Consider the following 69,591-nt stretch of genomic DNA (forward strand, 5'->3'; position numbering starts at 1 on the left):
ACATTTTGAAATGGTAAAAGAAAATNATCAATAAATAAACAGTATTACTTATTAGTTTTTGAGTGTGTTATAGCGAATTTCTGTAATCAAATAATTTTCTTTTTTAATAATTTTTGGAATAAATCTGAAAACACTTAATATTTCCGAAACAGTTGAAGATAGGTATAGGTCATTGTACATGAAATATGTCTAGAATTTTCTGAAGAATCCAAAAATTGAATAATATACAGGCTGTTTAAAAAGTTCTTATTGAAAAAAATGCGCAACTAATTTATTTATTTTTAAATTTATTCCATTTGGCTGATATACACTGGTTTCTTAATAACGTCCTAATATTTAACGAGGTTATTCTTGGGTCCATTTTAAGAAAAAAAGTTCATATGAACATATGTCCTAAAAGTCTTAACTTTTGAACTTTGAAACTTTGGTATTACCTACCTTAGATATTTTTTCAAATTTGGTACACCCCTTCTATTCTTCGCGATGCATTTTCTGATGTACAAACAATTTTATTATTTTTGCCAGTGGCGTCTGTACAGGTTTTGTACTGAATATTGTTGAAGAAAAATGTTACGCCACTGCTTTTTCTTAAAGTAAAAATCATTTTTGAAATCCTCACTCCTTTCTGAGCAAATGTAGTGCCTAGAATTTTTTTCGTTTGACGTACGGTATTCGCATAAACAAAATAAAATTCATTCATTTGCATCTCATTGGACCACTTACGAGAAAAAAAAAAGATTTGTGTAACTTTGAACAATAATTTATTTAAGAAAATAACTTTTCAACGTTGAAATTATGAAATTACAGTAATCTACATACATTTTGAAATGGTAAAAGAAAATTACCTTGGCATAATATATTTTTCTTCAAAAATATTCAATACAAAACCTGTACAGACGCCACTGGCAAAAATAATAAAATTGTTTGTACATCAGAAAATGCATCTCGATGGATAGAACGCATGTACCAAATTTGAAAAAATATCTAGGGCAATACCAAAGTTATCATAAAAAAAATATTTTTTCATAAAACTTTAGCACCCTGTAGTTCAAAAATTAAGACTTTTGGGACATAAGTTCGTATGAAGTTTTTTTCTTAAAATGGACCCAAGAATAACCTCCTTAAATATTAGCATGTTATTAAGAAATACCCTGTATATTTCATGCATACGATTTGCTCATTATTCACCCATAGAACTTAATAGTAAATAAAAAAAGAAACCATTTAATTTGATCAGCGATACTCTAGAAAGTAGAAATGTATTTTTTTCTTATTTCACAATTTCGGTAGTTATATAATACTTCGAATGAAATCGTGAGAAGCCTATTATCTAATTAATTCCATCGATGATTTTAAGTGATCTTTTTAGCTTTCAAACCAATTCTAAAATATATACAGAAACACATAATTATTGTAAGAAGTCTGAATACAGGGTGTTTGCAGTCGTACATATTGTAATGGTAATCTTGAGCAAGTACGAAATAGTCACTTAAAAAAGCAAGGTCTTTATGGATAATTTCTTTTGGCATCTTTTAAACCATTTAATAAACATTGTTTTCACTGAAGAGCAACAACCCTTGTCAGATTTAAGTACAAAAAAGTTTGTTTTTTTTATTGCTATTCTTCGATGCAAATTAAATCAAACTGTACAAAAATTAACACACGTTCAACAATTAAAAAATGTGAAACATCAGTATTGAAACAAATTGTTATTTTCTCAGTTAATTACTAACTATTCAAAAATCCATTTTATATTAATGATTGGACCCCTATTTTGAATATATCGATCAGTGATCGTTAACCTGTATAAAATTACAACCTTTAGCATAATGGAAAACAGTGACCTTATATAACAAATAATTTAAAACTATCCCCAGTTTTTTTACACGCTAAAAAAGGTTATGTACTTAATTTCGATTAGATGTTAAGTGACTTGCACATTATCAGATCATTTTAATTGAAATTGGATGTGATTAAAATATCAATTCACATTAAAAAATAGCTATCATTATGCCTGACGTATTATGTCCAATGTACTACCTAGCCTATTACTTTTCTATACCTAAGGATGTTGGCTTGGAACAACCAAACACTTGCATAGTTTATCCGCTAGAGGGTGCCAAAGGTGGCAAAGTATTTCAAATTTAATTGTTTGGTATAAATATGTAAATGCCACTTTTTGCATAGAAACTGAAGAAATTGCAAATATACTCATATTGTTTTGAGGTGACCTTTCAGCAATTTTTATTTCATCAAAAATATAGTGGCTTTTCTGAAGTTTCATCTCTTCTGTATTTTTTATTTTATATAGTTTTTACGTACTAATTATATTATTAGTCACCAGCACCAGTTTTGAGGTTATAGGAACTAAAGTGGTAAGGACTTAGTTAAATAATCTAATTTTGGTTTAGTAAGACATAGACGTAGAAAACGCCCAGTGCAGTGATGTAAATGTAAAGTCTTCATATATGCCATCACAGGATCATTGGCTCAAAACAGACTCGGGCATAGAACAATGCGTATTTCAAAGTAGGAATCTCCTGTAATGCACATTATGACGATATGCCACCATTATTGAATTAATTTTATCAGACTAAAGAAACCGAATAAATATCACACATGATTGGATTGGAATCAGTGAGGTGAATGAAAAATCCAATTAAAGTGTCAGTGAATTACTAGAAATCTATACCAAACCATTTCACTTCGTCGCATAAGACCTGCATTAGAGAAATATCAATCTATTTTAATTGAGGAAGCTATTGGTCGATCCAAATAAAAATAATTTATTTTGAATATTTACTATTATTTATTGCGGCAAAACTTATTTACTTTAAACTAATGTGATTGTTGATTTTGTAGTTTCTATACGATGAATTCCAGTTTAAACATCTGGTAAAAATAGAAATTATTAATAACGTTGTGTAGCTTGACAAATCGATAGAATCAATTATAATCGTAATAATAATGAAATAAGTAGCCTAGGGGAAGAAGGTAATTCTGCACAGTTTGTTTCATATTTCATAATTCCTTTCTCTTGTCCTTATTATCTATTTAGACGTACACAAAGTGCATTTATTTATCGAGTATTCTGCGGATCTACAGCTGCTAAACGAGTCAAAATAGTTATTTATGTATCAAGGGAGATACAGGAATGATTAAAGCAAGTCGCATAAGGGCATAACCATCCTAGTATCTCCCGTGGTGCATACAACGTTTTATTTTTTACTTGGACATTGATTTTATATTTATTTTAAATTTAATAATTAAATGCAAATGAGAATGATAACGGTTTTTTCAATATACAGCGTATCACACTCGTGCGGGAAAGTCCAATATCTATGAGGAATATATGGATTTTTTTTTACTGTGTTGCCACATTTCTCGGAATGTACAAATTAAAAATATATTCAACTATACAGGGTGTTCCACTTTTCCTGGCCAGACACCAACTTTGGTTTTTTAAATGGAAACACACATTTTTTATATTTTTTTCGGATTCTACATAAAAAATAAAGGGTACTTTGTGTAGAATAGTTCTATTCAAATATTCACAGTTTTTGAGATATCTCGCTTGAAAGGTTTTCCTAGTCGATATTGGCTGCTTACATTTTCTGATACTGACAGGTTATACTAATAGGTACTAAGCCCATTCTTTTTATCAGATGTTTAGTAAGGATGACTCATCCGAATCATGCTCCAAAAACTGGTCTGCGTTATACAGGGTGACCAAAATATTATGTTAAAATTGCCAATTGAAAAATTGAAACATCTCGAATTTTTTAAATGCAACCCCCTGTATATTTTCATACCATGAGATGCAGAATTTAATTCTCTACAACTTTGCTGTACCTGCTCCTATACCAAAATTCATTAGTTTTTCATGAAATCTCATTTCTATGAAAAAATGCGAAGTTTACAAATAGCTTTACAGTCCTTCCTTCCTTCCTTCCTTCCTTCCTTCCTTCCTTCCTTCCTTCCTTCCTTCCTTCCTTCCTTCCTTCCTTCCTTCCTTCCTTCCTTTAAAAGGAATACAACAGTTTCACTCAGTGGTGTGCCGCAAAAGAAGAAAAGAAATTACTGAAAATTCTCTAATCATCTGAAATGGGTAGATGCTTTTTGGATGCATTAGGCGACGATTTTTTGATGATGAAAGTAGGATTTGTTCTATTATTTGTTAAGATTTAATTTCACTCCAAACACAAGGACATTTAAAGTAAATAAATAAGTTAAATTCTCTTTACAATTCCAAACATTTAAAACAGGACGTGCCTGTCCTAAATTTCTGCAGATTACTTGTAGCTTCCGCCTAATTATTTATTTACCAAAAATAAACACTATTTCGTATTTTACAGCAATATACAGGGTGTCCCAAAAGTGACCTCCATCCTTTTAGGATTTGATTAAGGAGACAAATACGAAATGAAAATCAAGAGTGGAAAATTTTCCGATTGTTTGTAACCATAATTGTTTTTACAAAAGGTGTTCAAATAAGTTGCCTTCTACTTCAAGACAACGATTTACACGATTCAACATTGAAGCATGAACTCTTTGTTGCATCTCTTGGTCTATCAACGCGACCGCAGCGTGTATACGGACTACTACATTTTCTGGATTTATAACAGGTTCGCTGTAAATCTTTTCTTTTAAATAACCCCAAAAGAAAAATCTAGGGGATTCAGATCTGGTGATCTAGGAGGCCATGGTCCAGCTCCGTCAATCCGTCTGTCTGGGAAGTTTTGATTAAGATAATTTTATACTCGTAAACCATAATGTGAAGGAGCTCCATCATGTTGAAACCAATAATTTAATGAAATGGAACGTCCTACAGCAATGGCAATGGTAAGTTTTCATTTAAAAACATGCAGCTGCAGAAAATACAGCTCTGAACTACATAATTATTTAATAACCCAGCTCAATTGTCTATTTTTAGTTTTTTGAATATGTTTTTTGAATAAATCAACAAAGAAAAACAGTCGGAATATTTTCCTCTCTTGATTTTCGATTTGATTTTATTCCCTTAATCAAAACCCAGAAGGACGGGCGTCACTATTGGGACACCCTGTATATGCCATGGTCATACATTCAAGATTTGTTAGATTTTGCAGCTCGAAGTTGTGACAAAGTTAATGTCACGAAATTAATTGCTCTTAATAAAGGTGTTTAAGGGACAAAGACTTTGGTTTTTTAATAAAAATGTTCCATGGTCTCCTTATTCTGTAATGCCCTTTTTTGCTGTTGAAATTTCGACGTGACCATACCCCCTTTAGGGTCAAGGCGAACTATATAAATAAACGAGGTTCCAGTCCTACTCAATTAGAGATTTATCAACGGCTACTCTGATATAAGGGGACCTTCACGTGATTTATGGTATGGAGGAAGTGCCAATCTGAATTAGAGGTGATTCTAGATGACGACTTTCTAACGTGTTCCGGAATTCTGTCAGTGACTGTACGAAGACCCTTGCTACAAACAGATCTGCTTATTGATTAAAGTGGCAGGCGTGAAATAATATACAGCGTGTTTCATTAAAGATAGGACATATCTCAGCGGGAAATGCCTAAGAAAAATAAAAAATTCAATAATTTATGTTTTTTGTTGCTAAAATTTCAAACGTAGTAATTTTGTACATATTGTTAGAGGGGGCTAGTTGTACCATAATGAGGCAAAAAGGATAAGTCCAGGATATGTGTCCCATGTGGTAAGATGCTCAAGTGGTTCTACTACTAGGCATGGAATTGTTAATTATTCATATTGTGGCAACAACTACTCTGCGGCTTAATGCTCTGTCCAGTATTTCCTGGTGCTAAAGTTACGAAGAAATTTAATAATTAGTTACAAAAGAACTGTAGACTTTGCTCAACCACATAATTTTTGGCAGAGCCTGAAGGAAATATTGTGGATAATTCACATAAATACACATTTTAATCATTAAATATTAAGTCTCTAAATGTAGAATGTTTGTTTTCAACATATAGTATTAAATTAATATTAAAAAAACTATTTTACCATATTTTTAAGTGTAGTTACCTACGTTTAAATTATTTACAGAATTTTTGTTTTTACATCTTCGTTATATCAGTAATCTGCTTGAGTTTTTTCATATATGGAGACGTGTTAAGTATTGTGGGTGGTTATGGATAATTTTATACAAAACAAGCTATAATAATTGGATTTGATTGAAAAATTGTTCAATTTTCTTATGTTTTCTTCCGACTTGAAAATAAAAGTTCAAATTTCTGTTATTCCTTTCCTTCCTGTCATTTTAAGATTGTTTCTTTGAAATCTATAAGTTTTTTGTTATTCAATTTAACCTTCTATATATATATATATATATATTTTACTTTTTCTTCAGTAAAATCAGTAAAAAGAGGTGTGTTTGTGACTAATTGGCCATAAAACAATATAATTTTTAAATTACAATAGGGTTGGAAAATACGTGTTCGATAACAAAGCCTCAAAGTAAACAATTTGCTGTTACAGCTATTTATTTCGAATATTAATTATTATTAACTCATAAAATGCTATATCAAATAATTACAGTATAATTACACTTTTATTAATCACTTTACATATTCAGGCAAGATAAATAACTTCATTTATGAAGTCGTTAAATTGCACATATAACCTATTTCCCTTTGTTAGTTGTATACAATGTATAATTTATAACAGTTAAAAATTGGACATGTCATAGTTATTCTATGAAAATTTGTTAGTTTTGTTTATTATTATGTATTTTAACTATTAAAGTAATTGATTAAAGTCAGCTATTGCACAATTTATTTAATATATTCACAGTTTAAAGTATATTTTCAATTTGTTTTTATCTTGATCATGACCGGATACTGTGAATATCAACAGCAATATCAATGTTTACAGAAGATACCACTGAAAGTACTTGTTATGGATCAAAATATTACGCAACTTTATTTAGAACTTACAATGTTAAGAATAAATTCAAATACATCAATATATATTTTCAATCAACGATATAGTATACAGGGTGTCCCGGTACTTGATACAAAAAAGTGGAGTACAGATAGATGAGGTCAAAATAATATCAGTTCTTCATATTAATTTTTTTCCAAGGGCCTTCGTTAACAAGTTACGGGCTCTCAAAGGTGAAAATTAAAAAGTTATTTTTATTTACAGTCTCTAAACCATTAACTTCAGCATGATGCAAATTTGGTGATCGATAACACATACGTACAACTTGTTTTTGATCTTGTATGCATAACTTCATTATGCTCAGAATTCCAGGGACGGACTATGCCCAATGGTTAACAACCCAGAATTTTTATATAGATGACGATCGCGATCTGCCTGGATCAAAAATAAGTCCCCTGAAGAATTTGCTAACGAAAATACAACTCGGTAAAATTAACAGTTCAGGAAATATTTGTGATTTTATGTCACAGTGCACATCGAGCGGCGCCTCCACCATTTTTTGTTTCTAATTAATAATGAAATCACAAATATTTCCTAAACTATTAATTTTACCGTGGTTGAAACAAGAGGGTGTATTATCGTTGGTAAATTCTTCGAGGAACTTATTTTTGATACAAGCAGATTGCGATCGTCATCTACGCAAAAGTGCTGGGTTGTTAACTATTGGGCATAGTCCATCCCTGGCGTTCTGGGCATAATGAAGTTCCACTTACATCAAAAACAAGCTGTACGCATGTGTTATCGATCACCAAATTTACATCATGCTGAACTTAACAGTTTAGAGACGGTAAATAAAAATAACTTTTTAATTTTCACCTTTGAGGGCCCGTAACTTGTTAACGAAGGCCCTTATGCGGCGGCTACACGACAGCGACTTGCCTGCACGGTATGGTTTGCGCAATAAACACGGAATACTGTGTTGTGGCCACACGATGCAGGTAAGACCGTGCAGGCTGCAGACACTGCAGGCAGCAATCAGTACGTTTCTCAGGAATATGTATCCAAGCGAAGAATTTTTGGTATTAGCCTCTTTCTATTTTACATTAGTAAAAAAAAATTATAAATAGACGTCATCGTTCAAAATGGTCAAAGAATGACTTCTCAACAGAAATACACATTCACATATAAATTTAATGAAGGATTTCAGAGAAGATCCCGACGATTGGCGTAATTATATGAGAATGGTTGAAATGGCGTATACTGAATTACTAGGATTGGTGATTCCTTCATAAATCTACAAAATACTGTAATGCGCGAATCTATGTACATATGTACAGTGTGTTTCACTTAAAGTCGGGACACCTCCGTATTTAGGAAAAAGGCCTACTTTTTGATATTATACTTTTTGACATGTGATCTTTTCTACGGCCTACAATCATTAAGAAAAGACCCTCAAAAATTAAAAAACATATTAGGCATTTTTTTAAGAAAGAAATGGATAGCATTTTCGATTTGATCACACCTCAAAACTCTAAATACAAAATTTCATTATTATAGCTTTTACAGGGTGTTCACAAAATAGGTGCAAACTTCGAAAAATTCCACGTATTGCAGAGTATCCTGTATTAAGAGTGGAAAATATTTTCAAGATATTTTTCATAATTTTATTAACCGAAAGTATATCCATGCAGTTTCATTGATTTCACTCATACAGGGTGCTCACAATAGGACAAGCAAATTATATATATTTTTTATTATACCAGAAATGAGTTTCACAACAAAATAATATTTAAATATTACTGTTTTCTGTTAGTCCACATAATTTGGTATGCACTGTTCAATTCGTCTCATCTTATTTCTAATAACTCTCCTCAACTGATGTGGTGTTATTTGTCGACATGTTTGTCTATTACATAAAAATCAAGTGGCGTCAAGTCTGCAGCTCTTGACGGCCACTCAGCTAACGGACTGTTGCGACCTATCCACTTTCTCGGGAAATACTCATTCAACCAATGACGTACCTACTATTACCGCATTATGAATAAGTGCTCCATATAATTGAAGGTAGAGGTTCTGTCTTACATGAAGAGGAAATACATGTACTGAATCCCAGAAATCATTGTTTAAAAAATTCATAAAAATCTCGCGTTTAGATTAACGCAAAAAAAGAAGGGCCTAATTATTTGATCACATAAAATCCTACAAAACACGTTAAATTTTTAATTAAGATTTATGTAATATAATTAGACAAGCATGTCGACAAATAACACTACATCAGTTGAGAAAAGTTATTAAAAATAAGAGGAGACGAATTGAAGAGTGCATGATGGACTAATAGAAAATAGTAATACATATTTAAATATTATTTCGTTGTGAAACTCATTTCTGGTACTTATAATAAAAAATATAGATAATTTGGCTGTCCTATTGTGAGCATCCTGTATGAGTAAAATCAATGAAACTGCATGGATATACCTTGAAAATATTTTTCACTGTTAATACAGGACACTTTGCAATAAGTGAAATGTTTCGAAGTTTGCACCTATTTTGTGAACACCCTGTAAAAGCTATAATAATGAAACTTTGTATTTAGGGTTTTGAGGTGTGATCAAATCGAAAATGCTATCCATTTTTTCTTAAAAAATTGCCTAATATGTTTTTTAATTTTTGAGGGTATTTTCTTAATGATATTAGGCCGTAGAAAAGATCACATGTCAAAAAATATAATATTCAAAATTAGGCCTTTGTGAGTACTACCACATAAAAAAAAGAATTTTGGAAATCGGCCAACGCCGTCCTAAATACGGAGGTGTCCCGACTTTAAGTGAAACACACTGTATATATCTCCTCATGAAAGATTGAGTTGGTACTCTCAGATATTTGGCTACATGGAGATCATATAGAGATTTAAGGTTTTCTGCCGCAATTTCTCTTAACTGAACACCGTGCGCCGTCCACACGCTCAAATTTTACCGTGCAAACCGAATTTGCACAAACAAAATCTTCAGCAAGTCGAAGTTTACGCAAGCCGCGCTTTTCAGTTTGTGCGAGATAACGTTTTGCCGGCCACACGTACGGGCTTCCCGATACAAACTGGTTTGTGCAGGCAAGCGCGCGGTAAAGCCTGTATGTGTGGCCGGCCCATTAGGAAAAAAATTTATATAAAGACCTCATCTATTTATACTCGACTTTTTTGTATCAAGTACCGGGACACCCTGCATACATATAAAAGTGTTTTGTCGTAATAGTTTGGGGTTTTGAACATTCCGACTTGATTTGACCAATAACTTTATTGGTCTCCATTTCAAGACGCTTCAAAATATGTCAGACATCTTTTGGCATACATAAAAAGTAAATTTTAGCGCTGCTACACAAGAAACCAGGATTTAGTCTTAAGAAAATGGAAATGTCTAACTATTAATTGGGAAATGCCAGAAGGCCTGCAAACTGATCTGTCACATTTTGAATTATTACAAGGTTTTATTTTGATTATACATTCAGGAAATACTGCCTTGCTTTTTATGTAATATTTGAATAAACTAAACATGGTTTATTTATTAATCTAGAACATTTTGTCTCCAAGAAAGGAGTTAGGAAATAATTTACGAAATTGGCAACTTAATTTATAAAGGTGTGTGTAGCAAAAAACACATCATATCAAACCAAATTAAATAGGCAAGCAGAAGTAAGAAAGAGCGACATCTGTTGGATAATTTAGAAATTACAACGTTTCAACTTGCTTCCAAATGGATTAATATATTGTTTTCTATTCACACATCAATATGAATGAAATACATATTTTTATCTTTTCCTTATCTTAATTAACTTTTACAATGATTGAAATGCATATAAGAATAACAAATTATTCGTAAATAAACAGTTTGCTAGAGATTTTTTTAATGTTACTATGTTTTATTTTGTTTTATAAATTTTTGTTTTAAAAGTTGGCAATTTTAAGTTTTACTAATAAACTGATATTGGGCGAAAAATTCTAGACGCGATCTTGTATTTAGATCTCGGGAAATTCGCTGGAGGGGACTCCTGCAGGCTTTCCCAAGAACGTCACGACGCCCGTGAAAATTTTTCAGCAGGATAATAGAACAAGTAAGAGATATTCGATAGATTTTTCACTACCTACCGCAGTGTAAAACCGAATAAAATACAATACAGGTAATGTCATAATAGCTGAATAATTGATATTAGTAAAATTACCTATCACGAACTGTAACATTTTCATCTAAAAATTAAGGACCTACAGATATTTCAAACGTTTAAATAAATCTGTTAATGACATATTTTTTATTTTATTTTGTATTCTTATATTTGATTTATTTAATTACCTTTTGAATTATTTATTAATTATTAGTAATTCTATTTTAAATTGATAAGGATAAATATAACTGAGAAGCAATGCAGGTTGCTATAAAGCCCTTTTGAAGATTTTAACTGACATGGAATCTAAAGAAAATGTATTTATGTACATATTTTTCATAGTCAGATATTTATATAAAAGCTATTTAAATCTGTAAAATAATGTTTTAAGTTTATTAATATATTCAGTGTTCTCCTGAAATTAAAGAGAACTTGCATATAAAAAGAACTGAGTATATTATGAAAACACAAGTATATTGATATGTTTGCTAGAGGCTAGTCAAGGTATAAGTATTAATAAATTAGAGTTAGAGGAGTGGATATATAATACTCTACCCATTGTAATCGATATTTATCTACCACCCTTGTAGCTTGAGGGTAGTGCCGGCGTCTTTTCATCGAAGCGTCGCGACGCCGATAACGGAACATATTAGGATAGCATAAAACAATCGCGGTACATTTTCAGCATCAAAGCGTTTAGTTTGCGCTTCAATATTTATTAAGAACAGATACTTGTCCAAATATACAATCGTACCTATACAAAATTAATCTATAAGAGAAAATGTTTATACAAATGTAGGTGGAGGAATTGCCCCATTGATGAGAGTCCTAAAGAAATACGACAATAATGACATTACCTGATAGCCACAGCAATCAACATCTTGTTTTCATCTCCTACTGAACTCAAAGTTTCAAATCCGTGACATTGCTACGCCAACCGAAACATACAGACCTGCAAATAATGCCATTTTTCTCAAGAATGGCTTTCTGTAGGAGATTTTCTCAAGGGACAATATTTTTTTTTAATAAAACGATCTTTTCAATGTCGCTGCCCGTTTTAAAAAAATACGACCACTGTAAAAGTTTTGACCGCTAAAAGGGAGAGGTAACCGGAGAAAACTGTCACCCAGTATATCGTTTGACTAAAGTTTTAAGAAATAATACCTCATAATAGTTCAAATAAATGTGCCAAATTTGAACGCGATCGGTAAAAGGGTTATGAAGTTACCAATTAAATTACTTTAATTTTTGATAATTTTGAAGACCTTTAACTCAAAAACCAAAAAGTTTTTATTTAACTTGTTTTTCGTAGATCGTATTTATTTATCGTCGTTAATGTGCAGTCAAACGTTGTCGGTGAATTTTGCGGACACTCTGTATATGGAAATAAAAAAATTAACAAGATATACTTCAACGAAAATAGCCACCAACTCAATTCCGGAGTTCCCTAGTAAAACCCGTAACCCGGAAGTTCCGCCGTCACGGCGGCAGAACTCCGGAGAGTATTTTCACTAGGGCAGCAGGAGCTAGAAGAGACACAAGGGGTGCTCTATCACCCCTATCGCAATGGAAGCAGGAATATCGACTCGACACATTTAAGTAAACGCCTTTTTATTGATCGTGCCGTTCCGCGCTGTAAAACGCATCTTTGCCATGACAGATCAGTGTTGCCACCCTGTCAAGTATATCCTGCGATTTTAGCAGGGTATTCCCCATTCCAAAAATATCTCGAAAACAAAAACAGATATGGGGAAGAGAAAGAGAATGGGAAAAAGGATTTGATTAAAATCAAGTGGATATTTACAATTTTTAGCGAAGAGAAACGAAATTTGGCTTACACTCAAAATTCGAGTACTTTATACAGGGTGTTCCGAAAATAAATGTAAAAAAATTGTTATGTGGTTTTATTTTATAAATATGTACAATGAAACAACTTTCTACCAACTGTTTTCAATAACTCAATTTTGAGTGAGTTACATAATTTTTTATATAATGTTTTGTTACTACTTATTTATCAGTCAAACGATTTTTAAATTTGCTACAAAAGTTGCTATAAACTATACTTACATATAGTAACAAAATCGTGAAAAATTATTTAAAATATTAAATAATTTGATAACAATAATATTAGTAAGATATAAATACCAATACATACATACTGTATTTTCAAGTTAATCGATTTTATGACAAAATCAATTTTATGAGACAAAATCGAATTTATGTGACAAATCGATTTTATAAGACAAAATCGATTGTATGAGACAAAATCGAAGTTATGAGTCAAAATCGATTTTTTATGAGACAAAAATATAAAAATATTTTATTCATATTCATATACATACTGTGTTTTCAAATTAATCGATATATACATAATGTGTTTTCAAGTTAATCGATTTTATGAGACAAAATCGGTTCTATGAGACAAATGGATTATATGAGGCAAAATCAATTTTATGAGACAAAATCAATTTTGAGATCAAATCGATTTTATGAGACAAAATCGAATTTATGCGACAAATCGATTTTATAAGTAAAATCGATTGTATGAGACAAAATTGAATTTATGAATCAAAATCGATTTTTTATGACAAAAATATAAAAATATTTTATTCATATTCATATACATACTGTGTTTTCAAATTAATCGATATATACATAATGTGTTTTCAAGTTAATCGATTTTATGAGATAAAATCAATTTTATGACAAAATCAATTTTATGACAAAATCGATTTTATGAGACAAAATCGATTGTATGACAAAATCGATTTTATGAGACAAAATCGATTGTATAACAAAATCGATTTTATGAGGCAAAATCGATATTTTTATGAGACAAAAATATAAAAATATTTCATTCATATTCCACATTGTCTTAAATATCTAGAAAGTTGAAAACGACTCACATAGGGATATTACCAAAAATATTTTTTTTCTCCGAATAGATAAATAATAGAGGAGTAGTAATTCTACTGAAAAAGGTTTTACACTCAATCTCCGCCACTGGACTACAACAGTGAGTGAGTATTGCAGATGTAAAATATGTATGGTATATACAGGGTGTTCTGAAAGTTCCTAACGAAACTTGATTAATTGCAGAAAGAATTAACAAAAATTTGTTGTTTAATAAAACTTTAATAGCGATTTCCTGCTAAACGGTTACATTAAAATTTATCGGCTTGAATAAAGAGTATATAGATTCTTCTGATATTGTTTCTTTTCAATAATTTTTAAATTTCTGCGATGTCTAACAAGAGGAAAAGTTATGAACAAAACAAAGTTTTAGGTAAAGTGCCCTCTACCGGCGCATAATGAAACTTTTCTCTGACTGGTCCAATAGAGCTTCATCTACTCAGTGGGTGTACCAAATGAGAGACTAATCAAACTTGGATTACGAGTAAATAAATTACAGATAATTAGGAATAGATGCGGCATGCGGCATGAAAAATTATTAAAAGTTAAAAATTATTGAAGTTGTAGTACATTCAACCATTACATAACTATACAACTATAATCTCTAGCGCTATTCGCAATACGCGTGGAGAGCCACGTGACCTCAGGCACGCCGAATACTGAAATCTGATTTTACAGTTGTCGTTGCCATAGTGTTTACAATAGTTTTTAGTAGTTATTGTCAAAAATGGCTGCTTGTATAGCAACTCGGAGTTGATGGATATCGTTCTAATTTATGGTGAAGCAAGACAGCATTTTGTAGTATGGTGAAGCATTTGTTTTATGGTGAAGCAAGAACATTTGTGTTAGTTCGTAGAAACTGAGTAGGACGGACCCAAATGTGATATACTCCAGCAGCTTGGTACAACCTTTTCTTCCTTAAAACTTTATCGACCTTCAAAAAAATTGTTCTTTTTATTTTTTTTAAGATTATTCCGGCACTTTAGATGTTCCAATGAAATTTCACAGTGTTCAAGTTTTTCGGGTAATCAAATATGGACATGAGTTTATATTTTAATTAAGACAAAGGTAAGACAGTTTCTTTACCATAATTCTTTTGTTGGTAGACATTTTGTGAATTGTACAGAAAAATGGACCTCAAATTTTTACTTCAGTCTAATTGAACTTAACTTTTTTGTTAAAGCAACCAAATTATTTTTTTTTAACAATAGCTGAGCCATACACACTCGAGTATTTGATAAGCCAATGGCAAGCTCCTAAAAAAATGAAATACATTTTAGGACATATAGAAATCGACATATCGATTAAGCTTAAAATCTGTAGATCTACGGAAAAATCATAGAGATGGCAACCGCGCGGCTAATGCTTGGCGTCACCGAGTACGAATATTTGTTATTCGCGACCGCCACGTCAGTGATTAAACATTTGCGTTCGTGTGTGAATAATCGGAATGTTTCGACGGGTGTAAATTTACCCAACCAATCATTATAATGCCAAACGTATCATTTTCCACGTTATTGTCGAAAACGTGACGGTTAACGTCGGGATATTTAGTGAATTCACTCGCTTTAGTTATTCTCATAGTAGTCGAAATCCCCGACAATGCAGTGGTCGAAAGAGAGAGTACTGAAATTCCTGGAGGTCTATCGTACGCAACCGTGTATTTGGGACCCGAGACACCACGAGCACAAGAATCGAAGCACCGTCGCCGTCGCCTGGCAGAACATCCACGACATTCTGAATTATAACTGCACGGTGAACGAGCTGAAGAAGAAAAGGGACTCGCTGATGGCGTCGTTCAGGATGCTCTTAAACAAGAAGAAGAAGTGCATGAATTCGAACAGCGAAGAACTGTTTGAGCCTCACTGGTTCGCTTACGAGACCATGGCGAAATTTCTTGGGCCTATTTACTTCTGCCGAACAGAAGTAAAATAGTTTTTTTTAAAAGACGGCTTTAACCCTTGTTGAAAAATAAACTACTTTTCTTATTTTTGCCAAAGAACCATTTATAGAATTTAAAAAAATAATAGCACTTTTTGCACGTTCAGATAATTTGACACCTTTACTGAATTTGTTGACATTTGTAAGTGACGTTTACAAATTGGCGATCGGTAAGTGATTACGTATCGATTAGGGGGGTAGGGAGGGTGGGAGGAGGTAAGTAGTCTAATAAATGTAGGATTTTAAAAATCAATTTTTATTAAAGTTTATTGGAGCAATCGAATTCCGATTTAAAACAACGTTCTCACTTAAAAATCTATTGCAATGCATTTTTAAAAAGGATGAGCTGTTTAACTCGTGTATTTGATTATTTCAACCCCCTACAAAAACGCTTCAGGCTTTAGAAAATTAGAAAAAATTTAGTTTTTTTAACAGATTCACCAAGCTTGGCTTCTTTGGCTTGATATACATTGAAGATAAAAAAGGAAAACATTTTTTTAAATTTTTAGTGAGATGTAACTTTTCAGGGGAAAATTTCTTTAAAAAATTTTATACCAAAGACCCCTATTAATTTTCATCAGGGAATCGCCTCTTACATTTTTTCGGTGTTATTTAGATACAACCTGTAAAGTTTTTCCCTTCTGCATGCGCCTATTATTCCAAATATAATTCTCTTATTTCCCTTCTGCATGCGCCTTTAATTCCAAATATAATTCTCTTAATACAAGCAATAAACATATCATATTTTGAAGTATCAGTTTTATGCAAAAATATCGTGGTTTTGAGCTTAGAATATTTAACCCATAAGCTTCCTGGAGATTTTAGCGTTTCATTTCTCGAAAAAAAAATAGGCTAGCATTACCTTTTATGTGATATTTTCAAAATTTATCTTGTTACATCACGTTACAAATAGCTTGAAGATTTTCGCATATCTCTCTTTGATGGACTTCTCGGGAATTATGACAGCATCCTACTTGCCAAATATTTTCTACGTCTGAGTCGTCACTTTCTTGAATCATAACTTACAAGAAGCTTAAGGTGTGGCAAAAATATTATCAGTAATAATATAACAAGAGAGTGAGAATAAATTGAAAATAATTTGACAGATTTTTTGAAAACTTGTTGCCAGGCAATAGTAACGAGAGCCTGCAGGGCTCGAGTGGCTATTTCCAAATGGCAACAAGTTTGAACAAAATCTGTCAAATTATTTTCTAATTTATGGAACTCGCGAGTTATATTTGACTAGATTATTTTTTGATTCACAAATTTTTACAATAAAAAAGATCAATAACACTATCATAAAACTATTGAAAAATTTAATTTAATTAATTATTACAATATACGAAAATATCGTTGACACATTGTTAATATATTAAAAGAATTTACAATTTAAATTAGTACAATGAAAAACGCAATTATTAAAAATATTTCGAGAGTAATTATTTATTGAGGATTTGGAATTGCTTGTTATATTAAGTGTTTCCTCCTGCGTATTTTCTCTAAGATTATTTATTATATTTGAATGATGTTCTTGGTTCAATTGTAAGTATGGTTTAATCGAACTTGCAGAATTATGACCAGTGACCTTGATTAGTTCTTGTTCTCCTACACCAGCTTTTGAAAGGTTACTTACTGCACTTGATCTGGCAGAATGGTTAGTTATTTTTTTAGTAACTGTGTCTAGACCTACTTTTTCTGCGGATTCTTTCATCCATTTTGAAATGGAATTTATTCCCACAGGAACGTTTTTATACCAAGAACCATGAGTTTGCCAAGCCGGATTTGGAGTAAGAAACAAGCGTTCGGTTTTAATATTTTCTTCACGTTTACCCATTAGTTTTTCAAAAAGACGAACAGGGCAAATATCTGGGTTATTTATGTTTGGAGTCAACCATTTACTATTAGCGCACCTTTGTGCTCCACCCTGTGCAGTTTTTGTAAAGATGGGATTGTATTCAATGCGGCCAGTATTTAATCTTATTATGTCGGTTTCTTTTTTAAAATAATGAACTAAACATTTCGTAGCTTCTCCTCCCCTCCAAGCTAGTTCATACGATGCAACGTGAAAAAACTTTCTTTGCAATCCACAAGGTGTATCTTCGTCCCAATAGTTAAAAATTTGCAACAATTCTGTATTAGAAAGTGCCACAGAACTTTGTTTGTGCTTTTCAGGATGTTTTTGTAAAATTTTTCTTTTTGCATCTCTTGCATTTCGAGCATTTTTGAATTCTATATCATGGAAAGGATCAAAGGACCTGTTATACTTATTAAAGTAAAGTTCTTGAACTAATTTTGCCGTTTTATTCCACATTGTCTTTATTACTGCTTCTTTATAATCATTTCCGTCTTTTCTTTTCATGTTATAAGCCCAATCTTTCAAAATCAATGCCAGAGTAGCTGTTGTAGTAGATTGATCCAGAATATAATTTCTTTCTTTGGTGAAGGTCTTAAATTGTCTCCATATAGACTGATTACTTATTAGAGTATTTTTCGAAGTAGTTTCTACAATCTTTTTTGTTATTTCTGCATCAGAAAAGGTACTAAACCGATGATTTTCACCCATTTTATATATCGCGTTGACACAATTAGGTAATTATTTTGACAACTATCTGACACTTGTTACGCAAATAAAAGCCACAGTGATTATTCCCGAGAATAATCACAAGAGATTTATTCCCACTATAATAATGACATAATTGGTTGAAACTTACGGTTGTGACAAATAAAGAAGCATTTCATTGGTTTTAAGAAACGTCAAAAAATAATCGTGGAGAAATTGCTAATGAAGGAGATGTCACTTGGCAATAAATATTCGGCCACATAGTAATCAAAGCGAAAACTTTTTCATGTACGACTTGTTTGTCTCGTACATTTTCAAAATATTAATTGTTTTAGCTTTAATTAAATTTATTCAATATTTGAGCGTGCAAAAAACGTCATAAGCATTGCGGTAAATCAATGTCCTGTACTGGTTTTGGATATTTTGGAGATCTCAACTTCGTTTCGATCTCTAAACATATCCTCAACCAGTACATTTACTGACCTTAATACTTAATATACTATTGTTGTTTTGGAAACCTCAAAGTATTTGAGATACAGGGTGTGAAAGTTTAAAAAATATGTTAATTACCTTTTTAACATAGTACATTAGTCAAATTTTCAATTCAAACCAATGACGTAGACTTACGTTTGCAGATTATACATATTTTCCTCAAAATTGTGGCACAAAATAGAAATATTTAATTTTGAATGAAAGTGATCAGTTGACTTTTTGCATAGCTTTAACATTTTTGACACGATTTGAAAAAATATAATAATGTTACTGTATCTCAAAAACGCTGGAGTTTCGAAACGACGTAAATTGCCATCCAAATTTCCTTGTGACTTTATATTATTGTGTTTTCAGAACACATCAGTCGAGGAGACAGATACCTACGACGAAGAAGTCGCATGTTTTAAGATTGAGGATTTAAGTAACGATGACACTTTCAACTACGAGAACAATGAAGAGATAAATGGTAAAACTATATCCCCCAAAAGAAATAGCAAAGTTACTTTTATTTGTCAATATTTCAGATAAAACTTCCTCGCAACTTTTTTCCTTTCCTTCAAATAGACTAAGAGACATAAACGAGGCTGAAGAATACACGGAAGAAACTTATCACATACCAAAAGCGGTTCCAAAACTGCCAAAACGGAAGTGTGCTAATGAAGAGATAGACGACTGTGATTTGTACGGACAGCTTTTGGCAAGGAAATTACGTAAGTTCAGTGAACACCAAAGGGAAGAGATCATGTTCGAAATAGACGGGTTAGTTATTCAAAAGAGGAAGGCTGCCATGCTACGAACGTTAAATATGTCGAAGCTTTCATCTGCAGAAGTATCTCATAGTCCTCGTTCAACGACGACGTCGTCGGAATATTCCTCAATGGAGGGAGCTACGTAGCGTCTCAGATGAAACATCCCTTCTTCTTCTTCTTTTCAGGATCGTTGTGTTTCAAGACATCCCATGTGCTTTTTTTAGTACGATTATTTACTCTATTCATTTTCTAATACAAATATATTCTTTTAATGCAGTTATTTTCTAGGTCTTTCTTTGAATTTTCTTAAATTCTTGTGAAATAAAGTTTCTCTTTAATACCAAATATGCTAAAGAAATAAATTCACAGACCTTGCTTGTCATTAATTTAAAATAAGAAGTAATATATCCAAAAGTACTGTAACAAAAGCCGGGACGCGTAGTAATTTATTTATTAGTTCTCGGAATGGATGGGCCAAAAAGTAAAATATTTCAGTCAACACTAATTATCGAAAGTTAAAGGCTCTCAAGTAGGTTTAGCGTCGGCCTTCGGAGAAATTTAGCAATATTTTTTGAACAAGTTCACTCAGACCGTCGCCGTCGGGGCCATGTGACAGTCATCTGTCGCGTCCGGGAGGCGCCAACCTATGCTGGGACAGAACAAAGAAACCCATATTTTTAATAACGCGCGAAACTACGAGAAAAGCGTAGAGGTTCCAAATTAGAGTTAAATCAAATTGTTAAATTGATAATAAATGGAAAGGAAAGTAATAGGTTAAATAGCTGGTATTTAGGCGGATTTTCCAAGCTATTAAGAATATATTAAATGAGATTGACTAATCCGTCCCGTATTGCCACACGGAGTCACTAGAGGAAGGCTAGGGTTACTTATAAGTTCAGTTAGTCACATAATTATTTATATAAATGTAAGTCCAGTCAATTAGGTAATTTTTAGCATAGTATAGTTATACCAAAGCGTCCCGATATTCAAGTTCCCGCCAATAAAATAAGAACAGAAACTTCAGGACCCAAGAAATGACGTGTCGAATCCAGGAGAAATCTGAAAAACAGGCAGTTTTTCCTTAGGTTCCACATTGAGCAGTCGACTTAGTCATTCCAAATTTTGCTATGGATCGCGCATTTCCCGAATCTCGGTACGCAGTTGCGTGTAAATAAATACATTAATAATGTTGTTCGATCCCGTTGTGTCGTTAGTTTGTTTGTCTGTTTGTTTTGTTTTTATTGTTATTAAAACCCTTCCTGGAAAGTTGAAATTATTGTATAAAAACCAGCACCTCTATACATATACAGGAAAAATGTGTGAAAAAATTTTATAGGAACTTTCCCACATTTTCCCGGACACCCTGTAGAACAATATTTTAAAAATTTTTATAATGTCAGTTATCTTTTGTTGCACTTAAATTTAATAATAATGATATAACAAAGATGCAGTTGTGGATTGAAACATACAGTGCCGATATTACTTCAAAAGTATTATCTAAAAAAAACATTGAAGCAAAGATACAAGCTCTTCTCTGGGAAATTATTGAGCAACAATTCTTAAATTTTGTTACCTCACAAAAGTATCCAATATAATTAACCACTTTTTGTACAAATGTGACAAACACAATTCCTTTTCGAATCGTGTCAAGTACCTAAACACGAAAACATGTGCAATTGCGGACGTGTGGAATGTAAAAATAACAATAATTTCGTATTTCGCCATTAAAGGACTGGTATTTAGTGAGTTAATGGGTAGTAATGGAATAATAATGCCACCTCACTAGCGCAAGGATATGTTCCTAATCATTCGTGTGACAAAATTGTTTTTATGAATAAAAATGACAATAAATGATCGCAGTGGAAAAAAGTGAATACCTCTGAAATATGTTGATTCGATATTTAAAAAAAAAACTTGACCCGGATTATTATTATCAAAAACAAAATTAAAATTCGTCACAGCAGAAACTTTCAGCGCAGTGGTCTAGAAAGAAATTATTATGGCTTCGCGAATGGTAGCAAACGCAGCTGTTATTTAATTTTAAGATCACCAAAAACCCTCTTATTGTTTAAATGTTGTCTAACAGAAAAAACGGGTTATAGTAATTAAAAATATAAACTAACTTTCAAGTACTATAGTGCACTTAAGTTATGTCATTATTAAAATTGCATGTACATCAGTCTCAGACATTCCTAGCTTCAAACCTGTTTATAATTTGACTAGACAAAACCAATAAGTTAAGTCTCTAATTATTTCATATCTTTTAAATGTTGTGTTTATTATTATAATGGTTGTTATTAGCGCTGTTGAAAAGCTCGAATTTAATTTGTTTTTTACATATTTACATTTTTGGCTTTTATTGCGCTTTATTAATAGTGTTTTATTGGTTCAAGAGCGCCGATTAAATAATTTTTTATGTAACACTACCTGGTTCTAAAATTTTAGGAATTAAATAAATAGAACCAAACACTTACATTCTGTCAAAAAAGTATACGGAATTCGTCAATAAAACACAATATATTCAATTAATCATCAAAATTTACTTTGTTTCTTTCAAAATAGGCTCCATTTGAAGCAATACAATTTTTCCAATGAACAATCCATTCGTCAAAGCACTTTTTAAACGCAAATATCAGTATGAACTTCAACTCTTTCAGCAATTTTTGTTTTATGGCTTCTATCGACTCGAAACATTTTCCACGAAGTGGTAACTTGAATTTGGGAAAGAGGAAAGTCAGCAGGGGCCATATCCGGCGAATACGGTGGCTGCTCGGCGACATTCGTTGAGTTTTTGGTTAAAAACTCATTTACAATTGTCGCTTTGTGTGATGGTGCATTATCGTGATCCAAGAATTGTCCTTCCATAAATCTAGTATTTGCGGCGGATACTTTATATCAAACGTTTCATAATGCCCAGATAATATTCTTTGTTGACTGTTTCTCCATCCGCAAGGAAAAATACTTTAGTTGTTCAAGTATCCATAGTACAAATGGAGGAACACATTTAAGGTGGACTAACAAAATCAACAGCTGTAAGCAAACTACTTGACAGATCGCGCCGAAACGTCGTCTCAGAATACAGTGCTACCAACTTTCCATCAAAAAAGAAATTTTATCCAACACTTGTATATATTGATACTATAATTTCTTTGGTTTTAAAAGAATAATGTGGCCTATAAGTCACTAGTGAGTTATAAGTAAAAAATCACTAGTAAGTTATGACTTATAACCCACTAGTGACTTATAGAAATCAAAAAAAGACAAATGTTTGGTTTATTTTTCTAGTTTTTATTAGAAAATAATAATTAAACAAATAATCTAAAATGCTACAATCTTACAATCTACATACTTGCCATGCCCTGTATATAAATTAGAATCTGTCAAGCCCAAAAATCGCGCAACAAGATTGGGGGTTTTTAATAGCTTATTAATACCAACACATTGATGTGTGCATTTTCCCTTTTGAAAATTGCAAGAAAACCTTTTATGCTGCACATTGTGAGACCTTAGCTTAGAATATTTTCTAATTAATTCAATTGAATTAACACAAAATCCTTCATTTAACATAGCGGAACTTCTTGGTTTGTCCGTTTTAGTATTTGAAATCATGAAGTGGATATACTGCCCTTTGTCCTCTATATTGTATATGCTTAGATGGGTCAATTCCTCGCAACGGCAAGCGCCAAAAACTTCTAATATCAACGCCAAATAAAAACAACAAATTTAATAAATATAACTCAGTTAAACTATTCAGTAGAACCTACCTTATTCATAAGGTGATCTTCACGCAAAAATTGTTCGATTTGTTCTCTTTCTAAGACCTTGATTTGGTTGAAAATGTTTGTACATATTTAGACTTTAGAACTTAAATTGAAAAAGATAAAATAAGCCAGCAAAACATCTTCATTTACGCCTTTCACGCCTTCTTTAATTTTCCAATCTTGAAATTCCTTCAATTCTTTGTTGTATATAGATTTTGATTTCTCTGGAATGATGCCTGCAACAACCGCATTAGCTTTTTCTAAAATTTCAGATGGACTTTCCACATTTCCCATTTTTCCAGTATTGGCTTTAGGATTTCAACGTGAATTCAACTCAAAAAATATTGTTTCTTTACTGACAACCCTTGGTTACAAACACAATTTACACTCGCATCCTTTGTAATATCTAAAAATACATTCATTTCGTTAAATTACTTTTTCTGACGTTGACAACTTTTAAGAGACTTTTATTTATTATTAAAACGAAATTCTATGAAAGTGTTGAATAAAATTTTGTGTGGCACTCGTGTGTTATGTCATATAAGTAAGTCACTTGGGAAAATTAGCTAAACATTTCCCAGCGTGACATATATACCGTAACACACTAGCACCATAAATAACAACTATAAATCTACTTTACGCGGAATTTTTAAATGCCAAATTCCGGATACGTTTTGACAGAATGCATATGCAATATTATCTGGATTTTTTATTTAAGCCTCAGTTAGTATGATGTTCTATTAGTTCTGTGAACTATATTTAATAAGTCAAACCAAACATCTTTTGACTAATTAATTTGAGCTTCTTTGTCACAGTTAAATCTTAATTTTATATTAAATTTATATGGAACCAAACAGTTTTGAACAATCTTATCTCGACTTTTATTTTGCATTGTTTGAACGTTCTATATTAATTTAGATTTAATTTAATAATTAATCTTAATTTAATTAAGATTTAATAATAGACCTCTGCTTCTATATTTTGCTTCCAATACACTGTCCATCAGATTGACTTTAAAGTGCATCTATCCCAGATTTTCCTCTATTGTATTATTTATTGTCTATTCTATTATTATCGCCTATTTAAAGTATACATAAAATCGCAATATTTTCTAAATTTAGCACATGTGATAATAAAATAAACCATTAATCCTCGTGTGGACCGCTGTTATTTTGCAATTGTTAGACCGTAAACGTGAATAAAACACGATTTGTATATCCACGTAATCTGTTTATTACACACTATTATAATATAACACAAACAAGCCGGGATCCAGAACCGTTTCAACTCGTTAGTACTCAGTTGACACCATCTTTTAATTTAGCGTTAATAAACAAGTAGGTTTATTTTACTAAAATGCTGTAACGAGAATAGAACGAAGCTAATGAACCACAATAAAAGTGTTGTGGCTAGCTTTCAGTTTGTTATGCAAAATTAATTTGTTTTCTTAACTGTAATTTGATATATTACGTAAAGCATAACAAATGTAGATCAGAGCAAGATGAAAATAAGTTGTGTGTACGACTGTATGTTAATTTTAACTCAAACATAAAGGGTGAAGTCGCTTCCTGTATATACATCATAAAATTTTCAAGTTATGTTCGTAGTTACTGATGTGGAGACGATATATTTCGTTTGTCTATCGACGTGAATGCATCGTAAACTAACGTGATAGGTATATATTTATGTTACAGTGAACAACATTTCAATCAAGGACTTTTGATTAAGTACTATATTTTTCTTACCAACTCCATATCTGGTTTTCCCACTTGCAACTGTGAAAATGTATAGCTGTAATTTATAAATATTTCCGCTCACTAAATGAAAAAAAATTGAACAGGTTCTGCCAGAAAATTAATTGTAATTTCTACTAGAAAAAAGATTCAACCTTTTGCTTCAGTAGAGAAGATAAACATTGTGTTCAGTAGGTCAAATTCGAGTAATTTCGAAATGTTAATTGAAGGATGATATTTTTTGATGGGATTGCAATTTTGCAATCATTTGGAATTGGGATTTGAGAGAGATTGATTTAGCTTAACAATAAGTAATAAAATAAATATTTTTTTAATTACATTCCATACTTTTTCTAACATGCCCTTATAAATAAAATTCAAATAAAAAGAAAATAATAATTAGAAATAAAGAATAAAATTTACTATAAAAAAATATAAAAATTAGTACCGGGTTGTTGATTATAAATGTCATTATACCTTTCTTTATTTAAAAAAGCTAAATAACAATAGAAATATTTTGGGACATTGAATTTTGTTCAGTTGTTTAATGAAAAATAAAAAAATATGACGGAAAATCAACACCCAACTTCAAGACCTGATAACTGCAGGATGAGCCCAGGAAAAATATACAGAATGTACCTTTATTAGTCTGCCAAATATGGTGCTTCTTAATAAAAATTAATGCAAATTGCTCAAATGAGCTGGCAGTACCTAATTGCAACTCTTTCCGAAGATGTAGCAGATTGAAGATGATTTTTTCAATGCCACTTTGGTTAAAAAAATGTTACCTTAGCATAGAAGATTGATGGCAAATGCTAAAGAAAGCAGTTTTCAAGTAATTATCAACACATGAAAGAAAGCTATGTTTATATACGTCTATTCAATACCTCCAATGGGTCGTAGGTACTTACATAATAAAATAAAAGAAAAAGAATACAGAAAAAAACAGAAACAATTAATACCTACTAAAAAAAATAGAAACTAAATAATGAGCAACATATTAACTAGTAATATTCAGTACCTATTTACAAACATTTATAACTTATACCAAATTTGGACCTAATAATTTAAAAAATATATGATATATCCAGCAAAATATATTTTTCGTGACAATATGTAAGTATGTTGGCCCCCTATTAATACATTCAAATGGTAGACACAAAATATACACGACGGTAAACAGTATTCTAGCAATGGAATCTTCATGGATATATGTTTAATTAATTCGCATGCAGATGGCACCAATATATAATACTAATTGACTTGCCTGTAACATATTGTTTTCCAAGAAATTAATATTTTTAAGATAATGTACAGGGTGTTCCCTAGACAATAATAACCAAAAAATTATTATTTTTAAATATATCAAGAAGGCGTTGTGATAAAATATACTGTTTTTCCATAAACATGGGCAGAGGGAATTTTTTTCCGGGATAGCGGGGTTAAACTTAAAGGGTTTGTCATATTTATTCAAATATCGGTAAAGATGTTTGATGTAGGTAGATGAAAATTCAATGAATCGGTAGGTATACAAATGTGTCAACCAGTAGCGGGGATAATTAGAGGCACTACTACACTTTTGCAACATGGATAAGCGCATTTAGTTTCTAACATGGATTCTAAGAAAAGAAGTAACTAAAAAAATTAAACTAGCCATTATATCTAAAATTATTAACTTTTTTGAGGTTTAAAATAAGCTTAGACACCGTTAAATATTTGAGGAATAAAGACATTTTTCTCCCCAAACATAATTTTATGTGCGCTATAATCATCTAAAGTCCAAAAAACAATTATTACCAAAGACATTTCTAAGTGCCTGTAAGATAGCTTGCAAAAAAAATAAAACTCCTACGCCAATGACTTTTTTGCGCTTATGATGATTACTTTATATTGAAAATTGTATTTCGATCAAAACGTTCCAATACGTTTTATTGTGAGAATAACATTATTAGAGATGTTTTAAATATTCGTAATAAGCTTATTTTATATTTACAAAAATAAACGTTCGATAGCGACTTATTAATCAAATAAAATCAAAGATACTTCGAGATTACATTTTGGATGGCCCGACTCGAAAAACAGACACCCTGTATTATAATATTGAACTAAATAGAATGCCTTTCATTTAAATGAGGTAACACATAAATAAACAAATCTTGACGGAAGAACAATTGCCTAATTCCAGACTATGATAGTTTAATGCAAATATATGTTAATAAATGTATTTTGATGCAAGAAAAAAATGCTTTCCGTTCATAGAACCCGCAACTGGTGTCTGGTTTATATATTGCGTACTATATTATACATTATTTTTAGAAAAATACACACGCCACCAGCATTTCCATTTTTATTATTATTTTTACTTTTTAAGATCATTTCGGATCATTTTTAGTTGCCAGTTTTGTGCTTATTTTATGTTTGTTTCAACTTATGGTTAGAGGGTACCAAATATTTAAAATTTTAAAAATTTATGTCTTAAAAACTAAAAAATTAAAAAATATATTACACAGTTGCTGCTTTTAATGCTACTTAAAGTTAAATGAGTGGTTGTGGCACTTATTTCTCTGTATGTGAAATCAAATTCATTCGAATCGTATAACCCAAGAAAATGGATATGGATAGGAACAGAATCAAATCAAAGAAAATCCTACTTTTTGAAAAATTCAATCAGTAAAATATGAACGTAGACGTTTGGTTTAATAAATTCATGTTACCAAAGCAACGTTTATCTTTTTTAAATTCCCATTAATAATAATTGGATATAATTTACGGAGCAACTTTTTCTTCCTCATTACATAATTAGAACGAAAATATTTGAATTTCTACACTCCTAAGTTAATGCAATCAAAACCTGTGAGTAATTTTTTATAATTTATTGAAATAGTATTTCATATAAATCTTTACATTCTAAATAAATCTTAATAAGATTAATAATAAATATTCTATTACAAACTAAATCTACAAAAAATTAGAAATAAATTAAAATCATATCAATCATACTTTTGACAATGACCTAAGTTTAAAAAAAAAATCACACTATCGTTTATAAGCTAAACATTTTTTGGAATCTATAGCATTTTCGATAGACTAGAGACACACTCTTTTTGAAAATGCCAGGGTGTTCAGTTTCCTTCACTGTTATATTTTCGTTATTCTCTCTACATCCCCAGAATAATTCTTTTAGTAAATTTGCAGACGAGATGTCCTTAAAAGTTGTTACACTGCTCTAAGGGCATTTTCTATTATTAGAAGCAATGAAACAAGTTTACTGGGTCCAAAAAAACAGTTTTAATTAAAATTATTTCGTTAAATCGGAATTATTCTAACGTACGATACGGCGATACTTTCCCAGTTTAATAAACAGAAGTAAGTTACATTTGACGAATAATCTATATTCTCGTACCCATATCTGAAATTTAGTCGTATTTGAAAGTAGGTTTGTAGAAATTTGTTTCTTATTTTCCATAAAAACTGTACTTTTAAAATTGTGTAACAACTTTTATAGTTGCTCGGAACAGATATAATCCAGTATTTTGTGCTAAGAAAAATGTAAATAGTATATTGTCCTCATGATGTTACAGGCTTGTAACATTCTTATAGTGCTTGACAAATATGTGATGTATATATTATATATATTCTAATTTTACCACCGCTTGTCTATTTCTTAATCGATTCTTTCTTATTTATCTCTAAATGGCCAAACATTTGACTATCATAAAGCCCTTAGTGAAATACTAAACATATTATTCAATATTCCAAATTTCCCCTTTCTTTGGTTTTTACAACGTAATCGCTAGGAAATTAGTTTAAAAATAGTGTGTTAAAATACTTCAAAGATACCCACATATTAGTAAAAACTAAAATATCACATTCATATCTAATAGAAATGTATCAAAAATACTCATATTTTGTCGACTACCATATTGGAAAGTACGATTTTATCACACACTTTTGAGGAGGACAATGTTTTGCCCATCTTTATATTTAAATAAACTTAAATGGTTTTAAACAATACCTATAAAGACATAGTTAAGCCATAATTTCTATATATGTATAATTTTGAATTAAATTATAAAAACTCTGAAATTTTTTCGTAGTTGTAAGGTTCCAACTCAAATTTTTCAATTACTAGAAAAGCAATATAGTTATAAAAATAAAAAAAGAAAATACAATTGACTTTTTAAATTTCATAATTGAAAAGAAAAATTAAAGGCCTATATCTTCGAAATGTTTAATTTGGACCAAAATTACCTCAAAATATTTTGCTTATTTTTACTTAAAAAATCCCCTTTAAACTTAGAAAAAGTTCCATTAATCTAACATAACTCAACTGTCCTGTAGGAATGTGATCAGTAAAAAAATGAGGCAACAACATGGTAGTCGAGAAAATGTTGTGATGCAACACGAAAGGAAAGCGCCTTTAACTAATAATTACACTTATTTTACCCCTGCACGGCCATTACCCTCTGGCTAACTTCCGGAAAGATCTTCTTGCCCTTCCCGATAATATTTTCCTCCACTTCGTACTTCTTCTCGTCGTTAGCTTCATTGACCACCTCAGCAATCTCGCCCATCTTGATCTTCTTAAAACCGTACACCTGATGCGTACCGTCTCCCGTTCTTAACGCTCTCTTTTCTATCATGGTGTATGGGGCAGACTTTAGGTCGTATGCCAGGCCGAAGTAAGACAAAAAGTCGATCACGTAAGTCGTCAGGCAATACTTGGAACCCAGTTCAGCAGCACGGTAGTCCCAGGGGAAGGAATGATGGTAGTTGTGCCAACCTTCGCCGAGGGCCACGAACCCCACGAAGGTCGATTCCGTGGGCATTATGAACCTGGAAGTAATGTTTGATGAATAGACACAATCAAGAAATTATAGAAAGACTCGGGCTAAAGTCACATAAAGCTCTAGGCTAAAATAGCCACCGTTATTTTAAGTTGACACTACGTTCGTTTTCTTCAAAAGAAATTCTCTATCTGCAAATTAAGTCCTCTGGCTGGTATTTATACTTGCATGGTTGTAGTTTTCAGGTAATTAGTATCCTTGATCCCATTTGAAATTATTTCCATTCTTCTGGATTTCTACTGCCTCCTTGTAGAGTCTTTGCTAAAATCTCTTTCTCTCTCTGGGTTGTTATACTTCAAAAATCACCTATGCTTCTTTAACATATCACTGACTTGTCTTCCCATTTGTCCAATCTGTATTTCTCTGTATTTGAGATACTGCAAACACTGGATTCATGGAGTAGATCCAGTACTCCAGTTCTTAGACGTTCTAGATGTACTAATGTCTTAACAATACTTTGTTTCTGGGCTTGATGGTTCAGCGTTCAGACATCTATCCGTGTGGGTGCCTTAGGATGTCGTCTGGTTTTCTCTTGATACATCGAGGCATGGCAGGTTACCATTTTGTTCCATTTCCATTGTAACACCTCCAGATCCAGATGTATCCCATTGATATGGTTCAATGTTGTTATTTCCATGGGGCCAGGTAACAAAATCGTCGACATATCTGAACCAACACTCTGGTTTTAGAGTTGCTGACTCTGTTCTGAAGAAGAGAGCGATGTGTCTGTTTAAAAATCAAGGAACCTAAAGCGATAACGTGACAAGAGGGCCCGTGTAAGGAGTGACAAAGACAGGAGTAGGGCAGGTACCTTCAGAGCAAAGATTTTACTTAATTCTGGTAAATATAGTTGTTTAATGAAGGTTTCATGATACTTACTTGTCAAAAGGTTTCGTGCCATACAAATGAGCAGCGCTGTTAACCAACCAGGTAATATTCAGGACGACCATGTTTCTAAGCATGTAACTGATGAAGAAGGAGTTTATGTAGGTTTCGTTCCAGAAATGTACAGGGATGGCAACTGGTAGGGCTATCGCAAAAACGGCGTAGAGCGGTTTGTAAAATCTAAAATAAAATTGATTTAATTGGGCGTTCTACAAAATTAATGCTAATGATTTATTTTTATGGGTGCTTGTCTTTGGAGATGAACCATGGTGACCTAAATTGTCTTATCTTATAAAATGTTTTGTTTCCCAAACACTATCATCATCTTCATCAGGTAAAGAAACAAGGATCCAATATACAGGGTGTCCCGTTCATGTTTCAATAAACTTGTGTGCAAGTTCCTCAGGGGAAAATAATAGGGGTAGTTCATGTAACGTTTTTTTCTTAGACGCCCTGTTTTTGAGCTACAGTGTGTTGAAGTTGTTACTTTCCAAATGGTTTTCATTAATTTTCTTTAAATCGGCTAAAGATAAAAATGCCAAAATTTGTACACGAGTAAACATCAACTGTACGTTAAGAATAATGTGCAAACGGTTTCTTTCTGAAAAGCAGTGTCGCCGATACAGGTAATTAAAAGGGTGCAATAGAAAAAAAAATATGTTAAATGTCAAAATTTGTTACATTTCTAAATGGTTTTGTAAAGTGTAAAATATACTACAAAAAAAGGTATACTTGTCGAAATTCCGTAGCATGTACCATTTTCGAGAAAAATGAAGTTGCATTTTTTTGCTCACATAAAGCGGCACAAGTACATTAACAAAATATTATAGATTGCAAGAGGACTTTACCATTGAATGAGCTGAAGACATTTAGCTACCAACAGTATTTGCATATAAGACTATTTTTAATTTCTTACGTATCACATGAAACAGTTAAATTGTAAAATATTTTATTAACTAAAGAAAAAATTAAATTTATTTTAAGTTTCAGCTTGTAAATTAACATTTAAAAAAGTAAATCAAATAAACAAATTATGGTAGGTAATTATCTATTAATAACTTATTTCAGATTTTGTATACTACTACGCTACCACTACTAAAATAAACAATTGTTGAATGGACTGAATTGTTGATCGATATGAATGCTTAAAAAAAGTGATAAGAACAGAAAAATATTAGGAAACAGACTCGGAGACATACAGAACAAAACAGCTGCATAATTAAATAAATGAGAAAAACTCGAAATACTACAGTAGATGCTGAAATTGTTCTCCATTTGCTTCTATGTAACTTAATTTTTCTAGAAAATGGTAGATGCTACCGAATTTCGACAAGTATACCTTTATTTGTAGTATGCTTTAAAGTTTACAGAATCTTTTAGAAATGTGACAAATTTTGACTTTTAATATATATTTTTTTTCAATTACCTGTTTCGGCGACACTGCTCTTCAGAAAGAAACTGTTTGCACATTATTCTTAACGTCTAGCTGATGTTTACCTACTGGAGTACAAATTTTGACATTTTTATCTTTAGCCGATTTAAAAATAATTAAGAAAACTGTATCTTGAAAACAGGGCATCTAAGAAAAAACTACCCCTATTATTTTTCCATAAGGAACTTGCACACAAGTTTTTTTGAAACATGAACGGGACATTCTGTATATTAGAAGACCAAAAGAGATATCCAAAATTTGTAGGAAACGTAGATATAAACGAATACAAATGGCCTTCCCTGCATAACGATACTGATTGCCGCTGCACGTGATTTTTCAATAACAGGAACCTGATAGGAAATAGAAAGAGAAACGAATTTATTAAGGTCGGTAGAATTTCATTTGCTCCTTGTTGATGAAAGTCAATTTGGAAAATATTATGACAACGTTCGTCCTTTTGAAAAAATATTATTTCTGATTCAAATATATGTATCATTTTTTGAAAATAATTTATATTATAGTCGTTAAGAATTCGTAAACTGGACCTTTTCCAAAATTTCTGTCATCTAAACTTCTTTGGGACATATCGCTATCTGTACCGCTATGAAGATTAATGTATGGGGAATTAAAATCAGTTATATTCGCTAAAGATAATTTTTTATAGATCTTAGACATCTCGTTTGACATTTAAGTATTCTGGGTATTCCGAATATCTTGTATGACAGGGCTGACGAAATATACCTATTATATAATCTTTAAATAATGGTTTGGTATCAAACACATGCTTATTTAGCAGATTTAGCATGTCGAAATTGTTTGCAGTTCAATAAGTAATACCGATCTTTGAACCGGTATATTTCACATATTAAAATAGGACAATTTCTCATAACTGCAGAAGTATAGTGACTTATGCCGACTTATGGCTGAAAGAATGTGCTATTAGTGAAATATATTAGGAAGGAACCACCGTCTTTCTATCAAATCTTTGCTTGAAATATTAATCTTATAGTGCTCTCTTTTGATCTTGTCATCGTATTTTTTTTATTAAATGGTGATACTTAAAATGAAGAAATGTATTAATTAATGGTATCCTGGCTAGAATTTCATAGCCGTCTCAAAGAGCAATCAAACGCGTGAAAAATAGTAAAAGCAATATACAAGCTCATTCTTTCAAGGTTTTGAAATATTACTTTCTAATTTCTAGGTTCGTTTGCGTTTTTCATTAGTAGAATTTGAGAGTATATTTCATTTTCAATCCTTACATAATTTATATTAGCCTGTTTATAGAATTGTTTGTTTAACATAGATAGATTAGGTACACTTAAATTCGTTTAATGAGAATTAAAGAAAAAAATCCTATAGTTAACTTAAATTCAATAAGTCAATACGGAAAGTAACACTAACCTACCAAATTCGAAATTACAGTTACTTCTACAAAACAGTATACAATGTGGGTTACATTAATATAAGTAATAGATAAAAAACAAATGAATTCCTAATATCTTTTATTAGATGGACTAAGATAGCGTATATTTAAAAACTGTAACTTCCTTGAAATCGCAAATCTTGAGCCTGGTATGTTTTTACGTAACAATTTTTTAAAAATTATTTTTACAATTTTTTGAAGAAAATCTGTTGAGGAAATTGTAGTTTCCAAATCTGTGCGTTTCTAGAGCCTACTTAATATGAAATAATTAAATTCACTTGTTTTCTATATGCTATATGTAATATATGCCCCAATAAACAATTCACAGCTAAAGCAAAAAAAATACTTGACTTTTAAAATAAAATATCAAAAATTCTAATGATTTTCAAGTCATCAAATCTAAAGCTAGTCGTGAAACATTTAAAAAGATCAAAGTGTGACTGCCACGTGGTCGGTTTAGACTCTTTGATGTTTCGAGAGACATGTGGCTCTCTTCAGAAGAAGAACCACGAGAATTGAAGATTAAGTCCTTTAGCAGTTATTTACTAGTTCATGGCGATCTAGAGCAGTACTTGAAGCCACTTTCCTGTGACGTCCCCTTTGTGACTTTTACAAATGGGTTCCTTCCAAAATCCAGGTAGCGATTCTTCTATTGTAGAACCTTGTCAAAAATGCTCTTCTTACTAGAATTTTGGTGCTAATGTGTCTTCCTATTTGTCCAATGATACTTTGCATTTCCTCTGATAGTTAATCGTAAGTGATGTACTTCTTCGTCCAAGTGCTCTAGCTTGCAAATAGTCAGTAGTTGACGGAACCTTACTTCTGTGATAGACGGTGATATATCTGTATGAATTGACTCTCCGTAAATGATTGGCCTTATGGTGCCAACAAATTTCTTCTCCAAAGACATCCAGAACCAGAAGAGTACAGTTGCCTTGCAACTCCATGATGAAGCTGTCCTGAACAATATAACTGAGAAGCTTTGGCTTTAGAGTTGTACTCCACTGTACTTTTTAGAATTGTATATCAAACCATTCACATCATTCTTCTGAAGAAGACAGCTATGTATCTCTCGAAACCTCAAAAAGTCAAAGTCAAATTGTTCATACTATTGACATCTCCAACGAATGTCGCAAACCAATAATAATATACTTACTCCTTTTGAAACATCACCAACCAGTCGGCCTCCAAGTCGGACATGTCTATGGTCTTGCCTTTTTCAATCACAGCCGGATGTTTTTTGCTCATCAGCCATCCGACGTGAGAAAAGAAGAATCCTCTGTGGGCATTGTGTGGATCTGCGTCGGTATCACTGAACTTGTGATGTTGCCTGTGATCTCGCACCCAAATGTAGAGACAGTTCTGTAATAAGCAAACAAAAGTTATTCGAAACAAGTTATGGTATGTTAAAATCACAACACTAGAAAAAGTCTAGATCGCATATACACTCAAGTATGCAATATGGCAAAAAATTAGCGGTATAATGTAACTGAAAAATGCATTTGTCGACTATTTGGAACATAAGTGAGTAACAAAACGTTTTAGACCTCCAAAGTTGGTCATGAATTTGTAATCATAGGTTGCATCCTCGTGACTTTTTCTAGATGTGTAGTTCAAAACATTTAATATGTAACTTCTTTAATTTCATGTGCATAATCATACCAATTAGCATATTTTAATAGGAGTTAATTTGAATTCTTTTGTATGCTTGCATAACCTAGATAGCCAAAACAATTAATTCTAAAGCGTAGAAAAATATCGGACATCGTAAACCTTGAGCAGTATTAATTAAAATAATAAATTTCAGTATAATAGAAATGAGTATAGATGACTATTCTACATTTATCCTCATCCTCATCCTCATCAAGAAGAGGTACATAATGAAATAATTAAAAACTACAACCTAAAATTGGTGCGATCAAGGTAATATTTTCAATTACACCTCGTTCACATCTCTTGAATTTTCGAAAGTAATATCGCTCTTTTCTTCGGAAGAAACTCTGAAAAAAAGTAAGTTACATATACTCCGCTGGTCTATTGATCTGTATTGTTCCAGTCCTTGACGTTTGTTAGTTGCAACCTCTCGTCTCGATTGAGACTATATCGAGTCTTGTGGATTTCCATTGCCTCCCTTAGAGTCGTAGCCAAAATCTTCTCTCTCCTACCAGAATTTTGGTATTAGTTAGGTATATAAATAAAATGGTATTCATGTACGAGGCAACGTTTACTCAAAGGTGATATTCAGTCTAAAGAATTTATAATGAAAATCCAAATAGCAGTAATGTGTGGCACTTTGGCACAAATTTAAACTGAATATTTGGTTCGACACAGTCTTTTGGGACATTCCTTTAGATTTTAGAGCTCACATACGCTTTTTACAATCGCTACCCGTGTTTCTTTATCAGTGAATTGGAAGTCCGGATCTAATTTTTTTTCTGGAGGTCCATTGAAACCATTGTTTAGATTGTTGCAGCTATCAACAGTAGAGATGAACAGTGGCAAAGAATAGTTGAAGCTGCAAATGTTGTTAGATATCTTCTTCCGTCCTTTTTCGCTGATTTCTTGATGTCGAAAATGCACTCATCAAACGGTGGTCACTTCGAAAATAACAGACCGACAAAATTTGAGCGGTCTTCTAAACCAGAAATCATACTATACTTTTCTGAAGGTTATCGATGGGGCTGAATCAGAATCCGACATCGCTATATTTGAGGGTATGTGTCATGAGGTAATTTTTTTTTTCTACAAGACTCATTATAGCATCTAACTCTACTACACTGATTTATAATTTTTATCGGTTGTATTTAACCGTAATTATCTTTTTTTGTTGTTGTTACTTTTATTGTAATTGTCTATTTTCTTTATCAAGCAGTTTAATTAATTATTAGGACATCTTAATTGTATCTTTAATTGTTGCACATAAAATTTAAAATAAAAAAAATTGTTTGAACCTTGTTGCATTTTTACATTTTTTACATTTTTTTGAGAAATTACATTCTGTACTACCTGTAATACCTTAGCATTTAAAAGCAGTTTTCTGCTGACATGCAACAAATATACTAATTATACTGAAGAATCATCAAAAATTTGTACAACTCGACACAAACAAGTTTGCATTTCTCAGAGATGCGCAAGATTAAGAAAGACGCATTCGACTAGAGGGAATAAGATGTAGGCGTGGTGACTTCGGATAAGACCATTTTTCTTGCCGTGTCCTGGCTAATTTGTGGAAGGAGCTAACTCAAAACTCAGACGCAATCTTATTTCTAATATTTTCTTATTTCTGTTTTATACAGTGGCATAACATTTATTTTTTTATAAAAGGGTTCCGGGAATGAAATTTGCCCGTCACTGGTTTTTGTATTTACATTAAATTGTATCCTGATAATAAAACTCGTGTCAAATAAGGAAAAAATGTTTTTTCAACTTCAACACGTTATACCAGGAAAGGAAATATTTCTCGATAAAATGTTATTTGAACCTTTGTTTTCCATTATACAGTGTGTCCCAGAAGTAACGCAAAAAATTCGTATTTTATTTTGTGTTGCGTTTTCACAAAAACACTAAAACACGTCAATTAGTAAATAGGAATTGTCATTTTGTCACGTTGCTCAAACCTTTTTTGCGCTATGTTTCATAAACCTATGACGTCATCGACATTTTTTTTAAATAGCACTACCTAATTTTTTAAGCATAAACGGATAGTCCTTTTGAAGGGAAATACGTCGATAAAGGGTTTGGCCTACTTTACTTTGACAGGAGCGAAAAAAAGGAATTAGGTAGTGCTAATTAAAAAAAATGTCGATGACGTCATACGTTTATGAAACATAGCGCAAAAAAGGTTTAAGCAACGTGACAAAACGACAATTCCTATTTACTAATTGACGTGTTTTAGCGTTTTTGTGAAAACTCAACACAAAATAAAATACGATTTTTTTGCGTTACTTCTGAGACGCACTGTTAGAATCTATTGGTGACGTTTGCTCCTTTAGTAACTGAACACCTTGTATAACTATATACGGTAATTAAACCTTGTGCAGTCATATTTATTTGAAAAAGTTTAATTTTGACTATACTACGTATTTTTTTTCATCATTTCGAAAATGAGGGCTTTAGAGAGACATATTTATGTAAGATAATGCAATATTTCCCATATGTTGCAACTCGAAGTATGTTGCTGATTTTATTCACATCTGTTTGAAAAAAATGTTAACTTTTAAACACGATACTTGGGCAATACAGACAAAAATTGATGCTGGGTTAATAAACCTTAGCCGATCGGTCTGTCTGATATGTCGGAGTGAATGTTTGGCTGGCCTCATTATTTAAAATCTAATTTTAATTGATATCTCAAAACTCTTGGTAACCCAGAGCCCCGAATATTCGAATGCGAATTAGTAATACCGCTATTACTCAATTTTCTTAACGGCTAAACGAACGAAAGTATCGAGAAGCTGTTATTAAAAATAATTCATACAAATTACCGACATGATAATTGTGTAGCGCAGAGAAAGTATTTCTTCACGGCGTGCTGGCGTGCTCGCACTTAACTAATAACGATTTAAAAAACACTGATTCGTTTACTTTTTACTCGTTTTCGGAATTTGCAACCATTGTTCGTGCATCTATAAAATACGATACGACTAAATTTGTGTTGTTACGTAACCCGGTATTGTTTCAGTTATTATTTTTTTGCAATTTAAGAAAGTATTTGACATTGCCCAACGCGTGTAATAAAGTTAAGCGTAGGAATGACTGCCGCTCTGATTGTAGCTTGGCTTAATTTTAAAGAAAGTGCTGTTTTTGTGACTAGTCAATGAACTTGTGGGCCCATTCATCCGTCCATCCAGAAATAAGGAAAAAAATGTATCAAATTCGTTGCGTACATGTGTGTCAACAACTTGTTGACATTAGTAGAGTAGAAGAGCATAAAAAACTACACGGATGAAGACATCTTTGAAATAATTATTTACAGTTGCAAAATGGCGTACGTGCTCCATAACAGAGATTTACTTACACGCGTGTTTTCAACTATCTTCCTTTGAAAAGAATTAAAGAGTTTCATAGGCGTCCCTAAAACAGTTTTCTACTAAAGGTAAACAAGAATAACAACACAGATCAATAAAATTTAACTTTTTTTGGAAGCATAATCTTGAATATATATTTCCGAAGGATTTAGGTGCACTGAATCCGAATCTGGCAGCAGAATTGCTCTATCACGTCAAGTTTTTGAGATATCCTAACCTAAAAATGCAAAAAACTCTGTTTTTCGTCATATTTGAGGTTATGTAGTAATGCCATCTATTCTTTTTCAAAAAACTAATACATTGAATCTAAAAGTACAAGGCTCCCTCATTCGAATGCCGTTGAGTTTGCTCAAATATATTTTTGTTTTCGTTGAGATATCACATGTTGAAATATTTAAGTTTCTCAGTTTCTTAATATGCGAAAATATACTAAAGATCCCTTAGACGTCAAGCAGTCAATTGCAGTCCCAGTGTCAGCGTACAAAAATTTACCAGGGGGTAGACCAGACCAAAATAAGGTTAAAATTCTTATAAAATATTTTTCTCCGATGCATTCTCACTGAGTTACAGGGTGTTGTTTATAAAAAAATAATAACTCCACAATAACTCAAAAAACCCTTTCAGGAATTTTAAGTAATTTTTGGAAGAAGTGTACTTCTATTAAAGGTCATTAAAACTACATACTTATTTCGATCTGACGCCAGGGGCGGCCTAGGCCAACTTGTCCTCAAGGTTATGTCTTCGTAACGTTTGCATATCCTAGTTTTATGTAATTTGACTACCTTTTCCTGATTCTGCAATCGATTCTGAGCAAAAAATGGGCTCTTGTTTCGTAACTCAAAAATGAACCGTTTTCGAGTAAATTGGGTCTAAAGTATCGACTACATTCGTTCGTAGACCAAACTCCTGGTTCTTTAATTGAGATCGGAAAGACTATACAAGCGAGTGAAACAAACCATTATAAGCTAGTAAAATGTTTGATTGTTATTCTATGTTTAGATGATTGCTGTTTTCATTGTTACTGGTGGATGCAGATGTGACGAACTAATGAGGATGTTCATACAATTCCCATTCACCAAAACTCACAAGGAGTGGTCCTTCACTATATAATTAATTGTTTAATGCTGTGTGTATATTTATATAATTTTATTTCACTTGTAACTGAAATTGTCTTGCCACCATTTCTGGGCCTTATCATTCACCCATCCCTAAATGACTGTCTTAATAACAAATCTAAGAGGCTTCTGGTCTTTGCATGGCTGCTGATGAACCTGTTCTGTCCGACACCTCATCCCCTAAGCTATAGGTAGTTGATCTATCTTCCAAAGAGTTTTTCTAGAAGCTGCACCTTAGGGCGAAGTACTCTGTTGGCATATCTAAAATCGGATGTCTCTATAACTCATCGTATATATTTTCGTATACCCCAAACTGTCTCCAAACTCCAAACATGCTTCTCCACGAATGGATATATTGAGTGGTGGTAGGTTCAGCAAGACTTCTAGAGCTGCAGTATGTGGCTCTCTGTTATAACTATAAGACAGGAGCTATCTTCTGATCAATCACTTTGAGACGATTTTAATTTTTTATTTAGATTGTATAAATGTTTACTATCAAAGACTATACGTCTACATTTCTTTCGATGAGGATTTATAAAAGTTTTATAAATTAATTTAAACGTACAGAGAAGTTGGGGTATCGGCTTTGAAAATAGCTACCCGTAGCCACAAAAGAAATGAATTAGTTTGTAACCTTTCTAAATTCATCACATCACCGCAATTTTCTCTTTTGGCCATCCAACCTTGATAGTTATTTGAAACGAATTAGAGCAGTGGTTATTAGGTATATCAGATTATACACAGTTTTCACCTCACTGTTTGAGAAAAGGAAACCTTACTGAAATGTTTTTAAATATGTTTTTAATGCTTTTTTAATGTGACATTGTTTTGCAGACATTTTTTAATCTCTAAATAATTACACAAACTTTATACAGGGTGTCCGCAAATTTCACCGACAACGCTTAACCATATATTGACGACGATAAATAAATACGATCTATGAAATAAAAGTTATATAAAAACTTTTTGGTTTTTGAGGCTTCAAACTTGTCAAAAATAAAACTAATTTAATTAATAATTTCATAACCCTTTTACCGATCGCGTTAAAATTTGGCACATTTATTTGGACCATTATGGCGTATTATTGCTTAAAGCTTTAGTAAAATCGATATACTGGGTGATAGTTTTCTCCGGTTACCTCTCCCTCTTAGCGGTCAAAACTTTTACAGTGGTCGTATTTTTTAAAACGGGCAGCAACATTGAAAAGGTCTATTTATTTAAAAAAAATATTGTCCCTTGAGAAAATCGCCTACAGAATGCCATTCTTGAGAAAAATAGCATTATTTGCAGGTCTGAATGTTTCGGTTTGGGTGGCAATGTCACGGATTTAAAACTTTGAGTTCAAAAAGCGATGAAAACAAGACGTTGATAGCTGTGGCTATCAGGTAATGTCATTATTGTGGTGTTTCTTTAGGAGGTTCCAGAAATCAGAAGATTAATGAATATCTCTAGCACTAAAAACAAATTTCCTTGCCTCCTTATTATACATTTTAATTTATTTCGATTTTTTCTTGGAATATTTTAATTTTTCACTGTCTTTAACGGGCTTGTAACCCAAATATTGAAACATATACAATTATACTATGCCCACTCGTCCCCCCATCCTCGCATTATGGCTTTAAATTACCAAATATACCAAGCGACTGATTGTAATCTTATAATTTTGCTGATAAAACACGTAGATACCCCAGATTTTGACTTATATAAGAGAATGACACTGCAAATCCTTCCGAATTTGGATTTGAGCATTGTCGTAGCTTACATCACACAGGTAGAACGCTATATAATTGCGTTAACCTAAATTTTAAACAAAAATAAGTAATAGTAATATACGTATATAAACCACTTACCTGGCCCGCAATCGTTTGAAGCAGAATTAAAGCCAGCCTCAATGAAAACTTCGCCTTGAAAGATTTGTGCGAGTACAATCTGTGAGCTCCGACTGTGACTCCTTCTCCGGAAAGTAAGGCAACGAAGATCACTAAGTAAAAAGAAATAATGCAAAAATATTTAAAACTGCTGTTTTAAGTAGATTTGTAACAAGGTCGTATTCAGTTTATTCTACTAATTTTTATTTCAGTTGTTTACTAGATGTTTACTAGATATAGACTATCGTTAAATATCGTCATTTTCATTGCAGGATCAATATTTCACTTTTGAAAAGCACGTAATCATGTGTTTTAAACAACCAATATAATACTTAAACCATAAATTAACTCTAAACTTTATCGGATAAGTGTTTCTTTATATATTTTTTTAACTTTTATATTTAGCATTATATTAATATTACTGTACTACGAAACAGTTGTTTTCAGTGAGCAAGTACATGTTTACATTTTAATACTGAATCCGGTTCTGTTATGAACCATGTGTCCCCGAACTTTAATCTAGAAAAAACAATTTTAGTCAACTTGAGGTCTAAAGAGAAAGAAAAACATTGACCAGAGAAAAAACACACAATTTCAATGGGACAAAAACGCAAAGCTATAGCGTGAATTAGACTGAATATATCCCTGAAATTAAAACCTGAATTAATGCAGTTTAGATTTTACAGACTACAGTTTACTTAAGGAGGTTTATCTCATTTGGAATTGACAAACAAATATTCATAAAAAATTAATATAAGCTTATTAATATGAAGAAAATCCTCAAACAAAAATTATGACTAGTTTGGATACCTACCTAAGAGACGTGATATTAATAAAATAATTTTTCACGATTTAGTAGAAAGTCTTACGAGAATGCAGATTTTTTCGGTTTTTCCACTTAGAATGCGCAACAATTGACGAACAGTTTCCACAGCAACTTGTATAAATAGGAAACCGATATCTAAGGAACCGTATGACAGCTCGTAGAAATCGATTAGGTATTTGTAAGATACATAATTTATAATAATTCTTCTTCAAACTGCTGTCGTTGACTAACTTATCCTCCATATGCGTGATAGCGGCGACGCCGCAGTCTCGACGTAGCGTATTATTTGAAATTGGCAGGTGTCCAAGCAAACAGAATGATCGAAGGTGAGCGAGCGAACGCCGAGGCGAGCGAGCCAGCCAAGTGCAACGTTGACAAATCTAAAGGCTTACTACTTTAGTCACTAGCGAATCTACAGAAACATTCGTTAGACTTTAGATGTACCTTCGTACCCGATAAACCTCCTTAACGAAAATTTCACTGAACGTTTTTTTTTTTGGAACACTTTGTATAAATATATTATAGTTTGAATTCGGGTGGCCAAAATAAGAAAGGAAGAAAAAGGGACAGAAATTCGCATATTCCAAAATATCTCTCAAGATGCATCACACAGAACGATAAAATTTGAAGTATAGTCTTTCCGAAGTCAGTTGAACATGTATAAAAACGCCTAGCAATAAAATTTAATGAGTTTCATAGGCGTCCCTAAAAAAGCTTTTTGCCAAAGATAAAAAATAATAATTGTATATTACAATGTGTAGAAATTTTCTATTATAGTTTCATTTGGCCAACAACATATTTTAATTATTTATGCCCTCAAACAATTTTATTATATCATACACCTTGTTTAATAATAACACGAGAAATTGTGGACACTGAAACTTCAGTTAATATGTGAATTTTATTTATAATTTCATTGTCTGATTTTTGTTCTTCCTTTTTTAAACAATCATAAATATTTAAAATGAGATGCTGACATTGAACATGTAAATAAATCTTTTTTAAATTCTAAATCTGTTTCATCAACAACCGGTTCTACTAATTCAATATTGTCTGGCGGTCTTCCGTATTGTTCCGTTTCAAAAGGTCTCCAACATGCCATGTTGTGATAAAATTAGTAAATAACATATCCCTCTTATTTCTCCCTTTCACAATTATAATATGAATGGTTAATAGAAGGTGCCTATAATAACTTAAAATTACCTGAATCGCACCAAAGTCCGCATTGCTGCACTGCACTGCTAGACAATTTGTCGATAACTGAAATTTATGGCCGGTCGCCGAGTGCGGCTGTCTTTCTGCGCCGTTTGCTCGCGCGCGCGTTCTTCAACTTGGCGGCCAGACCAGTATCGGGTATGGCTATCGGGTATCGGTAAGTAAATGTGGGAACAAGTTTTTCAAATAGTTCAATGCCGAGTTGTTGCTTAGCTACCGAACTGGCTAGCTGTTTGGTCTTCAATTGAGATCGGAAAGACTATACATAATTAAAAGTAAAAATTCTCTAAATTTGTTTAAAAATACATGAGTGGTGGATTCTGTGGCAATGATTTTTTCGAACTTTTCAAAAATATCTAAAATGTATTTAAAATCATATGTCTAGAAAAAAATGATTGGTATTGTTTTTGCATTTTTCTGATAATTATCCTTTCGACACAGTAATCTGTTGTATTGAAAAACTTGAAAAATAAAATCAATATACATTTTTTTTTTGAAACAAGATAAAATGTTCCGTTTTTCAAATAAAGTGAAAAAGATATTTTTTCTTAGAAACATGGCTAGGAAGGATGTTCCTTCCTAGAACTTAGTTCTTGTTTTGGCCACCAGAATTAAGTTTTAAAGAGAAAATTAAGTTGTAAACCTAAAAAATCCAAGTACTTGTCTCTAACCACAAATATTAATTGTAAAAAAACCTAATCAAATACTGAGTAATACAAACCATAAGGTCATTTGACATAAATTTTTTGCTTCTATGCTATTTTAGTGAAAATTGAAATATTTTATCCACTTAGAAGGAGCAGAATTTTGTTTTTTTCTTAATTTTATTGGAAAAAATATTAATGAAGCTTTGCTATTGATGTAAATGGCAGTAATGACGATTCTGGGAAGCACGAAACTTAGAATTGCGACGCCACTGGCCATTTTAAAAATTGAAGGAGTAAATATAATTTCTAGCGCGATTTTAAAATACTTTTAGCGTGTCTACAGAAAAATCTATAGTACCTAATTTCTTGCCCAAAATATGAATTTAGGTACAGTACAGCTATCAACGACACAGGAAACCATTGCCGTAGAAATTTTAAATTTCCTGAAGGGTCCCACAAAAAAATATATATTTTTTATAACGATATATTTACTGCATTTGGAACAAAACGAGTCTATACAGTGAGGTCGAATTTGAAAGTTCCTGGTGACGACACTACCCAGTGTCCCCGCCTTGCTTGAGATTTTTTAATACTCTTCGTGAACTTGAACAAACATCATACAAAAAATCCTGTTTAGACGTAGAAATAAGTTTATATAGCAGAGCTCTTATTTTTAATGGATCTATCTCTTCCAGATTTTTTTTAAGTTAAAAGTGGGGCTCCTTATATGGGGTATTCCATTAAATTACAAAAATTGCTAACACTGCAAAGGTTAACAGGAACCCTATGGTTTGGGTAACCCAGTATATTATGATTCTTATAGCTAGATATCTTCGAATAATACGTTATTAAAAAATAATAATTAAAAGGAATTTAATAAAGTACCTTTAGATCTATTATTGTAGCAACAATTTAATAAATCAGGTGTATAAGTGGGTTATTCCTGAGTTAATTTTAACAAAAAAAGTTTATATAAACCTTTGTCCGAAATTGCTTTGTTTCTGATACAGGGTGTTGAAATTAAAATTAAACAAAATCATAATTACAACAGCTGCTGAAAGTGGCTACTCCCGACATTAATACAATCGTCTGCCCTCCTCACCAAAGAATCTCGTACCTACCCGCATTGTGAAATACCAGGAATATTTCTTATCATTTCGCAGGAATCTATTATGCGGTTCTTTAACTTCATTTAACGCCTAAGGAACTCAGCAAATTGCATCTTTGCAGAAATTTGCAAATTTCTCGAAAACGGTGGCTTCTAGCGTTATTAAGGAAGTGTATGTTTTTTTGTTTAAAAAAGGTGTAGGAATATGGTTTATTCATAAAAAATCGCAGACGTCTTCCGTCAAAAAAGTTATGGCAAATTAAAATTAATAATGATTGCCTTTGTAGCGCCCTCTAAGTGTTGCACAAAAATTAATACCAAATTATGATTTCTCATCACAAAAAACCCCCGGTTACCAAATTTTGTGCGAAAATTTTTTCTTTCGTAAAAGTAATTTAAGAAAATCGAAAATAAAATTTTAATTTCAACGCCCTGTATTTCAGAAACAATGCATTTCCAGACAAGATTTATATAAACTTATTTTCTTAGAATTAATTCAGGAATACCCCACTTAAATATGTTAACGTACTTAGGGTACACCCTGTATATTATTTTGTTGTACCTATTTATAAAAACTATAAATTACAGTTCATCTTTTTCTATATTTGACTCAATTGAGCCATTTTATTGTTAAATACTTTAAATATTTGTCTGATATTATTTTAATAACGGTAAAAAGTTTGAAATTTATTTCTAGCACATTTTATTTTCACTGTATACAGGGTGTTCCTAAATAGGTGTCGCAACGGAAAACTGTAAATTTCTCTTGAAAAAAGAAACATACTTTTCCTCTTCCATTTTTCTCTCCGGGCTTTCGTTTTCGAGATACACGGTGTCAAAACTTTATAATTTTTTTAATTTTTTACCAATATCTTTGGAACCGTTTGAGCTACAGGATTGAGTTTTTGTACACGCATTACCACTATTAATAGCTACTTTTTCTCAGCCTTCTCGAATTCATTGAACGTGCCAGTGGTGGAGATTTTAAGGTATCGTAAGGGTTTTTCCCCCCTAACCTTTACGCCACTAGAAAAATTAACATTTGATAGTAAATTCTGAAGCGTCAATGAATTTTACACAAAAACAGTTCTCTTAGTTCATTGCTCTAAAGTCAACCGTTTTCAAGAAAAATGACTTTTTATGAACAAAAACAAACATTTTACTAACGTTTCGAAAATCTTTTGTAATTTAAAAGATGGGTTGTAATAAATAAAAATTTTAACGAAATTTAACAGCATTTGCAACAAGTAGCTATTAATAATGGTAATGTGTGTACAAAAGCTCAGGCCTGTAGTTCAAACGGTTCCTAAGATATTGGCAAAAATCTGAAAAAAAGTTTTGACACTGTGTATCTCGAAAACGAAAGCCTGGAGAGAAAAATGGAAGAAATAAATGTTTCTCTTTTGAAGAGGAATTTACAGTTTTCCGTTGCGACACTTATTTAGGAACACCCTGTATAATTATGTTGCTACTATAAAAAATAATGACATATAATTAAACTAACTTAATCAAGGGTTGTAAACCATTTTTATATGACCAAATATTTCACTCTAAAAAAGGCAGTATTAACAAATTTTTTGTTAGGGTGAGTTAAGGTTTGCTGTGTTCATTGTTCAGAAATTTTTGGCTATACAAAAATAGTCTAATATTTTTTAAAACAATGAAAAAATGACTCACTCCAAAGCATCGTAGCGGTGTGAGCGTAAGAGCACAGATACAACCCGTACACCGCGGCTAAGTGTAGAGCCAAAAACCCTAAAGCGTTCTTCCATACTATATCCCTTTTGAAGCTGTAGTCGGTTCCTATATCCGCGGGAAGCTTTCCTGCCGCACTAACTCTTCCTCTGTCACTCGTCTCACTGTCCACTATCACCGTCTTCATATCCTTAGGAGTCATGATCTGCGTTTGTTTAGAAAAATATGTCAATAGCTTTGGCAAGACTAAACTCATTTTGTTCAAATTCCGCGGGATAAGTCACAATAAGGAAGTGGGGATACTTTAAAAATATCTCCGAGTGGGGTGTCCCGAGCTTGGAGCCGTGAACCCAGAGAAAGTAGGGGCGACGTATATTTGGCGCCGTAAGAAAGAAACAATTAGCCTGTCTTGACGGAGCTTGGTTTGTGAGGATTTGCACGTTCTGATAGAAAATCGAGTTCGTTATTGAGTAATGACATAATAATAGCAGTGATATTTAAAGCAGAATAATTCCTTTCGATAAAAATTTTGCGCGGGGTATCATAATTGGTTTATTTTCTGATCTATTGTTGCTTTTAACAAATTCTTTTAAAATAAATTAAAATTCGTTGTTGGATTGTTCTATTGAATTTAGCTTTATAGTCCAGTTGGTAGAGGTTCGGCCTGTGTCAAATCTTGATAACCCGGAAATAACTACACAGGCCTACTTTAAATGATGAGTACAATAACAGGCTAATTTGCTGCCAAAGTATTTTATCAGGAAAAACAGTTATTAACAATTTAATAGTGAATATTTTTTTTTAGTAGTTTTCTTTAAATAACTCAGCGGGATGACTTTGTACGAAAAAATGCTTAGGATACGATTTTGTTCGTAATAAAAATAGCTACAAAATGGCGGTGGTCCGATTACGAAATTTTTAATAACAAAGCCGTGAGATTGAAAAAACGGTATAAAACGTCAATTTTTTAAAGTTGCTGTAAAAATGTCAATTATATACAAAAAGTTATAAAACTTTCGAACACTATAGTTCAGTATATATACAACAATGACGCTAAAGCCCAAAATCAGGAAAGCAAAACTTTTTGTTCTATAAGGTGTTATACATTCATCGGCATCTGAAACTCGAAACTTTGCCAAATTTGTTCGAAGCTTTGCTGACACTTGAAATTTGGTACACACATAGTGTAAATAAGCAGAAACCAAAAGCAATTTGCAAAATTCAAGTATTTTCATTTTTTCAGTTTTGGTAAGGTTTTATACGTCACCCTAGTTTTATACGTCACCGTTTTTTTAATTTTTGGACTTATATTTATGTATATTTATAAAATATTCCATTACGGTAGATTAGCCAGCACAATTACCTACAATTTAAATATATATATATTATTTTCGACGTTTAGATCCTAAGCTACTTAACATTTTGCGCCTGTTAGCCATACTCGTACATTATTCAACATATCAACATAAAACAAAAACGTACGTGTGGGGTAAACCTTTAACTTTAAGTAAACAATTGTTTAAATTTACTGTTGCATATTTCTAATAGTATAAAAGCTCCGAAGAGCGGAGCTCGCGCTCGAAAATGAAAAGTTAAAGGTTTACCCCACACGTACGATTTTGTTTTATGTTGATATGTTGAATAATGTACGACTACGGCTATCAGGCGCAAAATGTTAGGTAGCTTAGGATCTAAACGATGAAAATTCAATTTTTTTTTAATTGTAGGTAATTGTGCTGATTAATCCACCGTGATGGAATATTTTATAAATAATATACATATATATTTTTCCAAAAATTAAAAAAAACGGTGACGTATAAAACTAGAGTGACGTATAAAAGCTTACCAAAGCTGCAAAAATGAAGATAATTGAATTTTGCAATTTGCTTTTGGTTTCTGCATATTTACACTATGTGTACACCAAATCTCAAGTATCAGCAAAACTTCAAACAAATTTGGCAGTTTCGAGTTTCAGATGCCGATGGATGTATAAAACCTTATAGAACAAAAAGCTTTGCTCTCCTGATTTTCGGCTTTAGCATTATTATTGTATATATATTGAACTTAGTTTTCGAAAGTTTTATCACTTTTTGTTTATCATTGACATTTTTACAGCAACTTTAAAAAATTTACGTTTTATACCGTTTTTTCAATCTCACGGCTTTGTTATTAAAAATTTCGTAATCGGACCACCGTAATTTTGTAGCTATTTTTATTACGAACAAAATCATGTCCTTAGAATTTTTTCGTACAAAGTCATCCCGCTGAGTTATTTAAAGAAAACTACTAAAAAAATTTTTTTTCACGATTGAATTGTTAATAACTTTTTTTCCTGATAAAATACTTTGTCAGCAAATTAGCCTGTTATTGTACTCATCATTTAAAGTATTCCTGTGTAATTATTTCCGAGTTATCAAGGAAATGTTACCAACAGTAACTTTTCGGCCTCTGCCGACTGGACTATTAGTCCAGACGGTATCTGTTTCAAAAAGCCATATTTGGGTGAATCGTATATCCACGGAGATTTTTGGCTTTTTGGCTTTCAAATATCACTAGAAATGAAAATTTTTCTATGCGCATAAAAAAACATGGACTTAACTGTTGGCGGCACAATATGTTAAAAAAATTGGAAAAATGTCATATTTTTCTTCCTATTTAATTATGTATCTTTTTAAGAGTTGATTTTAGGCGAAAATGGAAGAGGAAAAAAATGTTTGTAATTAAATTTTTTACGTGACTGGTTACATATCGAATGAATCATGATTATTATGATAAAAATCGAAAAAATCACAAAAATGGGGTTAAAAAACAATACTTTTTAGGGAATTTTTTTTGGTGTATTTAAATTGGGTGTAGGACCTTTATACTTGGCTCAAGAAAACTTCATGTTATGTAGAATCATCACACCAAATTTCATCAAAATCGGTTCGATAGATTTTGCAAAATAATTTTGCAATCCAGATTAAAAAAAAATGCAAATTTTCAAAATTTTACACAGCAAAAACCAAGGCCCTTAGATACTTGAAAATTTAATCACATATAGAAGGGCTCTCAGGCTTTCAAACTTTTTTTGAAAAATTCAAATCCGTCAATTAGGAGAGCTCTAGCGCTTGTTTAAACATTGGTCGAATTTTTGTACTTATAAACAATTAGAACTTTGTGAATATTTAATCAAATCTTCGCTTCTTTAAAAAAAAAACAGATCGATTGATCAATTAGTTACGTAGTTATAGACGATTCAATTTCGAGCAGGCCGAAGCGGCCGCGCTCTCTGCTTCCCCCACCACCACCACCCGTACGATTTTATTGAATTTCTCGCTTGCATAAATAACTTTAAACATGTTTTAAAGTAGGTTGCCAATGAAGAAAAGTATTGTAATCTTAGACCTGGTAAGTACTCGGAATACCAAAGGTATTTTTCGAAAAATTAGCCCGGATGTCCCAGTACATTTAGTGTAAATGACGGCTATAACTACGTAACTAATTGATCAATCGATCTGTTGTTTTAAAAAGAAGCGTCTTTCCAAGAACTTTTAAAACCTGCTTTAAAAAATTTGATTTGATCGAATATTCACAAAGTTCTAATTGTTCATAAGTATAAAAATTCGACCAATGTTTAAACAAGCGCCAGAGCTCTCCTAATTGACGGATTCGAATTTTTCAAAAAAAGTTTGAAAGCCTGAGAGCCCTTCTATATGTGATTAAATTTTCAAGTATCTAAGGGCCTTGGTTTTTGCTGTGCAAAATTTTTAAAATTTGCAATTTTTTTTTATCTGAATTGCAAAATTATTATGCAAAATCTGTCGAACCGATTTTGATGAAATTTGGTGTGATGATTCTACATAACATGAAGTTTTCTTGAGCCTAGTATAAAGGTCCTACACCCAATTTAAATACACCAAAAAAATTCCCTAAAAAGTATTGTTTTTTAACCCCATTTTTGTGATTTTTTCGATTTTTACCATAATAATCATGATTCATTCAATTTGTAACCAGTCATGTATTATAAAAAATTTAATTACAAACATTTTTTCCTCTTCCATTTTCGCCTAAAATCAACTCTTAAAAAGATACATAATTAAATCGGAAGAAAAATATAACAGTTTTCCAATTTTTTTAACATATTGTGCCGTCAAAAGTTAAGCCCACGTTTTTTTATGCGCATAGAAAAATTTTAATTTCTAGTGATATTTGAAAGCCAAAAAGCCAAAAATCTCCGTGGGTATACGATTCACCCAAGCCAAAACAGATACCGCCTGGTCTATATTAGTAATAGTGAAATATTTTGACATTTGAGACAATTTGTTTAAATAGGATCTAGTTCAATTAGATTAATCTTAACACATGACGATTTGGGATCAAATATGATTTTGTTAATAAACTACCTATTGTTATAATTTTTTACGATGTGCATATTCACGAAGTATGAAGACCTAACAGTTGATTACAATTGGTTTTTAAGGTGCTTTGACGACAATGTTACTAAAATTGTTATGGTTCTTGGATTTTTATGCATGAACGAGGGATGAATTTTATGAAAAAAGAACTAAAGACGAAAATTTTGATGGGAAATTTGTACTAATTTTCAACTGTGCATCTTCAACTGTTCTTAAATAATTTTGAACTGTTTCAAGTCACATGAAAGACATTAAATTCATTAAAAATAGTAAAGCACGATCCCTCTGTTGTACAATGTATAAACTGTCTCTTACTTTTAGTCATAAAATAGGTACGATGGAATAATATCAGAATAATTTCAGGACAAAGTAAATATCCACTGGGGAACTGACAACAAAATGGGTTGGTCAAAAAAAGTAATACACTGTGATTTTTTACATATCGAGGAAGTAAATCAGAGATTTGTACCAAAAAGAACCTTTAGCGTTTAGCGTAACATGAACCCTTCGTTGATACGGTCGGAAGAAGTTGGTTGGTGTGAAGGTATATGACATACGCTAAAGGTTTTTACTTAAGACTGGCGTTTTATAGACAATAAATCGCACTTTTCGTAAGACGATGATAGAACAAGCAGATCCATCCAGGAAGTGACGAAGCATAACGCTAATTTTTCGCATTGAAAGATCACGGAGAACATGTAAACATCAGCAAATGTACCTTTCCTATTTTGTCCAACAAATTTGTATAGATACTCAATAATTGTGATTAATGCATGTATTAATAATTTCCTAAAAGCATACTTTGATGTGTGATAGTGTTTATAGTGCCGCAAACGATTTTCTGTATAAAAAATAAGGAAACTTATACAACTGATACCGTGAAAATAAATTGTTTGAAATTTTTTGAATAAAATAAACCGGGTTTCCCAAAAAAACTCTTGGTTGTTCTTATAGATGATTGAAATTAAATGATTTTAATGTATATTTTTAAATATCTTGCTTAAATGCATATCCTACTGGGAGAATTGTACCTAGTAGAAGAGCATGCATTGTCAAATACAGATACGTGACTAGAGCTTTCCTTATTGTTTTAAATTTTTTATGTTATATTTTTTAGTAAACCCACTATTACGCGAAACAGACGCAGGTGGTCGTTTCCAAGACGAACTATTTTAATGTCCTCTGACGACAATCCATAAATTACACATTATGTAACAAACAAACTTTGGAAGCAACAAAAGCAAATAATACACAATTAAAAAAAAAAGTTTTAAATATTCCGTAGTTGCAAATTTGATAAATAAGTTAATTAATTGGGCAGTCACGCCGCAAAAATAAATATGTTTATCTAAACATTGCGTCAATACGTATATTTTTTTGGGAAGCTAATTTATCAACTTCAAATAATAGGTCTCTTTATTTTTTATGTTGTTTAGTCACACTGGAAGAAAAGAATGCCTACATAAAATGTTTATAATTAATAGCTACTTATTTTACCACGTGTATATCATATGCAGAACATTTGTTTAAATCATAACTTTAAAAAGTTGTCTTTGAGTCGTTTTAGATCAGAAAACCTTAAATTAAACCAAGGATCTAAGGCTAGTGAGATTGTTGAAATTTAAAACATCTCTCATTTATTCAAATATCTCTAAAGGTGATTGATTTAAGTTGATGAAACATGGGTTAAGGATTTAGATAGTTACAGGCAAAAAATTTTGTTACTGAATTTTGGAAATAACCTAATTATGCGGAGAACCAGCCACGTTTTTTGATAGATATTTAAATTACAATGCAAACTTATTACACAAGTTTGATTAATCTTTAGATATTTGCATAATGATATGCATAAAAAACCGGAATCTCAACAATTAAGCTGATTAAAGGAGTACGTTTATAGGAACTTTTCTCTTTGAGACTATCTAAAGAATCACCTCTTTAATATCGAAATATACCTACACTCTTTGATACAGACGTTGGTAAATAATTATTTAAAAAAATTATAAAAATGTTGTAATGAAAAACACACACTTGTCATGTTTAATTTGTAAAACATTATTTATTTGTTTATCTACGTCCGTTCAGCAGTACAACAACAGCAATTAAAAGATGGGAGTACTAATTAAAATAATTGGAGTACGACAAACCTTCAAGGAATCCTATTCTTGGTCTTAGTTATGACATCCATTTAACTCGAAATATTTAATGACTTCATTATATGAGGCACGTGTTTTTTAGATAATTAATTCGCAGGTATCTGCTACCACATAGTACACCTTCAGTTTATTAAATAAATTTCAATTGACGCAATATCTTATCTTTAAAGTAAAGTAAAAAATAAATTGTTACATCGAAATGCAAATAAGGAATATCTGTTTAATATTTTATCTATGCTCTTTACAGAAGCTATAAAACTGAAGTAACTAAAGTTTACGGAGCATTACAGATGTATAAAATTTAAAAAAACTTATACTATTGCCATTTATATTAATAAAAGAAAATTGTCGTGTTTACAATTTATTCCAGTACGTTGTGTATATCTTGCGTTATTAACATTATGCTTATTCTCTGGTAGACCTGTACGATATTTGTTTCAATTGCATTAAAAAATTAAACGTTCATTTAGCTTTTTACGGGCGCCAAATGAGGAGATTGTATTCTTTGCAATAAGTACAGCATTTGGAACTAGCAATGCACAAAAAACATTAGCATGTGCAGGAAATGGATTATTTGATAATTTTTGAAAGCATACGTGTGCAAAAATATAAAATTCCACGTATTTCGAAATTATAATGCATCGTGCGTAACCTAATCTCATCATTTTTAGTGACTATTTCGAACACATTTTTGTTTTTTCATTTTTTTATTAATGGTTTTATAGTTAGTGGAAATTGGCTCGTTTTTCGAATAAAGTGACCTTTTTTCTCAGCATATATTTCAAATATATTTGAATAAACGTGATAAAAATAGATAATAAATACAAAGAAACCAGCAACAGAAATGTCATTGCTCTCTATGGTGATTAATTAGTCTATCAATTTGCCCCTATGCGTAAGCTGCCGATATTAAATTATTTCACATTATTCGCCCGTGTATTTACCTAAATACCATCGACGCAATGTTAGATATACTTATTGTCGTTAAGTCTTTTTTTATGTTAATTTATCTACCACAAAATTACGTGCTAATAAAGGACAATTTCTAAATTCAATAGATCTACAAACGCGTGTAACGCTTTTTGCTTTATTGTTTTTGTACTAATATAAAGCAGTTCTAGAATATTTTATTCTAATATCTATCAATGCAATAAATATATGGACAGATATATTAATATTTAATAAACTATTATTTAAGGACTTTTTACAGTTAGAAGAAAATAATTATGCAAAATAATTTACCATCATGAATACCATTAGACTTCACATTAATGAATCAAAATTACATTTTTTTTGTCAGTTTTGGAACTCGACATGCTGGTGTATATTTATTGACTTCTGTAGACAAAAGTTATGACATTGATAGATCTCATAAGTCGACATTTTAATACAATATACTGTTTGTGATATAATTTGTAAGACATACAGGATGTACAGTTAATCCTAGAGGCAAAAGAACATAGAAAAATAAGATTTTTTTCAATGAACTATCAACTTTTGTTCTTAAGACAGGGCGTTAAATTTTATTATTTATAAGAAAAACTAAACATATATTGAAATTTGATAGTCATATGTTTTGAAAAGCTTTAAATAATCTGATTTAATTAGTTTTAAGTAAATTATGAGACATTTGTAATTTTGCAAATCAATGGTATTTTTTTCACAATTTTTTGAGGTTAGAATTTTGGGATCCCTAGTACCATTTTCTTACGTGTTTTATATTTTAACACAAAAAACACACTTTCAATAAACTTCGCAAACCACTTCGTTTTCGGGAAGAAAACACAAATTTGAAGGTTCTGGTAAACTTGTGTAATTTTTCCAAATATGTAATACAAGGAAACAAATTGAAATAGTATTCGCTTTAGGCAGAAGAATAAATTTACTGAGTCGCAAAAATTGTAATATTTTGTTGTTTATGTTAAATGACAATTTTTTCACATTATGGATTGTAGAATCTATAAATTTTGTTTTTTTTTGTGGAATACCTCGTTTATTTTTCGGTTCCCGCTTATGGTGACTTTTAATTTTAATTTTTTATTCAATGTACAGCAAAATACAAAAATAAATTCCGGGCTAATAATTGCTAATAAAGACGAAAATTACCATGAATTGCATTCATATTTTTTCATATAGAAACACTCCGCATACTGAGTGTTTTCAATTCCTTGTCATAACATGTACTTTGGCTCATTTTAGGCCAAAAAACCTCAATGAATTTGGTGTCTAAAGCCACTGGTGTTGAGTTAAAAAATATATAGGTACTTACGTAAAATTTCTTCAAATTTATTGTACGGAGATTGATGAAACCAGTGGCGCAGATATCAGAAGGTAGATACTGTTCGAAAATTCAGAAGTTCCACGTCAATGAAATTTTTAGAAATTAGATTTGTTCATTTTATTCATATTTAATTTTTTAAGACATTTCGTTCGGAAAATGAATGATTTTGGTATTACTATTTTTTTAAATTGTGGATTAGCTTACTGCGCAGTTGAATAAATCGAAAGTAATTTCAATTATATTCGTTTCATAAAAAATATTTTCATCATAATAAAATGTAAAAAAATATTGCAAAATAAATTTTTAATTTTATGAGAAATTCATACAAAATTTAATATTTTCATACTAATGATTTTTTTATGACTTTCATAATAAGAGTGTATTTAGTACTTTGATTTTAACAAAAAATTTACATATATTTTAAATTTATTCAAATGTATTTGATTTTATTATGACTTTAATTAAGAAAAAACATACCTAGAAATATATCGTTTTTCGAATAAAATGGATAGATATCTTTTTTCTTTGAAATACAATTAAGAATCAAATAACTCCAAGAAATTTTCAAAGAATTTTGGGTTTAATTGGTTGACATATTTGCAAAATTTTTATACATTTGCATTAACAATTTGTCCAAGTTTTCATCAATCTACGTAAAATATATTCAGAGATATTTGAAAAAATATATTTTTTTTGCAACACTCAAACCTGGGACACCTGTTTTGGCCTAAAACGATCCAAAGAATACTTTCCTGATGTTATACCACGGACTTAAAATATGTTCTGCATTTTTACTAGCATGCAATAAATTTTATACCCCTTTCTAAATTCTTGTGAAATAATATAATAAAGTCATGAATACATTGCAAGCAACTAGATTTCTTTTTTTTAATTGTTGTACTAAATTCAGGAAGAGCTAATTTTTTCATATGCCTATTTACAATTATTTTTCATGAAAATTACGTTGTATATTGCCTATAACATAAAAACAATACTATTTTCAGCAATTTTTACACCAAAAATATAAAAAAAAACATATATCAACGTTCCTATCCTAAACTAAATACTTGAACAGTATGAACTGATCATAAACTAAAACAAAATTACTTACGCTAGAATTCACAACCTATTCAAATAGGATCGATTATCAGCAACTGAAGATTAAAACAACCTGGAATAGATTTTATAGTCAGATATGTCCGTCAAATTAACATACAATTTTCAATTAGATTTGTAAGCTATTCCGTTGCATTATTTCAACTAAGCTTAGGACATCCATTGTTATCAAGAACTAGGGCTGTTTAAAATAAGTATACCAAGGCTAACAATAAGTACTGTTTATCAATATTTCTGGCTCATTATAACAACGATTAGAATTTAAATTATGGGAGTCAATTATCGTGCTTTTAAAAATGTATTATCTGTAATTACTTTTCTAATTAATAACTATCACATTCTTCTAATTTGCGTCAATGAATTAGGTAAATACGGGTTTTTCTCCTGAAAAATTAATATTGTGTATGTAGAAGGTTAAGGAAAAGATAGAAGAAAGGTATACAAGTAAAGGAAATCATTATATCTATATAGTAATGTTAATTCAGAATAATAGCTATTAAAAAAAGAGAAAAATTGCAGAAACAACCAAATAGAATTCTTTTTAGAATTATCAAAAGAACTGAAACAAGGAGAACAAGAAAGGTAACGGGTGTAAATCTTGTCAGTGATTAATTTGCTTCTTAAAATCATTGAATATTAATATTGCATATATTACGTAATTCAATTCATCACATTTGTTGGTTGATTGTCGATGACAAACTATATTTTTAGTTATTTATACACATAAAAAACTAAAAACTCTTTTCCATCTCCTGGTTGAAGAGAAAAACGTTTTTGTTGTGAAAATGTTTATTACGAGTGTATTTTTAAAAGAGAACAGAAAATTTAGAGCTGGGTTGAATCTACTGTACTATCTACAGGGTTTTCCACCTAAGAGAGATTCTTCTGTAACTCTGTAACTGTAAAATTTATAAAAGAAAATGGTTGTAATAAAAGTTGTCTGGAATTCCTTGGTTAACTTTAGGTAGAGTTTATTAAATGTACATGGTGTTTAGAACTTACCGTTTTCGAGATAATCAGTTGTTCACGATTTCAGCTCTCTAAATGAGGCTAGATAGTGTCTAAACCATAAGAGTTAGAAACTTGCAGTTTTCACAATTCGTTTTGGCATAAATTACTCTATCTTGTTATCTGTGAGCAAAACGTGTACGTTATTCAGACTCGGAAATACTGAGACCTAGGTACATTTAATAATCTTACGAGTTGATTTTTTTTTTTTCAAATGGAATGACCCATATTAATTGTCATGGGTGAATGCAAAATTGAATGCCCTTTCGGCCGAAACACGTTAACTGATTTTGATTTTTTCCCATATTTCGGTTATATAATAATTAATTTTTCTTCAACCCCCTAACCCCCAGCTACCCCTACTTTTTTGTTTAACATGGAAACATAAGGCATGAGGCGGTTCGTTGAAAAGCTTATAGAAAACCCAATCCAGCCATGCCAAATAAACAAGATTTATTTTTTCAATAACAAGTTTTTTTTTCATCTGAAAATTGAAACAACTAGATAATTTACAAAAATAAACTCAATGTCGCAAATGCCGAAAATTTCCTCCATTCACTATTTGGCATTCTCCAAAACGATAGTAAAAGCTGTCCACATCATTCTGAATGACTTCAGCTGGTAAATTATGCATCTCCGCCCTAATCTTGTTCTTTAAATTCTCAATATTATCCGGTCTGTCCTGGTAGACTCTTTCTTTCAAATATCCCTAAAGAAAATAATTCAAGTTAAGTCGGAGGATCTTGGCGGCCATTTAAATAAAGTACGTCTCGTTGAAAACCATTATTGTCATCGCACCGTCCCATCATTTCCTCACAAAATTGTAATCGCCTATCATAATCGTCTTCCAAAAGCTCTTGGACAAGACATACCTTATAGGGGTGGTATTTTTCTTGTTTCAGAAACATTCGAATTGCAGTTCGAGAAGCATCGTGATTGCAGGCCAATGGAACAGTTGAAGTATGAGGATTTTCTAGTTCTAATGCAATGTCTAATTTCTTTTCTTCATTCAAAGCACGTGCCCGTCCAGTTTTGGGCAAAGTCTATACTGTACCGTGTTCCTCAAATTTGTGAAGTATTTTACTAACTGTCCCTTGCGAGATTTGGTTTTCGGGATATTTCGCATTAAATAAATCGCGCACTTCAGCCTGACTTCTTATTTTGTCTCCACATCCAAGCAATATCAAGATTTCGATGCGTTGCCTTTCCGACAATACCATTGCAATTCAGTAAATAACTTGATTTTGACATAGTACAGTAGTAACGTTTCTAACTCCAATTTACAACTAAAGCGAAAAATTAACCAGAAAACCTGGCAAGTAAGTGGTGCCAAAAAAACACAACATAAAAAATATATCTTTTTTGCGTTAGCATTGATAGGTACAGTTTCAAATTCTTTATTTTATTCTGCGCAAATTCATGGAGTATAACACTGAAGATAATTAAATTTTATTTCATTTGTTAAGTAGGTGTTTTATACAACCCTAAAAACCTTGCTATTGAAAAAATAAAACTTGTTTATTTGGTATGGCTGGATTCGATTATCTATAAGCTTTTCAACTAGCCCCCACATGCCTTATGTTTCCATTTGAAAAAAAATGTAGGGGTAGCTGGGGGTTAGGGGGTTGAAGAAAAATTAATTATTATATAACCGAAATATGGGAAAAAATCAAAATCAGTTAACGTGTTTCGGCGTTTTAAAAAAAAATAACTCATTCAAAAGATATGAATTTTATTCCGTACTTCTGGCCATCCCTGTATGTAGATTGCAAAATGCCTAGTTTCCGGATAACAGGATTTTCATCATTGGGTTAAACTGGACTGGACTTTAAAACTTTTGTACTAAAATATCCCTCGTGTATTTTTTAATTGCTCTTTTTCGAGTACAAATGTTTCGAACTGTGATAACGATAACAAAATTATTTTCTGTTTTCAATAATTACACTTTTAATAATTTTTAATATGTAACATTACAATTCTAATATGTTTTTTTGTCATATAGTCATGAGAAATAAATATTCACAACTTCTGCGATACGAAAGTGATCTTTTTCTCTCTGTGGATGAAAATATGTAGCAGTGGCACTTGATTTAAATTTAGATAATTTTTATTCTGCTATCTTTTCACAAACTACTTTTTATACATAGTTTTTAGTTCTTTTTTGATCTCCTGTTGCCGAAGTTAAAGGATGTGAACATAAAATAAGATATACAACAAGAGAAGGATAATAAATTAGATAAAATTACAAATATCTGGAAATTCAAAAAAAAGTAGAATAACTCGCTTTCTTTGCCAAATAGGATTCAAATTGATGGTCGACTGAAGAACTTTACATATTCGTAGGATAGGTTGCATAAAATAGGGATCTCTTAACATTTAATTCTTTTATTTATTATGTAACATGTATAAACAAAAAAAACAGAGACTTACATAATGCAAAAAATTCGCAATAAAGGTTTTGCAAAATAAACAGGTACAAGTGAAACTTAATTATTAAATCACATACGTTGTGACATTCTTTTTTGAGAACACAATATAGGTAACAAACAATGAACAATAGAGGTCATTATCAACTAATAATTCTTAAGGTTCTATTAGCTGCTGAGTCCAGTCTATGATCAATTTCATAAAAAGAAATACTAAATAGTTGTTGGAACAGCAATTTGGAAAGAATACCAATTAGTATATCACATCATTATACCATTTAAACTTTTCTGACTCCTAATAATTTAAATCCTGTTTTTATTTACTACAATTATCCGTAAAGTAACTACCTATCTAAATATGTAATCAGTAGAGTGTGACTTTTACGTGTGAATCTAGTGGCGTCACTAAGATATTTAAAAATACTTTTGACCATGCTGAATGTAATAAAATAAACTTACCAACGTCTCTTTCTGTTGCAAGTAAAAGGTGAACCTTTGTAGATAACTGTATCATTAAAATGATTTCTGCAGTGATCACCTTCTAGATTTATCGGTGAAAAGTGTAACATAGTTTGCTTTGCCCAAAGGCTAAAATGCCTTGTATTTTTTCTATTATCTCTAGTGTCACTACAGTTATCCACATTTTTCTTCCATTTCTCGCTACTACATAAAACAAGGCATAGTAATTGTTTCAAAAACTTTTCAGTCTAACATTTAAATCCCGTTTATGGATACTTTATTGTATATTTTACATAATATAACCCAAAAATAATATTCTAAATTCTAGACTCGCATCATGCATATGATCAATTATAATTATTATTAAATTTGCATCTGCTCGTATAATATAAAAGTTAATCGTGTTACAGCTGACAGTAGTAATTATCGATAGTTGTATTATCGGTATCGATAGATAATTACTTGTAATATTTATCATATTAATGTCTTTATTATTAAATGACATTTTGGCAACCACTTATTCTTTTAGTCCTAATTAAAGAAACTGTACACCTACATAAGTTTTTTGACTCTGTTTGGCAATTTTGCAACTTCTAAAATCAAAATAATAATTGTGTACAGAACAGATTCCATCTCTATAGTTCTCGTATTATATATGTCCACTACAGTTTTTAAAATTTCAGTACACTGAAAATATATGTGAAGAAAGTTCTTCTTGTTAATGTTGCTAACGTTTTTGTAAATCGATCGGAAGTGGTCGTTAATAGAACACTTTTTACAAATAATTGCAATTTAAAGAAATTGCAATGAAAATTATTTCTGTGTGAGTGATAATTATATCATAACAGAAACTCAAAGGTTAGACAGCATGCCTACTATTGGTCCCTGCAAATATCTCATCAACAGAAGCTGAAAAATAAACAATAAACCTCTTTCGAAGCATAATCGATCAGATCTGTCAACGTTTTTGAGCAAAAAGGGGGAATTAAGAGAAAGTTTCAGTGGTCATTGATCTTGACATTAAATTAAAATAAAAGAAAGGATAATGAAATCCATGAAGTCTTTAATTGTAAGGAATAATCATAAGGTTAGGTTAGGCCTATTAAAACTAGTCAAGTAGTTCTACATTAATTTTTCGCATTTGTTTCACGAACACCCTATATCAAAATGCTAAAGTGCTTCTTTTTATCCCAAAGTTATAGAAGAAATCAGTTAACAGTTTTTTAATAAATTAGCTTTGCCTACAATCAAAAATAGAAAAGCTTTGTATCTTCTAGCAATATTCCATGGATACTTATAATGTAGGTTGCAACTAAATATTCTGTTTTTTTTTTTGTTGGGCTTCAGGATACTTCTGACAGCTTGTTGATTATCCTGATCGTTCGCTGATAACGATCTTAGATAACACAGGCCAACAAGGAAAAAATTCCAGAAATCAGACACTACGTTTCCGAAGGCATTTGGCTCGCTGAATCAGAATCTGGCCTCAGAATTGATCCATCACCCTAGGTTTCCGAGATATTCTAACCTAAAAGTGCAAAAAATACGTATTTTTGCTATTTTCAAGGTTCTGTAACTTGGCGAAAAAATTTTTTTTTCAAAACTGAAAATATCATTGGAAACTACTATCTTTCCCCTTCAATTTTTTTATTTGTAAAAAGCTTTATTTTTCGCGGAGATATCGTCAGTTAAAGATGATCAGTATAGCTACCTTATTAAACCATGGCTCGACACAATATCACTAAGCGCAACGAGCCTTAGAGGGCTCGCAGCGCTTAGTGTTATTGGGTAATAGGGCTTGAAGTTAACCTTCCTGACGATTAGGGCTCACAGCGCTTAGTGTTGTGGGGTTATAGGGCTTGGGATTAACCTTCCAGACATATAGGGCTTGGGGTTAACCTTCCTGACGATTAGGGCTCGCAGCGCTTAGTGTTATTGGGTTATAGGGCTTGAAGTTAACCTTCCTGACGATGAGGGCTCGCTCCGCTTAGTGTTGTGGGGTTATAGGGCTTGGGGTTAACGTTCCTAACAATTAGGGCTAGCAGCGCTCAGTGTTATGGGGTTAGCCATGATGTAATAATATAGCCATACTGGTCATCTTAAATTGACGATATCTCCGCGAAAAATAGAGCTTTTTCCAAATAAAAAAATGCGTTTTGAAGGGGAAAGATAGTCGTTTCCAATGATGTTTTCAGTTTTGAGAAAAAAAATTTTTTCGCCAAGTTACATAACCTTGAATATAGCAAAAGTACGTGTTTTTTGCACTTTTAGGTTAGAATATCTCGGAAACCTAGGGTGATGGATCAATTCTGAGGCCAGATTCGGATTCAGCGCGCCAAATGCCTTCGGAAGCGTAGTGTCTGATCTCTGGAATTTTTTTTTTTTGAAATTTTGTCGGCCTGTGTAATTAAACTCTATATTCCTGTTCTAATGAAGGATGTTTTAATTGTTCTGTATTGTTTCAATCGAATTGATTTTGTACACCACTTAATGCATTTGTATTTGTGTCAAGACCACTGTAGAAATGAATAAAACTTGAATATGTATGAACTGATCCTCTATTTTTTCGGAAAGTTACATAAACGGTGTTTCATTTGACATTATAAGTAGAAGAACATGTCAATAGTTCAAATAGGTCCAGAATGTATATTTATTAAAAATACAAGGACCATTACATATGTTGCAGTTTTCAATTTATATACAGGGAGTTTTACGAAGAGTATCAACCGAATAGAGCAACTTGGAACGCCAAATTAAAAATATTTATGGGTAAAAATTTGTGGTTACGCAAGGTGGTCTATGAATTTTCACTAAAACTTGTTTTATATATTTATCTACAGGGTGTTCAGTTACTAATAGGCCAAAAGTCACCAATTTTTAGAAAATTTAAGCTCAAGAAAAACATTTTTATGAATATAAGGTTACAAAATTTTCCTATTAGTAGATTGCGCGGAAACAATTCATTTTTTGGAAAAAGACTAAGTAAATCTTATAAACATTTATATTTTATATCGAGTGAAATTTTTGGTAAGTTTTAGGAATGTTTCTGTTCTGTCACAATTTCTTCTGGGATTTCAGGGTATGTTTAGTATTAGGTACCCTGTATATATGTTATTGCTTTTAAATCGTTTGTGGGCAATTGCGGAGAAATAGAATAGATAGAAAACACAGGCCACCACGACTTTGCTGGTTCCATTTTTAATAATCCTGAACTGTTAGCACATGGTCTTTTTTTCTCATTGGCAACACTTTACCGAACAAATGGCGCAAAATTCAAATCCTGCCTGAATTTTGGGAACATTTTCATTGTTTTGTGGCTGCTCAGAAAGGTTTACTCTCTATATCTCTTCATTTATTTCTTATTACATATCGAGGACTAGTACTAAAAACCATAAGTTTGTTTTTTTTTGTTACACTTTTCGTAACTTTTGAGTTAATTAATTAAATTCTGATAACACATTTTAACAAGCTTTTCAATACTATTTTAGGAATGAGAACAATTGCCAGTCATCTTCGTATTTCCATTCGATATTAATAGTATCACGATAGACCATCCAAAAAAAGCAGCACTTCCTCGTGTAATAAAACGCATCTAAGTTTCAACTACTAGCAATTTCTGGGATTACCTCACGAGAATCATTTCTAGATACCGATTTCTTAAACATATTCAAAAGTAGTCTAAACTACTATGAAATTTTATATAATATTTTGCCTCATTCATATACTTGGGACCATTAAACTATTACAAAACCAGTGTAAGAATATTTAAATTAACAGAATTAAGAAAGAAATGTGTTTTTGGTTTCTAAATTGTAAACTATTTAATTAAGTTCTATATTACTATTGCGTATGATGTGAAATATTTATAGAAAGTTTGTATTAATTAACAATTTCTTCGAATGACTAAATCCTCTTTTGACAAATGAGCTTAACCAGACGGTCATTTTTTTTCAATATACGAGGGTCTCCCAGATTCTAGTACCCGTCTGTGAACAAAAGACGGTCACGTAAACTAACGCGGGCTATTGAAGTCTATTATTAGACGTCACATTTTAGTTTTGTACCTACCAGCACGTTTGTAAGGGTATATGAAAGAACCTGGGTGCTTTGCTGTTTGGTTTGGAACATAAAAGTTTTATAAAGAACACGAAATAGGAATCAGCTTCCTTTCCAATGTTGGTATGTGATTTTATTTGATTCTAATTGTTAGTTCGTGTTTTTCATTGAATTTTTAATATTTTTCCACTATAAAGTACATATACATATATTGTTAACGAAAATATTGTCATATTCCCTTTTCCTCGCCTTATACCATTCTTGAAAATTAAATCTAAAGGGAAAGATTCGAAGGGCAGTAATTAAATCTAGTAGTTCAAAAGGACTCACTATTGTGGAGGAAGATTAAATAGGTGCTTTGTAACTTTGAAGGAAATATAGTTCATTGAGGCCAAATGAAAAGAAACAATGAAGATTTTCCCTTACTTCCAGATTACGGAAACAGTAGATGCACCTTTCAGCCTTTTGGGTAAGCATAGAGTAAAAGCATATCTTCAATAATTCCAAAATAGGTACTTAATAAATTAGAAGTCAAATTATTTAAGAAGTATCAATTCTTTAGGTTTGGGTCTTGGGAAAAGGAGAAGTCCATCTGTGGCAGATCGGTACTATGAGATGAGATTCAGTTACGACATCAAGTGAATCCTTTATGGGTTATCAAAGTACTAGGGGTTAAATTTTCACTTCAAAAGTTTCAAGAAACTTTGGATAATATCATTTTTGAGGAAAGTTTGAAATAGTTATTTACACCATAAAAGAGGTAAGTATTATTCACCAGTTGAGGACGATATTGCGCCCGAGCGGAGCGATTGCTGGCAATAGAGTCCAAGACTGGTACATTATACTTAACTGCTGCGTGGTGTATAACATTTTATCTGCATCGACAGTTCTTTTAGTCCAATTAACTAAGCCTTTAAATCGAAATTTTGCCAACTTGGCTGAATTTTTGATATGAGTTAGTTTAAGGTATATTATAACAATAAGTGAGAGTAATTTTTTGTTCAACCCCCGGCCAAGGGTGGAAAAAGATAAAACAAAGGGCTTTTTCAAGATAACTCAAAAAGGGTAAGAGCTAGAAAAAAAAGTTTTTCATGAAAGTTGTAAAGCAGACAATTCTACATAAAAATGGTCTCTTAGCTTTTTCTTGTACTATTAAAATTAACAGAGTTAGGGAGGCTAGAAGTTAAGGGAAGATTTCAGAAATTTAATTTTGTTAAATCATTAAAATTAACGATTAAAAATTTGATTTTTTGTTATAACTTTCTTATTAAAAATTAAAAAATATATCTATTTCTCTGAAAAGAAAAGTTACATATTTTAGAGCAGATTGAAAAAAAAAATTACAAAATTCAATCATTTTTCTGTTTGTTATGATTTTTTTTAAATTTCTGAAATCTTCCCTTAACTTCTAGCCTCCCTAACTCTGTTAATTGTAATAGTACAAGAAAAAGTTAAGAGGCCATTTTTATGTAGAATTGTCTGCTTTACAACTTTCATGAAAAACTTTTTTTTCTAGCTCTTACCCTTTTTGAGTTATCTTGAAAAAGCCCTTTGTTTTATCTTTTTCCACCCTTGGCCGGGGGTTGAACAAAAAATTACTCTCACTTATTGTTATAATATACCTTAAACTAACTCATATCAAATATTCAGCCAAGTTAACAAAATTTCGATTTAATTGGACTATTTGGTTCATGAAATAAAGATTAGGTTTTATTTTTTGACATTTCTTAATCAAATCATTTTGACATTGTTCGAAATCTTGTAAAGTCGCCTTGGTTGTTTGGATTTTGTCGTTTCTAAGGTGTTTATAAACAAAGCTACATAAAAGTTGCAATTTTGGTGATTTTGAATTATTATTTCTAAATGAGTGATTTTCAAATAGAAAAAATGCAAATTTTTATTGCCCGAGATGTCGAAAGTGCGCTACGGACAAGCATATAGAAATTTCAAAGAATGGTACCAGAACAAAAATACTGGTGTTTCTGAAATGTCACTGCTAACATATTTCATGGAGAAGTCAAGAACTTTAAAGTCATCGGTGAGTTTGTGAAGTGAATACTCAATGATTAAGTCAACTATTTTCATAGAGGAGAATGTGGATATATCAAAATACCCCAAGTTGAGCATTTTTGAAACGTTAGAATGACGGCTATACACTTAAAAAGTCAAACGTTTTTACAAGAGAACAAGTCAACGATTTTCTCGTTCAGGCACCCGATAATACATATTTGTTAATGAAGGTAGTGACGGTCTTAGACATTGCAGGAGCATGCCGATCTGATGAGTTATGCAAACTTACTTTGGCCAACGTCAATTTCAAAAATTTCAATGACATTGTTGTAGTCATTCCAGATTCTAAAAATGGTATGTAACGTTTAAAATTACTTCTCGTCTGGGTTCTGTTTCTCACCTAGAAATTCTCAAGAAATATATCAAGATTAGATTGGAAATTAAAATTGAAATTTCACGCTTTTTTATGCGTTATCAAGCAGGTAGATGTTGCAACCAACCAGTCGGCAAAAATACCCTTTCTATGATTCCTAATATGATTTCACAGTTTTTGAAACTAGAACATCCTGAGACATATACAGACCATTCATTCCGAAGAATATCGGCAACGTTACTGGCTACTACAGGAATTGATACAGCAATCAATTCATGATTGAATGAATACAGCAAGAGACATGGTGGGTGGAAATCAGTCACAATCGCAGAAAGTTATGTTGACAGTTTAAGTAACAAAATGAAATAGCCAACAGGATTCTTTACAATGACACTTCAACTCCAAGTTCTAGTAGCACATCGCATCATGCTGTTTTAAGGATCAGTCAGATAATATTGAGCCTCCGGTGACTGAAATGGAGCGGTCAAATTATTTTGAGAAAAATGTGACAATTAGTAAACGCGAGGGGAATAATTATCGAGATTTTATAAATGTTACTAAATGTAATAACTCTACAATTACTATAAATATTCATTCATAATAATTAATAATATGTAATGTTCATCAAATATTTATTATTTGTTTATAAAATATGCATTTATAACTCGAAATCGCTTTTTTCCTTAGGGAGGTAAGTTACCTCACTTACCTCCCGTTATCGATAGCAACTTCCACTTCAACGGTAAAATCCACTTACCTCCTTAAAAACAATGTATCAATAATCTATTTAGTATAGTGGGAGCAGATAAACTGTATTTTTAACTTTGTTACGAGTATTTTCGTTTATAAATTGTTAATAATAAATAACTATTTTCGATAATAGCAATATAACATTAAATTAGCAGGACTTAAATAAATTATTAGTTAAACAAGCTATAACATTTGATTATGCCTCAGGGCATAATGTGTATGTTTATGGTAACTGATCCAAGGCGAAATAAAAAATAATAGAGAAATCAAAACACCTTTCATCCTGCGTGTTCTTCGGTCGAAAATTTGCATAGTCATGTATTATTTTTAGCGGGTCAATACCGTGTTCACTTGTTCAATATTACTAGCAATGACAAAAATTCGTTGTATTTTATTTTTGGATTCCAGTGATGTTCAATGTCGCTTACTTTAATATTACTTTAAGAATAAATTTTTTAATCTCTTCTTTTATAAGTATTTTAAATTTCTTAGGTTGAAAACCGCCATTTTTTCTTTTAAAAATCGTCCTTTGTTACTTAAAACTGTTGATTTCAGAATTGAATATTCGAATCATAGGCATGTAGGTGAATTCAAAAAATGATTATTCGATATCCACAATACCATTACAGGAGATGAAACTTAAATGTGACATTTCATTGCTGAGAATAAACAACAATAAGTTGGAATCATTCATACTGTCTTAGCCCATTATCTTCATTGTTCCTTCTAGCGTCTCGCTCGTGGCCTCTTTCAATTTTTGCTCTCTGATGTCTAGAGACTGTAACTTAGGTACTTGCTTCTTTGCTTGACATTTTTTATGTCCTTTCACTGTCTTTGCTTTTGAGTCAACATGCACATTTGTATGGGTCACACGGTCGTAGGACTAGTAAAGTCTTAACGATTTGATGGCTACATTTTAGACCAGGCAAGTTAGACAATAAATCAGCATTTTTTTTCTGATGAACCGATCGAGTTGCGGTTTTCGGCATTGTCTTCGGAAAAATATCAGGAAAAAAGTCTATATATTACACTTTGGGGCTGGATCGAAACTGCATTGCGGGTGCATAAAGTGCATCTTGGAGTGCATCAATTTTTCCGAATTTTCTAAAAATGGTAAAAATTGACTAAAAGTTGTAGAAATTAGGTTTTCGGGGTCGGAGATTCCGAATCTGACCCTGAAAAATATGCCCGAAGGCCCTGGGGCTCTCCAGTGGGGCAAGGGGGAGCCTTCTGTAAAACATCGAATAGCTGAGTAATTGCCTTCTAAATCCCCACTCGG

General features: G+C 31.7%; 2 protein-coding genes across 3 annotated transcripts; one reads left to right on the forward strand and one right to left on the reverse strand.

Annotated features, from left to right (window-relative positions):
- Positions 1-15,368: 15,368 nt before the first annotated feature.
- On the forward strand, positions 15,369-19,966 carry LOC108909902. The gene is made up of 3 exons (XM_018714407.1): positions 15,369-15,879; positions 19,301-19,412; positions 19,471-19,966. The coding sequence occupies exons 1-3, from the start codon at positions 15,556-15,558 to the stop codon at positions 19,839-19,841; spliced, it is 807 nt and encodes a 268-aa protein (XP_018569923.1). The 5' UTR covers positions 15,369-15,555; the 3' UTR covers positions 19,842-19,966.
- An 8,081-nt stretch (positions 19,967-28,047) lies between these two features.
- On the reverse strand, positions 28,048-57,416 carry LOC108915391 (stearoyl-CoA desaturase 5-like). 2 transcript variants are annotated; one of them, XM_018721444.1, is made up of 6 exons: positions 57,226-57,416; positions 47,263-47,485; positions 41,772-41,902; positions 34,936-35,141; positions 30,916-31,101; positions 28,048-30,025 (listed from the first exon to the last, which is right to left on the reverse strand). In XM_018721444.1, the coding sequence occupies exons 2-6, from the start codon at positions 47,480-47,482 to the stop codon at positions 29,632-29,634; spliced, it is 1,137 nt and encodes a 378-aa protein (XP_018576960.1). In that variant the 5' UTR covers positions 47,483-47,485; positions 57,226-57,416; the 3' UTR covers positions 28,048-29,631. The 2 variants fall into 2 exon arrangements, with proteins under 2 accessions (XP_018576960.1, XP_018577030.1); XM_018721514.1 differs by lacking the exon at positions 57,226-57,416 and adding an exon at positions 53,825-53,914.
- Positions 57,417-69,591: the final 12,175 nt, after the last annotated feature.

Source organism: Anoplophora glabripennis, unplaced genomic scaffold, assembly GCF_000390285.2.
Source record: "Anoplophora glabripennis isolate ALB-LARVAE unplaced genomic scaffold, Agla_2.0 scaffold1, whole genome shotgun sequence".
Taxonomy (NCBI): Eukaryota; Metazoa; Arthropoda; class Insecta; order Coleoptera; family Cerambycidae; genus Anoplophora; species Anoplophora glabripennis.

Bases quoted from the DNA above. Each gene is read 5' to 3' on its own strand.
- LOC108915391 (XM_018721444.1), bottom strand. From the start codon at position 47,482: ATGACTCCTAAGGATATGAAGACGGTGATAGTGGACAGTGAGACGAGT. The intron at 31,102-34,935 runs GTAAGTATATTA...ATTTTATTTTAG, and splicing joins TTGGTGATGTTTCAAAAGGA to ATTTTACAAACCGCTCTACG. The intron at 30,026-30,915 runs GTAAGTATCATG...CATTACTTCCAG, and splicing joins GGCACGAAACCTTTTGACAA to GTTCATAATGCCCACGGAAT.
- LOC108909902 (XM_018714407.1), top strand. From the start codon at position 15,556: ATGCAGTGGTCGAAAGAGAGAGTACTGAAATTCCTGGAGGTCTATCGT. The intron at 15,880-19,300 runs GTAAAATAGTTT...TTGTGTTTTCAG, and splicing joins TTTACTTCTGCCGAACAGAA to AACACATCAGTCGAGGAGAC. The intron at 19,413-19,470 runs GTAAAACTATAT...TCAATATTTCAG, and splicing joins GAACAATGAAGAGATAAATG to ATAAAACTTCCTCGCAACTT.